The following is a 72,089-nucleotide window of genomic DNA, read 5'->3' as shown; positions in this document are numbered from 1 at the left end:
CTATTGGTATTTCCTGCAGGGGGCCAGGGGAGGGAAATTTCACCCTCCGAAAATGGCCTCCCCAGGCCCTCTGGAAGGCCAAAAATCAGTTGGGCAGCACGCGCATGCGTGCTGGATCTGATGGTTTATTTACCGGCAGATATGGCTCCCCGTGCCATAGGTTCGCCCTCCCAGACTTGGAGCAAATTCGGTAACTCTCAGAGTTTCTCTATTACAAAGGTTAATAGATCTTCAACAAGGATATTCAACAGATCATGTCAGACTAATCTTATTGCATTCTTTGATAATGTGACAAAATTAGTGGACCAGAGGAATGCCGTCGTTATAGTTTACTTGGACTTCAGTAAGGCTTTTGATAAGGTAGAACATAACCTATTACTAGATAAGTAGAAGAATGTGGGTTAGACAGCATCACCACCAGATGGATTCGTATCTGGCTGACCAACCGCACTCAACGTGTAGTCCTCAATGGAACTGCATCTACATGGAGGGAGGTATGCAGTGGAGTACCCCAAGGCTCTGTTTTAGGCCCAGTACTCTTCAACATCTTCATCAATGATTTGGATGAGGGAATAAATGGGGAACTCATCAAATTTGCAGATGATACCAAGCTGGTAGGAACAGCCAACACTCCAGAAGATAGGCTTAAGATACAGAAGGATCTTGACAAACTTGAACATTGGGCACAATCTAATAAAATGAAATTCAATGGTGAAAAGAGTAAGGTTCTACATTTAGGCAACAAAAATGGAATGCACATGTACAGTATAGATGATACCTTGCTCAGTAGTAGTAACTGTGAAAGGGATCTTGGAGTCCTACTGGACAACCATTTAAATATGAGCCAGCAGTGTGAAGCAGCTGCCAAAAAAGCCAACACAGTTCTAGGCTGCAGCAAAAGAGGGATAGAATCAAGATCACGTGAAGTGTTAATACCACTTTATAAGGCCTTGGTAAGGCCACACTTGGAATACTGCATTCAGTTCTGGTCGCCACGATGTAAAAAAGATGTGGAGACTCTAGAAAGAGTGCAGAGAAGAGCAACAAAGATGATTAGGGGACTAGAGACTAAAACATATGAAGAACGGTTGCAGGAACTGGGTATGTTTAGCTTAAGAGAAAGAAGGACTAGAGGAGACATGATAGCATTGTTCCAATATCTCAGAAGTTGCCACAAAGAAGAGGGAGTCAAATTATTCTCCAAAGCATCTAAGGGTAGAACAAGAAGCAATGGGTGGAAACTAATCAAGGAGAGAAGCAACTTAGAACTGAGGAGAAATTTCCTGACAGTGAGAACAATTAATCAGTGGAACAGCTTGCCTCCAGAAGTTGTGAATGCCCCAACACTGGAAGTCTTTAAGAAGATGTTGGATAGCTATTTGTCTGAAACGGTATAGGGTTTCCTGCCTAGGCAGGGGGTTGGACTAGAAGACCTCCAAGGTCCCTTCCAACTCTACTATTGTATTGTATATTCAACTATTGATTCAAGGCAAATGCTTCGGGTTGATCGATTAAAAGCTAAAAAGTCTTGGTGTATCTCCAAATACAATGGGGCTGAAGAGAAATGTGTACCTGTCTTTGCTTATGCAAGGCAAACATTGCACACCGTAGAAAATTATTGTATCATCCCTATTAGCTGTGAAGAGGGACGTGGCATTTACACATTTGGTTCTGGGTAAAAAAAAAACGTTCACAATTGCAACACAACTAATATTGGTATTCCAGGTAGTATCCTTTCATGCTAAACAGCTGGGTATTTTAAATTTTTGTTTTGGTTAATGTTGAATCCATGATGCTCCTTCTAGCCTTCAGGCAGGAGACCACTCATTCTGGATCCATAAAGTGCTGTTCAGTCTCCCTCCATTTTCATCTTGGAAAGAAGTCTGCACGGTGCATTGAGCTGTGTAGAATCAAAAACCAGGACATCGCAACAAAGAGGCTTTGTCTGAAGGAAAGCAGAGTGGGATGTTGTGTTATAGATAAATGCTGCAAATACCAGGACAGGCGTGTCAAACTTGATTTCATTGAGGGCCACATCAGGGTTGTGTTTGACCTCTGAGGCTGGGGTGGGCATGCTGTATGGAATTGCTGACAACCACAGGAGCAACACAATATGTTTATGAAAGAAAACTTACTTCATGCAGTTTATGCTGATATTGACCCACTGTTTTGCTAGTGAATTTTAGGGGTGAACTCCTGCACTGCTTGGGGTTAGAAAAAAACATTTTCTCTGGATTCTCCATATTTCCAATATTTTTGATTCTCAAGATGAAGTTCTTGATATTTCAGGCCAAATTAGAGTTGAACTTCATCTAAAACTTTGTAGACCCACAGGAGGAAATTCAGAAGCATAGATTTATTGGGTGGTGACGGAACACATCCCTGAGAAACTTCCTTAGTTTTCTTCTGAGTAAAGCCACTTGATTCCACCCACCCTGGAACACACCCTGGTTCTCCCTTTGCATCTACTTTCCATCCTGGTGTGGGACATTCTCCTTTCCCCCTGGTTCTATGGGTTTTCTCCCAGCACTAAGAAATCTCTTATCCCCCGTCGAAGGATTTTCTGGGGGCCCTGATTGACCTTCTCGCTTCCTCTTTCATGTTAGACAAAAACAATTTCCTGGTGAAGATTCTAACAATCAGTTTATAATTCTTTTATGAGGATGTTTCAATAGACTCTTGACCTTTGGTTGAAAATTAATCAGAATCAACGGATTGAGCCACGGTAGGGCACAATAACAGCCAGGTTTGATCTGTGAAGATCTTCTTTATGAACATCTATCAAAGACAAAGGGACTTTATGGGTGACAAGACTCTTCTGTCCAGGACTTCCACAGGTTGGAGGAATTTCTGGTTTTAAAATCATCTGTAAGAAGATCTTTGCTTTGCAGGAACTGTTGACCTATGACTCAAGGCATCCCTTGGAATCTTCTGTCCTGCTGTTCCTGCTGGTAGTTTTGTACCAGAATCCCTACTGCCATGTCTGACCAACCCTCTATCCGTCTTCCTTGTCTGTCCTGAGTTTTGGATCTTCTGAATCCTTCAGTCCAAAGGCTAATTTGAGAGAGAACCACTCATGCTCAGATCTGCTGAAAGGAGGCCTTGTTTCTTGAGTGAAGGCAGAGCCACAGTCGCAGCCTGAGAGGTTAGAAGATTCAGAGAATTTGCCCCTTGGTTAATTGACGTACAAATTAAAAAATAGGAAGGCACTGTACTTTGCAGAGAGATATTTTGTTTAATTTTGCATCATGTAAGGATTGTATCATCTTGTCTAAATACAGGAAGAGGTGCCACTTGTCCAAGTGCCCAGATTTTGCACACGGAATGATATTTTCTTCCTGTTTGGTTCCTCACCTGATCTTTTTTGGTGTCGGGGGCAAAAAGGCCACACCCCCTGACCTTTCCTTTTCTCCTGTATCTCCCCTTTCTTCTCTCTTAATCCTAGAGATCCACCCCCACCCACCCACCCCATCTCAGAGGGGTATAAATAAGTGTCTGCTTCCATCCTGGGCTACACATTGCAAGCTAAAGAAAGATCTCAAGATGAAAACTCTGCTGCTGGCCTTGGTGGTGGTGACAGTCGTGTGCCTGGACTATGGTAAGGTCACCAAACTTTGATCTTGGGTGGCAATTAAACCCAAAACAAGGGGAGAGGTACAGTAGTTGTGATCCATCCTGTTGTTGGGACTTTCTCACTGTTTTGCCCTGCATAAGGAAGGTCCATGGGAACCTTCAGGGGGAAAATGGAATTCAGGGGTAGACTGCCTCAGAAAGTAGAGGCTCCTTTGTGTAGTGAGTTCTGCCAGGGGGTTACTCCAGGGAATGAGATGAAAAACGTTTCTGCTCACCTCCCTCTGGCTTTGCCGTCATTCACTATTTTGGGTGGTATGGCCAAAGGCGACCAGAGATGCCTCCTTCAAGTCAAGCCTGGACAGTCCTCAGCATCAGCCTAAGATTGTTTGTTGCTGCTGGGATTTCTGAGACTACTCAATTAATCATACAGCCTTGGGGGTCTCCCATCCTAGGATTAACCAACCCCAACCCTGCTTAGCTTCCACATGGAGACCAGACACTTAGGTTTCTATTTGCTTCTATTTCATAGCTTCTTTCAGAAGAGATTAGGTTTTTTTTTTTAATCCCAGCTTTTATCCCAGCTGCTTTGGCGGAGGGGTTAAAATGCAGTATTGCAGGCTAATTCTGCTTACTACTGGCTGCCTGCAGTTCGGCAGTTCGAATCTCACCCACTCAAGATTGATTCAGCCTTCCATCCTTCCAAGGTGGGTAAAATGAGGACCCAGATTGTTGGGGGGAGAGGCTGACTCTGAAAACTGCTTAGAGAGGGCCGTGAAGCACTGCGAAGAGGTATAAAAGTCTAAGTGCTATTGCTATTTAGTTTTGTAATGACTAAGAAACATAATACTCCTTCCTCCTATTTCCCCCACAGCAAAAACACTGTGAGGTAGGATGGGCAGAGAGAGGATTAAGTCCAAAGTCACTAACTTGTCTTTCATGACCAAAGTTGGAACAGAACTCACCGTCACCTGGTGATTGGCCCAAAGTCACCTGCGGTCTTTCATGGCCAAAGTGGGCTAGAACTCACCGTCACCTGGTGATTGGCCCAAAGTCACCTGCGGTCTTTCATGGCCAAAGTGGGCTAGAACTCACTGTCACCTGCTGATTGTCCCAAAGTCACGCAGCTGTCTTTGATGCCTAAGGTGGGAATAGAAATCAGGTTTCCTATTTCTAGACCATTTGAACTTTCTAGGGAAATTTTCACACATGAAAAGGTCTATCATCTCATAAATAATGTTACAAGATCCCAAAAAATAAATAAACCTCAGCCTACAATTTCTATGTTTTTTTTTTCTTTCATCCAGGAAACTCCCTGATTTGTCACTCGTGCAGCGGAACATTTTGTACGAATGCTGTGACTTGTCCATCAACCGATATTGGGTGCTCTAAAACGTACGATAAATCTATGATAGGTACCGGTAAGTGCAGTTATTACTCCTTCTCCCAATTTTTTTTTTGTGTGTGTGTGTGGGGAGCTAACCTAGGAAAGTTGGCAGTCTCCTCTGTAATTGGCTGAGTTTAGAGCTTTCTCATTAAATATACAAGAGGGATGTTATTGTCCCTAAATCTCTGATGGTGAACCTATGGCTGATATGGAGGCATATCAGTGGGCACGCAAGCCGTTTCCCTAGCTCGCCTCCAGGGTACATGTGCATGCTGGCCATCTGATTTCAACTCCACCCCCCACACTGCCCTTTCCTTCCCAGGAGTCTCCATGTGATGCCAGGTAAGCATAGGGCTCACATGGAGGCTTTGGGATGGCTTTTTCTGCCTCCAGAGGGCATTGGGGGGGGGGCGAGGGATGCCATTTTCCCCTCCCCAGTCTCCAGGAAAGCCTCTGGAGCCCTGGGGAGGGTGAGAAATGGACTTACCGGGCCCACCAGAAGATAGTAAATGGGCCATTTCAAGCCTCCGAAGGGCCTCAGGGGGGTGGGGGAGGCCCTTTTGGCCCACCCCAGGCTCCAAAAAGGGTGTACACGCATGCATGGGGCAGTGGGGGGGTGTCATGTGCACATACACAGGGGGCATGGCATGGGGAGTGCACTGGCTGCCTGTGGTCTTTCGGGTGCGTTTCAAGGTTTTGACCACCATCTTTAAAGCGCTCCATGGCATAGGGCCCAGTTACCTGCGGGATCGCGTCCTCCCACATACATCCCAGCGGCCAATTCGCTCTCACAGGGAGGACCTTCTTCTGGTGCCGTCCGCTAGGCAATGCCAGCGGGTGATGCCAAGGAGTAGGGCCTTCTCTGTGATGGGCCAACCCTCTGGAATGACCTCCCCCCCGACATTAGAACCACCACCGACTTCCGCTCCTTCCGGCAGAAACTAAAGACTCACCTGTTCCGACTGGCTGGCCTGGCATAATTTCAACGCCTATCTCCTAGCATTTATATTTTTACTGGTTTTTAAGGGGATTATTCTGTAGACTTAATTTTATTGGGTATTGGGATTTTAATGTCTGTTTATTTTAATTATTTATTAGCAATACAGTCCTGCACATCTTTTATCCTCCTCTTATCCATCTATTTTATATTTGTATATATATATATATATTGTCCATTTAGTAATTTTAATTGTTTTAATTTTTTTCTTTGACATGGACTGTACACCGCCTCGAGTCCCTTTTGGGAGAGGGGGCGGTCTATAAGCGCTAATAAATTGAAATTGAAATTGGGGGGTAATGAAATTAATAGTGTGAGCACTTATGCATGCGCGATAGTGAGTGCTTTTTGGCACCCAAGGCGAAAAAGGTTTGCCATCACTGGTCTAAGGAATACAAGGAAAGGGGGGGGGCTTGGAGTGGGGAGCCCCCATCTTTCTCAGCAACAGATTGGAGGGGGAAACCGTCTTTAGAGAAAGGGGGAGGGAAATGCAAGAAAGGCGGAATTGCTCCTGAGTCATGTCAAAACACGGGACTTCCCCAGAAATCTCTTCTTTATTCCTTTACTAAGTAGAGGAGATAGAAGGTCTGCCTTCCTACTGGGAGGGAATCCACGAAGGTCTTAAAAGTGGGTTCACAGTTTTGTCCAGCCACAGCCACAGATCTTTTTCTGTGGTATTTTTTTATATATAATCATTCTGCTTTGTGTTTCCTTCACAGAAATGAATGTCGTCAAGGCATGTGCTTCTAATTGTACTATTCCGGAGCTGAATGGATATGTTATGTATTGCAATTATGACAAATGCAACTAATAGTTCTACGAGTGGTTAAATTCCTTGAGTTTGGCTCTCATCCATCATGGACCTTCCTTGAAAATTTATGCTTCTGGCCTTTTCCACAGGATGGTCCATAATCCCCCTCCCACCTGCTTTCTTTGACACTCCACCGTCTCTCCTCTTTATCTTGTTCTGTAAGTTTCCTTCTGCTAGTTCTGTAGTTTGAGAATCAAATAAACCTTAGCATTCAACTCAAGTGTTTTGATTTTTTGGAAACATCCCTTTCACAAAACCCACAGGGAGAGAGTCTTCCTCCAGGATCCTGCTCCTTCCCTCCCTTTCTACTCTCTGGGGCAAACTGGGAGGAAGAGGAAGATGCCTTGAAAGAGAAGTGGGGGATTTGGAGTGAAGAATGGCAGGCCCTTTCTCCATCAAGCCCACCTGAAAGAAAAAACATCTTGATTCAACAGTTGACTTTGAAGGCTGTTCTCAAGCTCTCTCAGGCCTGGGTTCAAGTGTTGGCGTATAAACCAGAGATGACCTAGCTGGACATTGGGGCTGAGTGGGAATTCTTCTTTAAAAAATCATTTCATTTGATTTAAGAACATCCTGGCTCTTTTCAACTGTACGGGCGCCATATAGTAGAGATAGAGATCAATAAATACATGTGACAAGAACAACAGTTGGCAAATCTTGTTCCTAAAATAACTGTGTTATAGTTGGGGATTGAGTGCCTAAGGCGATCGAGTCACCCTGCCCAATGCCTGGGAGAAGAGTAGGCCTTGAAGGACCTCCAAACCACCATGAGATGGGGGCCACCAGGATCTCCATCGTGTCATGCCATGGCCTCCAAGTCTTTCCTCTTTTATTGATCATCCCAGTGAAGCCCCTGGGGAGGGTTATCTGTCACCTCAGGTCGGGTGGGAGAAAGAACAGGCAACAATGCCAGGAATCCAAAAAAGCCCCCTCCCCAATAATGATACTAATGCACACACACAGCCCAGTATCCTTGATATGCCGGAGGTGAGAGACCTGTCAGAACTGAAGAAGCTTCTTGGATGAGAAGCAATATGTCTTCAAGGGGAAAAAAAGGAAGTGCAGTTGCCTCCTGAAAAAAATACCTTTGGGAAAACTGTGACCTGGAGGGGAAAGATGGGGGGGGATGGGAATTGGGGAAAGGTACTAAAAGAAGAGAATTAAAAAGGAGTAGAAAGATTGGAAAGAAAAATATAGAAGCTACAAGAATAAGGGAAAAAAACCTAGGCGAATGGGTGCAAAGAAGAGAATGTAAGAGAAGTTCCTGAGAGACTAAGAGAAAATAGTTGAAAGGAGGAAAGAAGGAAAAGGATTTACTAGTAGAATTTATAAATGTGTTAAAATATAACCAATTGTTGCAGAAAATGACAGGCTTAGACTTCTCAGGATACAGGAAAAGTTTATTTGGCAGCCAGGTTCAGAAACGTTAGCCCATGGCTAACATTGCAAATTCTGAACAATCTTTATTATTGATGCAACAATCTTTATTATTATACATTCTCAAAGACAGTGTAACACGGAAACACTTAACTCTTTTCTTATTGGTTACCTTGAGGAAAAAGCCTTATAAGGAGATGGGGGTCTTACTTCTCCTTTTGTTACAGGTATGGACTATGTGCCATTAACGAACTTTAATTGAACCTTGTGGTTTTGGACTTTTGACATAGGGACATTTGCTGGAACATGTTGTGGTTGAAGGCTGATGACATTTCCCTGTCCCTTTAAGCAAGCTTCTAACTGTTCCTTTAATGCCACGTCTTTATCTTATATTTTAATCCATATTTTATTCTACTTAACAATGGTATATAGCTAATATGATGTGAGGGAAATAGATTAATACTATTAATTGTGGATAATTAACTAAGTGAAATGTTTACTATATACAATTGAATTTGAGGATATATGATATTGAGAGTAAAAGAACATAATAGATGGAAAGGATATGTTAAACTTAAAATTAACTTGGAGAGGCAATATGGATAATATTGCTTATATATTAAGAAGAAATTAAAGCCAAGCTGGAAAATATGAGAAGAAAATAAGATGATTGAAATGTAAAATGAAAATATGATGTAAAATGAACTATGCATAAAAGAAGATGTAAAAGGGGAAAACCCGGACAACACTTTGTTTATGTAGCGGGTGGGGTGGGGGGAGGGAATAAATGGAGGGTTTGGGATGAAGGGGAGGAGACAGGAGGTGTGCAAGAGAAGGAAGGATGGATTTGGATGAGGGAAAGAGGAAGAGAGATAAAAAGAGAGGAAAGCAGGGAGAGAGGAGATCAGACCAAGGGGGAAAGGGGGAATAGTATAGCAGAGGCTTTTGTGGGCCAAGCCTGGGGGGGGATAAGGAAATAGTATAGGAGGGGATTCTGTGGGCCAAGTCTGAGGGGATGAAGGGAATAGTATAGGAGATACTTTTGTGGGCCAACTGAGGGGAAAAAGGAAATAGTATAGCAGAGGCTTCTGTGGGCCAAGCCTGAGGGTGATAAGGTAATAGTATTACAGAGGCTTCTATGGGCCAACCCTGAGGGAGAAAAGGGAATAAGATTACAGAGGCTTCTGTGGGCAAAGCCTGAGGGGAAAAAGGGAATAGTATAGGAGTGGTTTCTGAGGGCCAAGCCTGAGGTGCATGAGAGAATAGTATAGCAGAGGCTTCTGTGGGCCAAGCCTGAGGGGGATAATGCAATAGTATTACAGAGGCTTCTATGGGCCAAACCTGAGGGGAAAAGGGAATAGTATAGGAGAGGCTTCTGTGGGCCAAGCCTGAGGCAGAGAAGAGTATAGGATAGGAGAGGCTTCTGTGGGCCAAGCCTGAGGGGGATAAGGCAATAGTATTACAGAGGCTTCTGTGGGATAAGCCTGAGGGGGATAAGGGAATAGTATAGGAGAGGCTTCTGTGGGCCAAGCCTGAGGCAGAGAAGAGTATAGGATAGGAGAGGCATATATAGCTAAGATGATGTGAGGGAAATAGATTAATTCTATTAATTGTGGATAATTAACTAAGTGAAATGTTTACTATATACAATTGAATTTGAGGATATATGATATTGAGAGTAAAAGAGCATAATAGATGGAAAGGATATGTTAAATTTAAGATTAACCTGGAGAGGCAATACGGATATTGTTTATATATTAAGAAGAAATTAAAGTCAAGCTGGAAAATACGAAAAGAAAATAAGATGACTGAAATGTGAAATGAAAATATGATGTAAAATGAACTATACATAAAAGAAGATGTAAAAGGGGCAAACCCGGACAACAGTTTGTTTATGTAGCATTGGGGGGGGCGGGGCGGATATAAATGGAGGGTTTGGGATGAAGGGGAAGAGACAGGAGGTGTGCAAGAGAAAAAGGGAGGGATTTGGACAAGGGGAAGAGGAAGAGAGATAAAAAGAGCGGAACGCAGGGAGATCAGACCAAGGGGGAAAGGGGGAATAGTATAGCAGAGGTTTCTGTGGGCCAATCCTGAGGGAGAAAAGGGAATAAGATTACAGAGGCTTCTGTGGGCCAAGCCTGAGGGGAAAAAGGGAATAGTATAGCAGAGGCTTCTGTGGGCCAATCCTGAGGAAGAAAAGGGAATAAGATTACAGAGGCTTCTGTGGGCCAAGCCTGAGGGGAAAAAGGGAATAGTATAGCAGAGGCTTCTGTGGGCCAATCCTGAGGAAGAAAAGGGAATAAGATTACAGAGGCTTCTGTGGGCCAAGCCTGAGGGGAAAAAGGGAATAGTATAGCAGAGGCTTCTGTGGGCCAATCCTGAGGAAGAAAAGGGAATAAGATTACAGAGGCTTCTGTGGGCCAAGCCTGAGGGGAAAAGGGGATAGTATAGGAGTGGTTTCTGAGGGCCAAGCCTGAGGTGGATGAGAGAATAGTATAGCAGAGGCTTCTGTGGGCCAAGCCTGAGGGGGATAAGGCAATAGTATTACAGAGGCTTCTGTGGGATAAGCCTGAGGGGGATAAGGGAATAGTATAGGAGAGGCTTCTGTGGGCCAAGCCTGAGGCAGAGAAGAGTATAGGATAGGAGAGGCATCTGTGAGGCAAACCTCAGGAAGAGAAGAGTTTGAATGAAAGGAAGCAAGCAGAGGAAACAACGAAGGAGCAGAGCCTGTGGAAGAGAGTCCAGCAGGCAGTTCAAGAGAGAGTGAAGAGAGAGAAAGAGGAAGAAGCTCCAACCAGCCACCTGAATACCACCCCATCACGTGACCTGCCTGCTGAGAGGAGGCTGACCACCACCCTACCACGTGACCCTGGCAAGTAGAGGTACATCAAAGAGAAACCGGGGTGAACTGGCAGCCATACAAAGGGGGACAGGAGAACCCAGACTCCAGCGGCCCTTACGAGGGTTAGCGCTACATTTAGAAAAGAAGTTAAAATATGTAATAAAAAATAAAAAACACTTTTTTTAAAAAAAAGCACTTTCAGGATAGCCGTGACCTGAATGAATGAGAATCTCCAGAGATATGTAGAGCTGTGAGCGATGGTGCCTACCAAAGTGGAGCTGGTGTGATGGACTACAATGACATAGTATTCCCAGGAAGGAGAGAGGAAATTTCACAAAATCTATCTATCTATCTCTCTCTCTCTCTCTCTCTCTCTCTCTCTCTCTCTCTCTCTCTCTCTCTCTCTCTCTCTCTCTCTCTCTCTCTCTCTTTCTTTCTTTCTTGTGTGTGTGTTTGTAGAGAAAAGAGGCAGCACAGCCCTGAACTACATATGAGGCAGAGGAAGAGAATTAGGATAACCAATCCTGGGAATCTCACAGCGTGTATCTGTTAGGATGAGAGAATGAAGGATTAGATCTGGCAAGATTCCCTGTATTGTGTGTAAGCAAATACACAACTGAGCTGTGTCTGAATTTCTTTTGGTTGTCCTTAGTCTTAGCCTGCCAATTGAAAGCTTCTCCAATCATCTTACAAGTGGGAAAACCACAATCACGCAATGGATTGAGCCGACATTACTTCAGTAGCATTGATGTTCCATTTATGTTGGCCCCGTGTCAGAAAAGTCCAGTCTCCAGGGTCCCACCAGATGCAGCTCCTTAGCAGATAGGAACCACAATGCTGGATCTGATGTGAGGGACAGATTTAATTGGGAAGAGGCAGTCTCACAAATAACACCACCCCATGTCAGGAAAGACTTTAAAGGTACTTTGGACCCATAAGGAAACTGGTAACCAATGCACCTTGTGGATCAGAGAGGTGGAGTGTACCACTTGAGGGCACACATGATTGCCTGTGTCCCCACGTTCCACATCAGCTGATACTTCTGGATGCTTTTGAAAGGCATGGTGATGAACCAAGGTTCTCTTTGGACCAGGCACTTCACCGTTCTTCAGCTCCCACCGCCCACTCATATTCTGAAAGCTCCATTGGATGGTTCTGAACTGAACTTCAACATCCTGGAAAACCGTGGCTGATTTGAATGTCTGAAATGATTTGTGCCAGTCTAGAATTAAGGAGGACCACAACCATCATATCCCTCCCCCGGTCTCCTTCCGAATAACCTCATCATGACTTAGTGGCAAAAGATACTATCTGGAAAGAAACATGATTGTGTTGCAATTCTGAGATTTTTTTAATACCAGAAACAAATAAATGACTGACACTTCTCATCCTTTATGTCCGTGAGCATACTAACAGGGACAATAATGACAGTATAATAATTTTGCACAGTGTGCAACATTTGCAATGGATAAGCAGATAAAGACACAGATGTCTCTTAAGCTCAGTTGTATTTGGAACTGAACCAAGAAGTAATTTTGAGGCAAAGTTTATTAGCTCCATCAGTCAAGATGTAGCATGAAAGCATACATAGAGAGCGGGCAGTGGGGAGAAACAAGGGGGTGGGGTGGGGATTTAATAGAATTTTATTTGTTAGATTCTAATTCTGCTCACACTACCAGAGGTTTGATCCTGACCTGCTTGAGGTTGACTCAGCCTTCCATCCTTGGGTAAAATGAGCTTATCTTCACTTAAGATACCCATAGAAATTGCTGTCCAAGATGTGCAAACTTTGCCTTGAATGAAAAGCTGGAATGTTTTTCTGAAGTTGCGTTAAGCTCGGAGAGACAGAAGGTCTCAGAATTTAAACATCTCAACCTCACTTGGTGTCAGCCTCTGTTTCGCTGTTTGCTTTCGGCTGCCATTGAAAGGGGGAGGGGGGGCTGGTATTTGGGAGGGGAAGCTTTAGTACAGGGGAGATTGTAAAGTAGGAGTTTTGGTCTCACCGTCTACTGCGCATGCTGGAGATTAGAGCTTGGTGTCGCTCAAGGCCAACCGTCTGCATACCTACCTGATGATGCTCCTTGAAGATGGAACTCACATGACACTTAAGGGATTTACAGATTGGACAGTGGGATGAGGGTTACCAAGGGGAGGGGGTTGGTCACATATTGATATGTATGATTTCACACGCTTTTGCCTCAGATCTTGCTTTGCTTAGCTGCTATGTTTTCATAAACAGTAAAAGTCCTCTTAATTCTGCAAAATGGAGTTAAGTGGTTTCTTTCTTGGTTGCTGAGGGAGGCCAGCTTGACATTAAGCAAGATCTCACTTTCGCACTCATCCCGGAGCTAACACCTTTCAAGGGGAGTGTAAGTAAAACCAAAACCTTCAAAGGAATGTCTTACCCAGATAGCGACCAGGCGGATGACATGGGGGCGGCTGCATCCTCGTGTCCCTTGGAAGCGGAAAGGATGGCGGATCTGAATTTAGAGGAATGATCCGTCCACCCCAGGTGGTCGCTGGGAGTGGAAATTCTGAGGAAATTCTGGCTGCAGTTACCACAAGGCGACATCGGCGGCTGGCAGCTGCTTGGCAGGATGCTGACAAGGAGAACCTTATGATGTCCCAGACTATGAAACTCTTTCAAGAGGCTTGGGAAAAGTGACGTTCACAGGAGAGTGGTCCCGAAAGAGAACCTGATCTCCCAGACCTAGAGGAGAAGTCTGCAGAAGCCCTGTTTTGCCCAAAGGGGGCCCTAAGGGAAGACAGTGGAGCTCATTAGGATGGGGAAGCCCTGGCAGCAGCAGCAGCAGCAGCAGCAGCAGCCGTGTAAGCCCTTCCAAGAGGAGGATGGCCCCGCCGCAGAGGCCGGATGGCAAAGGTTCCTCTGCTTGGTGTGAAATTTGGAGGTGACCCAAAGGAACTAGGATTTTTCCTGGTCTAAGTCTGGAATTTCCTGCAACAGTTCGGAGAGGATCTCCCCACAGAAGAAGCCAAGGTAAGGGTGGCCATGGCACTGGAGAACAAGGCAGCGGCATGGATGGTTGCCCTGCACAACGATGACTCCCCGCTGCTGAGAGACTATAATAGGTTTATGGCTGCCCTGAGGAAACACTTTGATGACCTGCTCACGGAGCGGAAGGCCAAAACCAGAATGAAAACCCTTAACCAGGGGAAGAACTCAATGGCTGATTGCATACAAGAGTTTTGGGAATTGTCGGTTTATATGTGGGATTGGTCGGAAGAAGCTTTAATGGACAGCTTTATGGATGGCTTAAACAAAGATATATATCAAAACTGTGTGAACAGGTGGGGGGGCGTAACTTGCAATGCTGGTACAAATTGGCAGCAGAAATGGAGATCAATCTAGACAGAGACAAGTACTGCAAAGACAGTGAGAAAGCCACCCCTCCCAACCCCCCTAAAGGAACTCTGAAAGGAGGAAAAAATTGGTCTCCAAGCAAGCCCCGCTCTACCACCTGCTTCCCTTGCAGAAAGGAGGGGCACCGGGCAGCAAATTTCCACTCCCAGATTGGGCCAAAGCGCTCTGCTGGGGGGGGGGGGGTGTAGAGGAAGCCAGACAAACAACCCAGGAAGAGAAGGGACACTACCATGAAAGGGGTGGAACCTGTTGCGCAATTCCCTCCCATCCCAAGAAAAGAAGAACCGTCCTCCTTATCGGGGGAAAGTGAAACCGAATCCAATGATGACTGTCTGGTAAGTTCCCCATCGGGCCCCATGACCATCCCAGTAGAACTTAAAGTGCCCTCTACTGGCGCCCAAGCAAAAATGCTGGCCCTTTTAGACTCAGGATGCACATGTTGCATTGTTAGCTTGGAAGTGGTGGAAAAAATGGGCTTGAAATGGAGAACTTTGAAAATCCCCATTGCTTTTTGCCAGCTAGATGGGTCTATAGCTGGGTGTGTGTGCCCATTTTGTGACTGAATCTATAGACATGTGGATGGGAGATCACCAGGAAACATTACGTTTCATTGTGGCACCGGGGATGGACCGACCTCTCATACTGTGCTTATCTTGGTTGCGTAAATGAAACCCACACATCAACTGGAAGAAAGGGTGGTTGCGCATCCAATCTGCTAAACCCCCTGAGGGAGATGGGAGGGTTTCCAATATTACCAATGCTGTACCTAACCTAGCAGCCATGATGTAGGAAAAAATTGAGGGGGAGGAGAAAATCCCCAGGAATATTGGGACCTAAAGGACGTTTTCAGTGAAAAATCCTCTGATAAATTACCCCCTCACCGCGCAACGGATTGCAGCATTGAGATCCTCCCAGGAGTAAAACTTCCAAAACCCCAGATTTACTCAATGACCCCATGCAAGATGGAGGAATTATGGAAATGTATTGTCAAAAATTTGAAAAAGGGGGTTTATTGAACCTGCTAGGCCACATGTGGCTACCCCTGTGTTGTTTAGAGAAAAGAAAGATGGCTCCTTTCGTCTCTGTATTAATTGCAAAAATCTTAATTCTCTCTGTGTGGAAAATGTATACCCCGTCCCTCTGATGAAGGATATGTTGGCCCAATTGGTTAAAGGAAAAATCTTCACGAAATTGGACCTAAGAGAGGCCTACTACAGAGTCAGAATCAGAGGGAGATTAATGGAAAACTGCTTTCAACTGCCCACTTGGGTGTTTTCAATTCAGAGTACTCCCATTTGGCTTACAGGGGGCGCCAGCTGTCTTCATGCAATTAATAAATGAAGTTTTACATGAACACCTGTACAAGGGCGTGATGGTCTACCTTGACAACATCCTTATCTACACGGAAACACGTGATGAACACGTGACTTTAGTTCAATCAGTACTCAAGAAACTCCGGGCCGCAGAACTTTATATCAAATTGTCTAAATGTGAATTTCATCAAGAGAAAATTGATTACTTGGGCTACCGCATCTCCCACAATGACATCGAGATGGACCCAGCGAAAGTCCAGGCTGTAACTGAATGAGCACCTCCTCGTACCCGCAAACAATTACAAAGTTTTTTGGGATTTGCAATTTTTTATCGTCAATTTATCCCCTCATTCGCCAGCATTGCTTTGCCCATTACAAATCTCCTAAAGTCAAAAGGGGAGGCCAAGCCTAGACCAGGTAAGCCTTTGAATTGGACTATGGAGTGTCAAGCCGCTTTCGAGAAATTAAAGCGACTCTTTGCAGCTGAACCCGTTTTGAAACACCCAGATATGGAAGCACTATTTATCGCTCAAGCTGACGCCAGTGATGTGGTGGGGGGGCAGTATTACTTCAAACAAACGCTGATGGACAATTGCAGCCATGTGCTTACACCTCTCGCAAACTGACAGAGATGGAGAGATGATGGGCTATATGGGAAAAGGAAGCTTTTGCAGTCAGATGGGCTTTCATGACCTGGCAACATTTCCTAGAAGGGGCGAAACACCCTTTTGAAGTATGGACTGATCATAAAAATTTGGAAACTTTGAAGATCCCATGTAAGCTATCTCCTAAACAGGTGCGTTGGGTGCAACATTTCAACAGTTTCAACTTTACCCTCAAGTACATTCCGGGGGGGGGGGGAGAATTTCATGGCTGATGCTTTGTCTAGGCTTCCCCAATACAACAGCTCTAAGCTGAGCGTAGTTCACCCAGTCATCCCAGCAAAAAGTCTAGCTGCCCCGGTGATTACTAGAAGCCGAGGCATTTCAAATTTAGAGGTCACGACGGACCTCATGTGCAAACTCAAGAAGGGCCTTGACTCCGATGACTGGTTCAAGGAACATTCAAACGAATGCACTATGAAGGATGGACTGGCTTGGATGGGGGCTAAATTGTATGTTCCTGCTAACCTGAAGACTATTGCTCTTCAACGGGCCCACAATTAGAGAATGGCAGGCCATTTTGGATTTGTAAAGACTCTACATCTGATCAAGAGGCAATTTGGGTGGCCTTCATTGAAAAAAGACATTGAGTTCTACATAGCCAGTTGTCCCATTTGTGCAGCCGCAAAATGACCATCGGGGAAACCCCAGAGCTTACTCCAAAGTGTGGCCCGTCCTGAGGCTCCATGGAAGGAGATATCGATGGACTTCATTGTTGAATTGCCAGAGAGTCTAGGAAATACAGTGATTTGGGTAATCACCGACCTGTTTTCCAAACAAGTTCATTTTGTGCCCTATTCCAAAATCCCATCAGCTAAGTCATTGGCTAAGCTATTTATTTCACATGTGTACTGATTACATGGAGTGCCTGAATGCACAGTTTTGGATAGGGGGGGTCCAATTCACCTCCCTCTTTTGGAAGGAGTTTCTGAAGTTAATTGGCTCCGCCCAGGGACTAAGCTCCACTCACCATCCATAGACTAATGGGGCTTATGAATGGACTAATTCTGTTTTGGAACAGTGTCTCCGGTGTTCCATCAACTATCAGCAAGATAACTGGGCTGAACTGTTACCACATGCTGAGGTGGTGTACAACAACTCTGTGCACAGCAGTACTGGCTTTTAGAGTTGTGTTTGGGCAGGACTTTGTACCCATTACCTCGAGACAAATCACAATTTTTTTTCCCTCTCTGAGTGGAGTGATCTACTTCACCAATTTTGGCCAATGACTTGCAAGGCCTTGGAGGCTGCTCACCAGGCACACAAGAAACAGGCTGATAAAAAGAGGGTGAAGTCAAAAGAGTACAAAGTGGGGGATTGCGTGTTTTTGTCCTCTAAGTTTCTGCAAACCACCCAAAAATTGAAAAAACTGGGACCGAAGTATGTCGGTCCTTTCCCTATCGTGAAAACTTAATAGTTTTCACAATAGGGAAAGGACCGACATACTTCGGTCCCAGTTTTTTCCTGTTTCTGTACGATTGGAGTTACCAAAGCATCTTAAGCAGATTTATCCTATGTTTCATGTGAACCTGTTGAAGCCAGAGCACACTTCTTCCTTTTGTGCGCCTCTACCTGCACCCCCTGCTCCTCTTCTTATTGAGGGAGAGCAACATTTTGCAGTTAAAGAAATCTTGGACTCCAAGAAACATAGGAATCAAATTCAGTACCTAGTGTCCTGGAAGCATTTCTCCCCCTCCCAGGCTGAATGAGTGGATAAATCTCATGTTAGGGCTCCTAGACTTTTACAGAAGTTCTACGCCAAGTACCCTGATAAGCCTTGATTATATCTGAAATGTACATATTTTATGTTATATTTTCCATTGTTTTTACAGGGATGACTTCTTTTCCTGAAGGAGGGCCGGATGTCAGCCTCTGCTTTGCTATTTGTTTTCGGCTGCCATTGAAACAGGGAGGGGGGGGCTGGTATTTGGGAGGGGAAGATTTGGTATAGGAGAGATCGTTAAAAGGGAGTTTTGTTCTCACCATCTACAGCGCATGCTGAAGATTGGTGTTTAGAGTTGGTCAAGGCCAACTGTCCTGCATACCAAACCTGATGATGCTCCTTGGTGATGAAACCCACATAACACCTGAGGGATTTGCAGATTGGACTATGGGATGGGGGTTACCAGGGGAGGGAGTTGGACAAATATTGATATGTATGATTTTGCACGCTTTTGCCTCAGACCTTGCTTTGTTTAGCTGCTATCTTTTCATAACCAGTAAAAGTACTCTTAATTCTGCAAAATGGAGTAAAGTGGTTTCTTTCTTAGTTGCTGAGGGAGGCCAGCTTGACACAAGCTTTTTTGTATCGGGTATTGCTGCCTTGCTTGTACGAGTGGTTTTGTGCTGTAATTGACTCGGATGTGGGAATGAGGGAATTCAGATTACATGGGGATGGGGGGCTTGATCAGCCAAGATGGTCGGTGGACAGACTAGCACCTCCTAGGGTGGGTAGGCCTGCTTCTATGATCCCAGGTGTCACTGACCAGGCCAAGAGGCCTCTGCTTTGTTGTTTTAGATGCAACCAGATGAGTCATCTAGCAGTAGAATGCCCAACTCCAATACAAAGAACGCCAGTACCCAAGCCATCACCATTTGGAGGGAAGGAGCATCCCAGGCCCATGTCTGAGTGCTGTGAGGTGCAATATGGGTGCATCCATCAGATGACCATCTTACACCAGCCAAAGAGGTGGGGTCTTTGTCAGAGACTGGATGGCAGCCAGTGGTGACAACCAATGTTCCCTCTAATTTTTTTTCAATGTGAGCAGAAAAGTATAGTGTTTGAGCGGCACATTTTCATGCCTGAGCACCTGAATTTTTTCACAGATGTCACCTAAGACAACAACGAAATCAGTATTATTTGAAACTCAAAGTTATGTTTCTTCAAGGTACCCGCTTAATTCAAATAATATCAGTATCACTTAACAACGCTCCTGCTTAGCAATCAAAATGTTGGCTCAGAAACTCTGGCATTTGAAGCACGCAAGTCTTAAAGCTGTCAAGTTACAAGACCCTTGTACCCCTAATCCTTTAGGGGAAAAAAACCCAGGGCTGTTCAAACTTGACAGCTTTAAGACTTGTGGACTTCAACTCCCAGAATTCCTCCTCCAGTCATGTTGGCTCAGGAACTCTGGCACTGAAGCATGCAAGTCTTAAAGCTGTCAAGTTACAAGATCCTTGCACCCCTAATCCTTTAGGGGGAAAAAACCCAGGGGTCTTCAAACCTGACAGCTTTAAGACTTGTGGACTTCAACTCCCAGAATTCCTCCTCCAGTCATGTTGCCTCAGAAACTCTGGCACTTGAAGTGTGCAAGTCTCAAAGCTGTCAAGTTACAAGACCCTTCCACCCCTAGAAAAAAACGCAGAGGTCTTCAAACCTGACAGCTTTAAGACTTGTGGACTTCAACTCCCAGAATTCCTCCAGTCATGTTGCAGCGACGTCATCTGCGTGGATCTGCTCCATCTTTGCTTTCTTCATCGTGGGCAGGGCTGCTGCTGAAGATACCGACAAGCTGCCACCAGAATAACTGCTGCTACCTCCTCCTTCTCCAACAGCACCACCACATTTGCTCCACCACATTTGGGGGAAAAAAGATGGGGGTCTATATTTATGTGTGGACTTCCATGGCTTAAACGGAATGTGTGTAGAACATCTATACCCCTTACCGCTAAGGAAAGATTTATTCGCCACGCTAGCAACGGGTTGATTTTTCACGAAGCTTGACCTACAAGAAGCCTAGTGTTAGGGATGTAACCCTAGGCTTCGCTTGGCAATGTATATAAGTTATGATTGTAACAAATGTATCTGTTACTTTAAATTCTGAAGAGATGTAATTGGTTTGTTACCTCAAGCAGCCATAAGAGGGAGCCAGAATGACTGTTAGCTCTCTGTTTGTTAGACACTGATTGGTGTATTGTGAGGTACTGTGGTTTGATAATGTTAGCTATTTTTGTGTGCTAGACTGACTATTTGATAACTGAATTACTGAACCGTGTATGACTTGGACTGTTAACCGGACTCTGAATACCTCTATATTTCTACACAGTAAACTACTATATTTTTATCCTATTCAGTGTCTCTGAATGCTGGTTTGTGTGTGTTATTCCATACCACTCTCATTACGCTTCTCTGCATACTCGCTCTCCTAACACGGAGCTTAATTACTTAACACCTACTATCAAGTGCGCATCTGACAGGGGATGAATGGAAGACAACTTTCAATTGTCCCCTGGGAAGCTACCAGTTCCAGGTCATGCCGTTTGGGTTGCAGGGAGCCCCCACTGTGTTCATGCATCTTATTAATGAGGTTCTGCATGAGCATTTATATCAGGGGGTCCTTGTATACCTGATGACATTTTGATCTACACCAAAATGATGGAGGAGCACAGCCACTTGGTCAGGCAGGTTTTGCAGAAGTTATTAGCTGCCAAACTATTTGTGAAGCTCTCCAAGTGCGAGTTTCACCACATAAGTCCGGATTATTTAGGGTATTGCATCACCAGACAGGGGGATGGAGATGGACCCTCATAAAGTTCAGACGGTTCCAGGTTGGCAAGCACCATCGATGCAGAAACAATTGCAAAGTTTCCTTGGGTTTGCTAACTTTTACCCATAATTTATCCCCGAGTTTGCCCAAGTGACATTACCCTTGATAGACTTATTATGTACCAACCCCTCTGTACTTAAGCCATGGCCAGGACAAGTTCTGAAGTGGACATTGGCATGTCAGAAAGCATTCGAGTGACTGAAGGCACCTTGCGCTCATGAACTATGTTGAAACACCCTGATCCAGAACAGGAATTTGTAGTACAAGCAGATGCCAGCGATGTGATGATGGGAGCCGTGTTGTTACAAGCTGATAATCAGGGTAGACTGCAGCCTTGTGCATATAATCCCAGAAGCTCACCCCGACAGAACGAGGCTGGGTGATCTGGGAGAAGGAAGCTTACACTGTATGTTGGGCACTCCTGACATGGAGGCATTTGTTGAAAGGGGCTAAACAACAATTTGAGGTGTGGACCAACCACAAGAACCTGGAAGCTCTGCAGACCCCATGAAGGTTGTCACCCAAACAGGTTCAATGGGTGCAGTACTTCCAACATTTTAACTTCAAGTTGAAGTACATCCCAGCTAGGAACAATTTTTTAGCTGACACATTGTCTCACATGCCTCAATATAATAGTAAATGAGAGGAGGTTATGCAGGCCATTATCCCACCTAATCAGCCAGTGTGAAGAGTGACAAGCATTTCCCCTATCAGCTCACTACCTGACAAATTACGGAAAGCACTACTAACCGATCCCTGGTTAGCTGAAAATAGAACCATTTTTACTCATCGGGATGAGATGGTTTGGAAGGGGGACAAATTACTTGTGTCCACAGCCTTGAGGTCTAATGTGTTGCTCCGCTGTCATGATGACCGCTGGTCACTTTGGCTTCCTTAAGACATTACATTTAGTGCGATGACAATTCTGGTTGCCTAAAATGAGAGCAACATAGATAAGCTATCCATTGCATGAAGATTTCATCCATGTCCTCGTCCAATGAGCGGAGGTGGTTTTTTTTTTTTGGGGGGGGGGGTAAATCGCCTTTGAGTTTGTCGCAGAGATGCTGCAACTTCTTCCAGCGATTCTCGTGCTTTTGATAGAGCCTGTCCCAGTCCTCCAATAGGTTCAACCGCTTAATCTGTGTTGGCTTTCTATGCTGCCTCAGGTTGTAGGCTATCTGAGGTACTTCTGCCTTTTCTGAGAGTTGGACATCCAATTCTGAGTTTTGGATGACCAATTCTGAGCCTGTGTCAGATTCAGGCCTGGGGTTCAGCATGTCTAACCCTTTTACCATGGCTAGAAAAGATTCCGTAACTAGGATTAGCACAGGAAATTAGGGGGAACTCAAAGTATCTACATCTTTTTACTGTTCTGCCTTGAGCATTGTTGGCTTGCTCGGGCTATGCAGTTAACTCCATGCTTAGGAATCTCTTTCAGATCAAATTTATTATCAGGCATTCTTAATAACAAAACTTACAGTTCAGTGTTAAGATACTTCTGACTTTCCATAATCTGTCCCATCACGTGGTGTAAAAAGATGATGATTTTACTCCCATTCTTGAGAGAGGAGGCCCACCCATTGCCTCCCAGTTGAGTTGGAATTCAAAATGACCAGTTATTATCTCTGCACACAGGCAGAATGCCCCAGTGACCAATCAGAAACACAGATGTGATCACATGTCATAGAACTACATTTCTCATAAGTCAGTCTTTGCCTACATTTCCCAGGAGGTAGTTTCTTAAAGGACACAGCTCTTAATCCTACACTAGCTATATACTGCTGGGGCAGCACAGTCACCGTTGTATGGGGTACTGCAATGCACTTAATGTCTAGTTCCACCTGAGAGGGCAGAGAGTGTCAATGTTCCAGATAGCATCCAAAATTCAATCAGAGTCCAAGGCAAAGTATTGCTCAAAGTTCCAATTTATGAAGAGACCCATGTTGGCGCATCTGGGGAAAGCCGAATCTGAAAGCTCCCCGGTTTTCCACACCCAGTTGAAAGTTCAAGATCTTGTCCCACACACCCACCAGTCCATCCCAAGGTCCAATCTCCCACTGCCATGCTGGCAGCTTCCACCCATCCAGTTCCAATCAGGTGCAGAAGTGCAATGACAAAGGAAAGCCAAACCTTGGCTTTCTAGAAAGAATGTTGTTATGGCTACATATCATCTAACTCTGTACAATTCCCCCCTCCCATTTTCCCAGCATAGAAAATGCAGAGCAGAATAATAGAAAGTGTGGCAGGGCAAAGACCCAAAAGAAAGATGGCTGCAGGCCTGACCTTAGTCTGTTATAGCCTTTCCTAGACCCAAAAATCCTGCTCATGATCACTCATTTGTTTGTTTTGTTTTGTTTGTTTTATTGGATTTATATGCCGCCCTTCTCCCAAAAGACTCAGGGCGGCGTACAACATTAAAAAACACACATCCTGAAAGTTAAAAAGAAATTAAATACATATCCAAAAAACAAACCCAATTTATAGGACAATACATTTAAAAAATGAGTTAAAATTAACAGGCCAGGCCGGCTTGCTGGAAAAGCCAACTTTTTAGGGCGCGTTGGAAGGACCGGAGGTCAGGGATTATGCGAAGCTCCGGGAGCTTCATGCTTAAGTCAGCTTTGTCTGGACTACTGCAATGCACTCAATGTCTAGTTCCACCTGAAAGGGCAGAGGGGACCTTCTCGCTGGGGAATGGCAGACACAGGACACTGGTCCCACCACCTGAAAGTGTCCGGCTCTTGGCTTCTATCCTCAGTCCTGGTTATCGTATCTTCAATTGTCTTACCTGCTGCATTGCTTTTGAATGCCAAGTTCTGTGGGTGATAAACACACCTGTGATTTTATCAGGGGTGAAGCTGTCAACTTGGCATGCCTTGTGGAAACCTGGTTGTTAAGGGAGCAGGCAGAACTTGGCTCTTCTCATCCCAGCCCCCTTCTTGATTTTGACGTAACACAGGCAAAAATTTGAATGACACCATTAAAGCCCTTGAACCTTATGGTGCAGATATCCCCTGTTACGGGAAGTCAACATGAATGGTTAATTTAGAGCTAATGAAGAGGGGAACCGAGTTTTCCCCCTGCTTGCACTGTGGACATGAGTTTGCAAACTGGGATATTGGTGAACATCGAGACAAAACTTTATTAACATACAGCCCAGATCACAGGACTGAAGCAGCAGGGTGAAGTTTCAAATTTCAAAACCAACTGCAAAATCATGGAAGCTGAAAAAAGAGAATCTTGGAAGAATAACTTGGGGTTCCAACTCGAACGGGTATTGTGCAAGAAGAAATCAAAATGAAATCCGGACAGCTGGGAGGAAAGGAGATTCATTTATTCCCCAAAGAAAGAGGTTTGCCTCTAGAGATAGCTACAGAGAAAATCAGGCACAATAGGCTGATTTAGAGGGGAGCATGTCCTTGGTTTTAATTCAAATTAAACTAAATTAATTGTTTAATTTTAATCTACTTGTGTTTGCAGACATTCTTCTTTGATGCATGGATTAGGTCTGGGTAAAAATAAGTTTTATGGAAATTTGAATGCAAGACCCCCCCTTGCTATTTTTACTTGATTAATTTAGTTTCAGCTCGACTGTCAATTATCCATCAGAGACACTGATTCTCAGTCCTTTATTTTGTTTATTTACTTATTTATTTGTTAATTAGTTTGTCCAACTAATAGATAGCAGGTACAAGTATGAATGTGGACGTGAACAAAGGAAATGAATAGAAATAAATAGAGACAGTAGGACAAGGACGGTAAGCACCCTGGTGTGCTTATGCACGCCTCCTTTGCAGACCTCTTAGGAATGGGGTGAAGTCCATGGTAGACAGTTTAAGGTTGAAACTGCGAGAGTTAGAGAGGGTGTAACAATGGAGTCGGGTAGTTCATTCCAGGAATTGACCACTGTGTTACTGAAGTCGCATTTTCTGCAATCGAGTTTGGAGCGGTTTACCTTGAGTTTGTATCGGTTGTTTGTCCATGTATTATTCTGGTTGAAGTGGAAGTAGTTGTGGATTATATATTCCCTTAAATATTAACAGAATTTTGGATTCTGTTAATATTTAAGGGAAGAGGGAGACAGTAAAATGATTAAAATATCATTTGATTAAAATGTCCCACAAGATCACACCACATGGTGACCTTCTAAGTAGCCACAACCGCATCCTCTCACATCCAGGCTTGCAATCCTGTTGCTGCTGACCAGGGTTGATTGTCATCAGATTCGCCTAGGGTTCACTTTTCCCTAAAGACTTGCAGTTGTGTCCTTTCCACACAAGGTGAATAGAACCATCATTAACTCATCTCGGAAAGTGTGTGTGTGGGGAGAACATTACCAAGAAGAAAATGTGGTTAATGATGTCCTTTGGGTGCACCCAAGTAGAAATTTATTTTTAATTAAGCCAGTTCTACAAAATAATGTTATTATGTGTCAAGAGGAAGAAGGATGCTGTGTCAGCCAGCTGCTTGACAGTTTTTAATAAATGCTTAACATAGGAGAATCAATAATCCATTTGGTGTATTGATCCTAGGTTCAAGAGGAGAGCCTCTGAGATGCTTCAGGAGTCTGGATGAAATTTGCTAGTCTCTCTTTCTTGTAAGAATTATGAGCAATCCCTTATCTAGACTGGAAGATGTAGAAGAAACTGCCCAGGATTCCCAAAACCAGCACCATATTGTTTAGTTTCACGCTGGCAGCCCCACTGATGTTACACAAGATAGATGTGCAGCACTTCGTAGCGACAGATGACACTCCTGTGTCCATGAAGTTTTCATCACAGGTTGGAGCACATCGCTTGCTGATGCTGTAGTCATCGGCCTCACCTTATGCGGCAAAATAAAATCAAGTAATTATATAAAATGCAAGAAATAAGAATCCACCAAAAAAAGGGGGAGGGGATTTCAGCCCTATCTAGACTCAGCTTCCCTTCTGGCTGGAGCTTCTAATTGGGCCACTTGAATGTGGGTGTACTTCAACTCCCAGAATTCCCCAGCCAGCAGAAATTGGTCCACCCAGTTTCAAATTGCTGAAGTTGAAAAACTTTTCCTGGGTCTTTCCTTTACTTTCCAAGTGTCCCACTTCACAGCATAAGGGAAGGACATTAAACACTCCTCATTTCCCTGGTAGATCCATTCTTCCTCCAACTTTCTTAACCATGGCTGAACTTCTCTGTCTAAAACATCAAGGTCAAGTATATCTGAGCCCAACAGCCTCTTCCTAGCTCCCCCTTCCACTCAAACCTCTAGAGAACAAGTAACTTGGAAATTAAGTAAGTTCAAAAGAAACTTTCTTCTGCTCATCGTATAATTCAAGTCAGGCTCCAAACTTATGAATATCGACATCACGGCATCCCTGTTCCCAGGATTTAAGAGCAATATTCATTCAATATTTTAAAGATGAAAGTAGTTTTGGTATTAGATCATCCCCATAAGCTGCTTTCTGGTTCTTTGCAAATGTAGCCCATACAGTAATTATTTCTGATTCCATGTACCAAAGCTGCTTTTTTTTCCCCAAGAGGCAATTGGACCTTGTTTTTTCTTTGAAGATGTTTCGCTTCTCATTCCAGAAGCTTCTTCAGCTCTGGATGATGGGGAGTGGAAGAATTTATATTCCTTGCAGAAAGCTGGTCATTTGCATCCTTTTTAGAGAGTTGTTGAGGCTTCTCAGAGTTTTATCTCTGCCGTCAGGGACACCTGAGTGGTGTAAATGGGTATAGAGAAGTGATGGCTAATCTTTTTGTCATCGCGTGATGAAAGCGCATTCCATAATGTAATATGTGCACGCTCGTCCCATGCCCCATTTTGGGTCTAGTAGGCCTCCCTTCAGCCTCCTGGGAAAAAAAATGGGCCATGGGGGGGGGCCGTGCTGCACCCCCTGTGCCCCGTTTTGGCCCAAGCAGGCCTCCCTGCAGCCCCCTGGAAGCAAAAACAGGCTGTGGGAGGCATGCATGCCTGTGCGATAGAACTGAGCTGGGGCAATGGCTCATGTTCCTGCAGAGAGGGCTCTGCGCGCCACCTGTGGCACATGTGCCATAGGTTCTCATCAGTGGTGGGTTCCTGCCGGATCGCGCCGGATCGCGCGCTCCCTTTCGGCACTAAACCCGGAAGTACGGTCTTGCCCCGCCCCTGGCGACGCGACGACGCTTGCCTGCGCTCCACCAGCTCGGCTGGGAACGGAGACGTTTCCTCAGCGGAGTGGAGCGCCTGAAAGGGACGCAGGCTCAGCCTGCCAGGCTGCCACCACTCCACTGAAGACATTGCTGAGCAGAGAAACGTCTCCGTTCCCAGCCGAGCTGGTGGAGCGCAGGCAAGCGTCGTCCCATCGCCAGGGGCGGGGCAAGAATGTACTTCCGGGTTCATCGCCGAAAGGGAGCGCGCGATCCGGGTTTAGCGCCGAAAGGGAGCGCGCGCGATCCGGTGCGATCCGGCAGGAACCCACCACTGGTTCTCATCACCGGTATAGAGCCTTTCTGTGAACTGTTGAAAGGACTGTGTTGTAGACTGGAGATGGTCTTCAAAGAAAAAACAGAAAGTCCAGTTGCCTCTTGGAAAATCACCTTTGGGACAACCACAAACTGGATGACGGAGAATTCTGCTTCAATAATACATACCATGCCTGCCGCGTCTAACCGTTTTAATGGTAGTGCAGTATTTGTCTTTTTCTGCACACTTCTTCATTGCCATACAGTTCCAGTTGGAAGGTTCATTTTCACAGTAGTAGCAGGCGAGGGAACACACTGAATAAAAGAGAGAAAAACACACATTTTATATAAGAGTAGCCTGGATAAACATCCATCGTCCATTGAGAAACTTTCCATGCCAAGAATCAAGTAGATTTAGGCAAGAAAAAACAAAAGGCACAGGTACAGTATAGATGATACCTTGCTCAATAGTAGTAACTGTGAAAGGGATCTTGGAGTCCTAGTGGACAACCATTTAAATGTGAGCCAGCAGTGTGCAGCAGCTGCCAAAAAAGCCAACACAGTTCTAGGCTGCATCAACAGAGGGATAGAATCAAGATCACGTAAAGTGTTAATATCACTTTATGAGGCCTTGGTAAGGCCAAACTTGGAATACGGCATTCAGCTTTGGTCGCCGCAATGTAGAAAAGATGCGGAGACTCTAGAAAGAGTGCAGAGAAGAGCAACCAAGATGATTGGGTGGTGGTGGTGGTGGTGGAGGAGGCTAAAACATATGAGGAACGGTTGCAGGAACTGGGTATGTCTAGTCTAATGAAAAGAAGGACTAGGGGAGACACAGCAGTATTCCAATATCTCAGGTGTTGCCACAAAAAAGAGGGAGTCAAACTATTCTCCAAGGCACATGAAGGCAGAACAAGAAGCAATGGGTGGAAACTAATCAAGGAGAGAGGCAACTTAGAACTGAGGAGTAATTTCCTGACAGAACAATTAATCAGTGGAACATCTTGCCTCCAGAAGTTGTGAATGCCCCAACACTGGAAGTCTTTAAGAAGATGTTGGATAGCCATTTGTCTGAAACGGTATAGGGTTTCCTGCCTAGGCAGGGGGTTGGACTAGAAGACCTCCAAGGTCCCTTCCAACTCTGCTATTGTATTGTACTGTATTGTATTCCTGGACTTATAGTCCAACCTAGGAATGGCTGGGCATTTTAAATCCAAATGCAGGTGGTCCTCGCCTTACGAACACAGTTGAGCCCAAACATTCTGTTGCTAAGCGAGGCAGTGTTTAAGTGAGTTTTACTCCATTTTACAACCTTTCTCGCCACAGTTGTTCAGTGAGTCACTGAAATTGTTAAGTTAGCAACACAGTTGTTGAGTTAATCTGTGAAAATTGTTGTTGTTGCTGTGGAAAGGGGGATCATGTGACACCAACACCCACACACCCGGGACCCCGTCATAAATATGAGCGGTTGGCAAGGGTCTCAATTTTGATCCTGTGACCGTGGGGATGCAGCAACGGTCGTAAGTGTGGAAAATGGTCATAATTATTCAGTGCTGTTGTAAACTCAAACGGTCACTAAATGTACTCTTGTAAGTCGAGGACTATCTGTAAAGGTAGAACCAAAACATAACAGCACCCTTTTTTTTCAGACTTTGCTATAATTACAAGGAAGAATCATTATTAAATTATTAGACAGAATAAGGATACTTCAAAAAACATTTCGTGTGAATCCCAAATTCAGAACATTGCAATACTTTTTTTTTTTTTTAAAAAAAAAGCTGTTTGGATTTTACAAAATCACCAGTTGTTGGTCGATAATAAATGAAAACTATACAGGTAATCTTCATTTAGAAACTGTTTCATTTAGCAACTGTTTGCAGTTACAATGGTAATGAAAAATTAGCTTCACAACCAGTTTGTGACATTTGCTGGTCTATAAAGCAACGAAAAGTTAAAGCTAGATCATCAAGACAGATGTGATTTCACTTAATGACTGCTTTACTTAACAACCAAGCTGCTGGTCTCAGTCTTGGCTACTAAGCAGGATATACCTGTAGCCCCAGATATTGTGTTCGTGGAATTAAATTCCAATGAATATTACTTCCCAGTGGGCCTCAAATTATGACTACAATTGAGCCTAAAATTTCTGTTGCATTGTTAGGTGAGTTTGGCCTCATTTTATGGCCTTTTTTGTCACAGTTGTTAAGTGAATCACTGCAGCTACTAAGTTAGTAACAAGATTGTTAAGTGAATTGGGCTTCCCCGTTGACTTGTCTTGTCTTTTGGTTGCAAACGATCATGTGACCCTGGGACTCTGCAACCAAGAGCCGAAGTGGCGTAGTGATTAGAGTGGAGCACTGCAGGCTACTACAGCTGACCGCTGCCTGCAGTTCGGCAGTTCAAATCTCACTGGCTCAAGGTTGACTCATCCTTCCAGCCTTCCATCCTTCCGAGGTGGGTAAAATGAGGACCTAGATTGTTGGGGGCAAGAGGCTGACTCTGTAAACCGCTTAGAGAGGGCTGTAAAAACATTATGAAGCGGGATATAAGTCTAAGTGCTATTGGTATTGCTCTCATAAATATGAACCAGTTGCCAAGTGTTCAATTGTTGATCATGTGACCAAGGGGATGCTGCAAAGGTTGTAACTGTGTAAAATGGCTGTCAGTCACTTTTTCAGGGCCATTGTAACGTTGAATGGTCACTAAATCAACTGTTGTAAGTTGAGGGTTATCTGAACTTGCTTTTATGTAAACATGCAGAGAACCAAAATCCACAACGTCCCTTTCTCATTCCAGGATACCCAGCTCTAGGCAAAATTCCCAGCTCAATTAAAGGATATCTTTATAAACAGTAAGCTCAGCTCCATTTTCAATAGGGATTCTGCTATAATCTAGTTCACCACCAGGTGGCAGGAGCAGGACAGATTGTTTTCCTGAATCTCTGCTGCCATCTAGTGTTGATCTGAATATTGGAAACTTAGATGTGTCAGAACCCTAGTAATTTAATACAGATATTATGATGCTCAGTTTTATGGGAAACACATGTAGTTCTTGCTTTACAACTGGCTCCTAAGTGAATTTCCTGCATCTCTCTGGGGATACTTATGACCCAGTTCCAAAGTTCTGCTGGGTGGACTCCCCACAGTCACATGACCACATGTGAGACATTTGGCAACTGGTCTGCATTCACAGCTATTTGCAATGTCCTGCAATCCTATGACTGCCTTTCACAATAGTTTTGCTGAAACCAAGCATTCAGTTGCAACTTTCAGCAGAATTGGCCCATATTGGTTGACAACTGCAGCATTCACTTAATGCAAGGCAAAACAAGTCATGAAGTCAAGTCAGTTATGTGGGTGGCTCAGTTTAAGAGCATCAGGACTTAATGACCATTACGGTCATAAGTCAAGGACTATCTATAAATGGTTTTCCTTCTCTCTCTTTCTCTAGGCATCTTGAGAAGGTCTGCTCTCAATAGCCATGGAATCCTGCTTCTAAAGGTCACTCTATATGGAGTGGAAAGGCCTAGATTAGGTGGTCCTCTGGTCCACATCAACAACTCTCTTCTTGTAACCTCAAGTTACAGAATAATAGAGTTGGAGGGGACCTTAGAGGTCTTCTTATCCAACACCCTGCCCAAGCAGGAGACCCTATTCCAGTGATGGCTAACCTTTTTTGGATCGTGTGCCAAAAGCAGGGGCAGCGCAGGGCGGGTCATGCGCGGGCGTGCCCACACCCATAATGCTATGTGTGTGACCCCCCTCCCCGCACACATGCACATACAACCAGCACCTCCCCTGCTTTTGCTGTGCTTTTTCACCCTGCCCAGGCTCCAGAGGCTTTCTAGGAGTCTGGGGAGGGAGAAAACAGCCTCCCACTCAGAGGCTTCCCAAGCTTCCCTGAAGCCTATGGAGTGCGAAACACCAGCCCTACGGCCAAACCGGACGTTCAGGAACGGACTTCCAGTTTGCTCATAGGGCCTTTATTCGCCCTCCAGAGGAAGCCTCCACAGGGCGAAAAACAGCCTTAAAAGAAGGCCAAAGTCAGCTGACCAGTGCGCATATGCGCGCTGGAGCTGACAGCACAACTCCTTGCGTGCCCTTACCAATGTCTATGCCATGCTATAGGTTCGCCATCACGACCCTATTCCATTCCAGACAAATGACTGTCCAATCTCTTCTTAAAAACCTCCAGTGTTGGATGTCAATGGAGATTCTCCATCATCCAAGACATGGTTGTCCCCAAGATGCTTTTTCAGGAGGCAACTGGGCTTCCTGGTTTGACGTTTTGCTTCTCATCCAAGAAGTGAAATGTCTTCAAAGAAAAACCAGAAAATCCAGTTGCCTCTTGAAAAAGCACTTTTGGCACTCCAGTGTTGGAGCAGCTACAACTTCTGGAGACAAGCCATTCCACTGATAAATTGTTGTCACTGTGAAAAAAAATATATCCTTAGTCTTAGATTGGTTCTCTCCTTGATTAATTCCCATCCTTTCTTTCTTGTTCTGCCTTCAGGCACTTTGGAGAATAGGTTGACCTCCCTCCTCTTTGTGGCAGCTCCTCAAATATTGGAAGACTGCTCTCATGTCACCCCAGTCCTTCCTTTTCATTACACTAAACGTTTCCAAATTGATCAGCAACTTCTACTACATTCAGTCCCAAAGCATCAAGAGCCAACCAAGCTGTTCTGGTGATGATATTGAAGTCCACATCTAATTGCCGGTTGTCCGTTTATCCTTAGATCTGCAGGACCTGATGAAATCCTAATGGAGATTTAGACATGTAAGATCTGCTTGTTTTTTTTTTTCTGCCCTGCCTAGGTTGAAATAACTCATTAGACACAAATAGCTGGGTGGAACTGCCACACCTCCTGGAAGGGGAATGACCCAGAAATGAATCCAAGGAATTCAGTTGGTTTCATTACAAGGTAGTAGGTGGTAGGACTGGCAACTGACCTGTGGATGAAACCTGTTTGCATTGCATCATTTCATTATGCACCAGAAGCATGAAAGACACAACGAGAAAGATTGGCGCTCATTCAAATCAGCCTTATGATTTTCCCGGGGCATTAATTGGGTCATTAATATAACTTCTCAAACTTACTCAACTAGCCTCTGAGAATCAGACAGGATTGAGCAAAAGAAACAAAAAATAAACATGAGAGCAAACTTAGTGTAGAATTTAAAAACTGGGAAGTCATAAATTCTAGTCCTGTCTTAGGCTGGCTGGTCTTTTGGTCCAGCCCATCACTTTCCCCCAGCCCTGGGAAGGAGGCAATGGCAAACCACTTCTGAAAATTGTTATCAATAATGTTACAGGCATTTGTCAAGGCAGCCTCTGAAAATCGAATGCGAGTGAACAGAAGAAGAAAAAAGTTTTAATATTGGACCCTTGATATTTATGACTAAATTTGCTTGCAAAGGAAAATGTTGGGTGTTGAAAGATCTCCACGATGAAATTCTTCCCTTAACTTTGGAAGTTTTTAAGAAGAGATTGAACAACCATTTGTCTGAAGTGTATAGGGTTTCCTGAGAAATGGAACCACAGGTTTCCCGAGCAGGGAGTTGGACTAGAAGATCTCCAAGGTCCCCTCCAACTCTGTTATTCTGTTAACTTGAAGATCTCAGCTAAATGGATACCAATTTATAAATTTTCATTTCAGTCCTGCTACTTGGACAAATATCCAAAGATGAGAAGATTGCTTGGAGATCTAGACCAGTGTTTCTCAACTTTGGCAAATTTAAGATGGTCTTCAGCTCCCAGAATTCCACAGCCAGCACGTACAACATACAAATATACAGGTGGAGCTTCAATTGCACCACGATTGAGGGCAAACTTGCTAGATGATTTAACTTCTCACCACATTTTATATTTTTCTCTCTATTCTAGGGTGGGTCTTGTTTAGCACAGTTTGGAAAGAGGGGGAGGGGGAGGGACAACAAAATAACAGAGTTGGAAGGGACCTTGGAGGTCTTCTAGTCCAATCCCCTGCTCAAGTAGGAGACACTGTACCACTTCAGGCAAATGATTGTCTGATCTCTTCTTAGAAGCCTCCAGTGACGAAGCATCCACAACTTCTGAAGGCAAGCTGTTAGAAAGCAGATGAGCTCCTATCAGTGTTTTTCACACACAGCACAGTTAAGATGTATGGACTTCAAATGCCTGGTACATGGCATCAAGTTTCACCTTCTTGGGTTTTCTTTTTTTTTTAACCTCCTTTGCAAATGTACCCTCTTGAAAAGGAGCGAACGGTGCCTGTAACTGTAATACAGTTGGTTACAAGCAGGGGTGGTATTCGCTTACTACTGGTTTGCAAATGTGAGCGCGCGCAGGCATACGCATGCTTCACTCACATGTGCCATGTCCGCGCATGCGTACGGCCTGCCATGCATGCACTTTGGCTTGAAAATGTGCCTAAATAGGATGGCACAGAGCCAGGGCGGGTGGGCCCACCTGTGATTTCCACTATCAGTTCGAGTGAACTGGTACGAACCGGCTGAATACCACCTCTGGTTACAAGGCATTGACTGCTTGCTTATGTCATCAGCGTGGTTCCGTCGTATTGTTTGTCATGTCTTTAACATGCAGTGACGTGCAGTCAGGGGAGACAGGGGAGGCACAGCCTCACCACTGTATCATGAAAAGAAAAAAAATGTAAAAGGAAAAAGGTGAAAGCTGAGGTCAGGCTGAGCTATTTGCTGCCTCACCGTGGATGACTCTGCTTAACTGTTAAAAAAAGCCTCTAAAAAGCGCCCTCTACTATGAGGCAGGAGAACTGCATGCCTCATCTAGTCTGACTTTAGGGGTTTTATGATCACTCGAGCAGAGTTAAGCAAGGGTTAAAAGCCTAAAAATTCCTGATGTAGGTGAGGCACGCAGTTCTCCTGCCTCATAGTAGAGGGTGCTCATTTGGGCGGGGCTTCTTCAGAAGACCCGAGGCAAGAGCAGAGTTGAAATCCACTCTGAAACAGCTGGAAAAGGTACATGTGGGTCGGAGGGAGGGGTAGGAATTCAAACTTCATCCTCCTGGTGCGGGGCTTTGAGCAAAGGCTGGAGGGAAGGACTCTGGATCACTTATACTCTCCCTGCGATGTAGTTTGATTGCAGGCAGAGCCATGTTGCCTTTTCAAACCTGTAATCAGTGAAGTTGGGCTGGATCTTTCCGGGGCTGGGGGAAAGTGTGTGTAGTCCAATCCAACTTGTGTGTGTGTTTGTGTGTGTGTGTGTGTGTGTTTGAGAGAGGGGGGAGGGAGGGAGAGAGGGAGGAAGGAGAGGAAGGGAGAAGAAAAAGAAAAAGAAAGAAGGAAACTTCTTTCGCAAAGGAGAAAAACAAATGCTGTCACTTTAAATCGGAACTGAGCATGCCTGGCTGTGGAATTCTGGGAGTTGAAGTCCACAAGTCTAAAAAAATTTGAAACCCACCACTGGATCAGTGCCTCACCAGCCATAAACCTCACCGCACGTCACTGTTAACATGCAATCTGGATCAGCTTCCCCCACAGAAGAGGCTGGTTGGCAGAGACTCTTTCCTATCAGATCATCAATAATTGAGCAGAAAATCTAGTTGGAGATTGTAGGCCAGGTCATCCATTCCCCTATCTCTTGATTTCCTGCTTTGGGTTGAGAGGTGACCTCCTCAGCAAATGTGTCATCCATCCAAAGCCACAAAGCACATGGAAAAGCATCCGTCTTTTGGGACAGGCCCAAATGACTGTGACAAACCTTCCCAGGATATTTCAATTTGGCAATCATTTGGATATAAACAGTGGTGGGATTCAAATTTACTACCAGTTCTGTGGGTGTGACTTGGTGGGCATGGTGTTGCTTGGTGGGCATGGCAGGGGAAGGATGCTGCAAAATCCCCCTCCCTTCCCCACCCCACTAACCTGCTTTCCAGCTCCTTTCTGCTGTGCAGGGCAACAAAAGAAGACCCAGCCTCTGGGAGGCTGGGCTGAAGCAATAGACCAACCACACCGATCAGCTGGGTGTCAGCGGGGGCTGGGCCAGCCTATCTGCTGGTTCTCCGAACTACTCAAATTTTCTGCCACCAGTTTGCCAGAACCAGTCAGAACCGACTGAATACCACTTCTGGATAAAACCCACTTTTCATCGATAGCCAAGGGAGTATGTATATACTATAAAAAGTTATCATCCACCCCACTCCTAGAACAATGAAATATTTTGGGGACTATTAAAAAAAGGCAGAATGTTATATTTCAATATACAATATACAATAGCAGACTTGGAAGGGACCTTGGAGGTCTTCTAGTCCAACCCCCTGCCTAGGCAGGAAACCCTATACCGTTTCAGACCGTTTCCCTAAAAGAGAAATAAAAAAATTGTAAGGGAGACAGAAACTCCGAGCCACAGTTCCTCCCCCCCCCCCCCGGGTACATATTGTGCCCATTGAAAAAGATTGGGCCAGCCTATCTACCAAACACAAGACCTTCAGTTCCAGGATGATGGGATTAAGACATGACCCTTCAGGATATAGGATTAACCCACTACCATCTAGCAGCAGAGCTCACTACATCTCCTAAGGACATTGCATCACCCTCCAATCTTCAACCAATCTTAGCTCAGACAACCTGTAGAGCCAGCTATGTGCCCTATGACAGTCAATAGAATACATGTTCTTGCACAGGAACAGGAAGCTCAAGTGCAAAGCCCAAGAAAAGGTATAATGAACCCCCATTCTCAACTCCATGGGGTCAGATGTATGTATGTATGTATGTATGTATGTATGTATGCATGCATGCATGCATGTATGTATGTATGTATGTATGTATGTATGTGACTTCTTCCATGTTCAGATCAAACTCTAGACTGCCAAAATTAAGCCACCTTCTTGGCTTTGCCATTGGCCAATAATAAGTCATTGTCAGAACAAGTTTCTGGTAGTAGCCAACATACCAGCAGACGGACCAGGCTCTGTATCTCTCCACATTCACATAACCTGTTGTCATCTGCTAAAAGCCTCCACTTAGGCCCTCAACCCATTCAGAATCCTCCAAGTAATATAAGAAAGGTTGGATCCTAGTCAGCCATATTTATCTGTATCCTGCCTTATTATTTTTACGAATAACTCAAGGCAGCGAACATACCTAGCACACCTTTGTCTTCTATTTTCCCTGCAACAGCAACCCGATGAAGTAAATAGGCTGAGAGAAGGTGACTAGTTCATGGTCACCCAGCCAGCATTCATGTCTAAGGCGGGACTAGAACTCACTCTCTCCTGGTGATTGTCCCAATGTTCCCCAGCCAGCGTTCATATCTAAAGCAGGACTAGAACTCACCACTATTGGTGATTGGCCCAAAGTCACCCATCCAGTGTTCATGTCTAAAGCAGGACTAGAACTCCCCATCTCCTGGTGATTGGCCCAAAGACACCCAGACAGCTTTCGTTTCTAAGAAAGGACTACAACTCACTGTCTCCTAGTGATTGGCTCAAAGTCACCCAGCCAGCGCTCATGTCTAAAGCTGGACTAGAACTCCCCATCTCCTGGTGATTGGGCCAAACACACACACAATAGTACTGAAGGTGTTAAACCATGACTGGGGGCACCCAGGTTAAAGTCCAACTCACTTGTGGAAGCTCACAAGATGATTTCGAACCAGTCATTCTCCATCTGCCTGACCTACTTCACAAGGAAAAATTAGGGAGTCCTGGAATGAAACTTTGGGCGTATGGAGGAAAGGCCAGGGTATAAACCTAACAAACCATAAATCCTAAACTTGTTTCTCCTGTTTCTAAAAGTTTTGCTCTGAAGTGTCATCCAGAAATCTTGGAAGAGATTTCTACACCTGAAAGAAATTCAAGGTGTCAGCGTCATTTCCACGTGTCGATGTTTGCATGACATTAATCACCTCCCTGAGACATGGCTCTAATTTACAATGTTTAAAACTTGTGCTTTGTGCATTCATGGACAAGAATCTCCTAGATGGTCCTATCCAACTCACTCAAAGATAAACCTGAATTTCTCTTCAGGGTTATAAATCCTATGGGTGGATGGAGCCTTAAGGAGAAGAATTATATGCTTCTTTATATCATCCTAACCCTAAAGGTGATTGTGATGACATCACTAAACTCAAAGAGAGAAGTGTTGCTCTCATTCTGAATAGACTTACATATGATGATATCAGAAAGCCAACTCTGAAGAAATCTGAAGAAAGATCTCTTTTGCAACCCAAAAAATAAGAGGAAACATGAATGTTTCATGATAAAAAATGAAACTCTTTAAAAGGTAAAGGTTCCCCTTGCACAAATGTGCTAATTGTTCCTGACTCTAGGGGGCAGTGCTCATCTCCGTTTCAAAACTGAAGAGCCAGCCCTGTCCGAAGACGTCTCCGTGGTCATGTGGCTGGCATGACTAAATACTGAAGGCCCACGGAATGCTGTTTCCTTCCCACCAAAGGTGGTCCCTATTTTTCTACTTGCATTTTTACATGCTTTTTTAGCTGCTAGGTTGGCAGAAGCTGGGACAAGTAATGGGAGCTCACTCCGTTACGCGGTGCTAGGGATTCAAACCACCGAACTGCTTACTTTTCTGATCGACAAGCTCAGCCCTTAGTTCTATTTCTCCTCACTCTTTAAATATATATAAAGAATGACTGACTTTGTGCCTAAAGTAGCTACTAGAGTTCCTGGTCTCCAGGTTTCTGAGCTGATGCCTTCTCTGTGACACCAAGTGAGCTCTCATTTTACCATGTTTCCCTAAAAATAAGACCTATTCAAAAAATAAGCCCTAGCTTGACTTTACACAAATGCACCCAATAAGCCCTATCCCCAAAATAAGCCCTAGTTAAGACTACTACGCCAATTCCATTGCACCTGGTTGCATGGGGTGGGGTGAGATGCATGGGTAAAAATCAACCTAGGGTAGGGGGTGGAGCTGCTTACCTTTGCACGGTACAGCCAGGCTTCGCACACCCTAACCTTGCCCACTTCTATTGCCAATCCTACTCGCCTGGACTACTGCAATGCTCTCTACATGGGGCTGCCCTTGAAGAGCACCCGGAGGCTTTAGCTGGTCCAGAATGCGGCCAAGCAGGTTGTCATGGGGGTACCTAGGTGCTCCCATGTCACACCCCTTTTAGGCGGCCTGCACTGGTTGCCGGTTGTTTTCCGGGTGCGATTCAAGGTATTAATTATGACCTTTAAAGCACTCCATGGCTTAGGCCCAGGGTACCTGCGAGACCACCTACTGCCACCCGTAGCCTCCCACTGTCCAGTACGATCCCACAGAGTTGGCCTCCTCAGGGTGCCGTCGGCCAGACAGTGTCGGCTGGTGACCCCCAGGGGGAGAGCCTTCTCTGTGGGAGCGCCTTCCCTCTGGAATGAGCTGCCCCCGGAGCTTCGCATAATCCCTGACCTCCGGTCTTTCCGACGCACCCTAAAAAGTTGGCTTTTCCAGCAAGCCGGCCTGGCCTGTTAATTTTTAACTTATTTTAAATGTAAATGTCTTTTAAATTCGGTTGTTTTTTTGGATATGTATATAATTTTTTTTAACTTTTGGGATGTGTGTTTTTTTAATGTTGTACGCCACCCTGAGTCCTTTTGGAGAAGGGCAGCATATAAATCCAAATAAACAGAAACAGAAACAAACAGAAACAATTGCTGCCACTTGTGTGTGTCACCCCCCTGCCTCTGTTTTGCTGTCAGAGGCCTTCAGCAAAGGCCTCTGCAGCCAAGAAACTAGTTCCAGATTGACGCATGTGGTGCCCCCCCAAATCTGCTTTGCCATCAGAGGCAGCATCAGAGTTTACTTCTTGGCTGCAGATGTCTGATGGCGAAATGAGGCCGGCAGGCACTGCATGCAAGTGGCAACAAACAGCCGCAGAAGAAGTGGGCCAGCAGTGGCCACACGGGTTCCTGCTGGCTCATCAGCTGGCCATACCCTTACGGGGAATCGAACCAGGGCTGTATTGCATATTAGGCCGATGTAATTGCCACTAAGCCACAGCTCTCTTCCTTATCAGCTAGGCCAGGGAAATAGGTATGTATTTGTGTTACAACCCCTGGTATGCCCAAATATGGGAGGGAGCTCACTACTCCCCCTTTCTGTCCTTCAGCTCATTACAGAGGACCATCCAGGCAGAAAACCATATTTCTATTTTTAATGTTGCCTTTTTATATTTGTGTTGTATTTGTGCTGATAAATATATATCAGCACAAATACACACACACACACACACACACACACACACACACACACACACACACACACATATTTGGTTGTTCTTTGGTTGTTCGGGTTTTCTCCCACGTAGAATTGGAAGTATCTTCACAACGTTTCGATGAAGTCTCATTCATCATCTTCCGGCTGGTGCTTCCGGCTTGGTGCTTCCGGCACCAAGCTCCAGCAAGCTCCTGGAAGCTCCAGCAAGCTCCTGGAAGCACCAAGCCGGAAGCACCAGCCTGAAGATGATGAATGAGACTTCATCGAAACATCATGAAGATACTTCCAATTCTACGCGGGAGAAAACCCGAACAACCAAAGACGTACATACAAACACCCGCGAAAACCTCAGAAAACATACATACATACATACATACATACATACATACATACATACATACATACATACATATATATATATATATATATATATATATATATATATATGTTGTAATTGTACTGATAAATAAATAAAGGGAGACTAGGATAGATCTATTTTGAGCTAATTAGCTCTCATCAGCTAGCCATACCCTTACTGGGATTAGAACCCAGGCTGTATATATATATAGGATCGGGTCTTATTTTCAGGAAAGCACAGTATCTATCCTTTTACTTATTTTTATTATTAGATGTTAATTGCAGTTCCTACGTAAAATTACACTTTAGATCCATCCTCCTTACATAGCTGATACACCTACGTGCAATTCAATGCCTACACATACATTGCTGGGGCTTAATTCAACAGGAGACTTTCTTGACTACAAATGATGACAGTAGATGGACTGAGTGGGTGGATTGTGCAAACAAACATTGTGTTATACAAACAAAGCACATCCGATGACAGAGGCCTATGTAAGGTGCTGCCCAAAATACTCAAGATGGTGACCACGACAAGTTTCTCCTGTTTGTTTATGTACAACACACACAAAATACAGGCGAGGCTTCAATTACACCCATGGTTGACTTAGATGACTCAGAGACCCATTGGCTGGCTTTGTGGTGAACTGGCCAAGTATCTGTACATATTTATTTTGGATAAATACTTTATTTTGTTAGTTCTTAATATTGCTTTAAAACAAAACAAAACAAAATAAATAGTTAAATTAAATTAACATCTTTTTTGTTTTCAATATAGTATATCTATTTTGAATGAATGAATGAATATTGTATTGGGACTTTATTCTGGAATGGGCATTGCTCAAGAGAGAGAAAGAAAGAAAAAAGGAAGGAAGGAAGGAAGGAATGAATGAATGAAAGAAAGAAAGAATAATAAATAAATAAATAAATAAATAAATAAATAAATAAATAAATAAATAAATAAATAAATAAATAAATAAATGTGACTCATTCTGGAATGGGCAGCACCCTGTTTAAATAGGCAGGCAGGCAGGCAGATAGATAAATAGATAGATAGATAGATAGATAGATAGATAGATAGATAGATAGATAGATAGATAGATAGATAGATAGTCCATTTGGAATTCCATTCAGAAACCTGACACCATTCTGTCGGATGACAACACCCCATTGAACTAATGAATGAATGAATGAACGAACGAATGAATACATGCATAAATAAATAAATACATACATACATAAATACATGCTAATATATAAATGAATGAATGAATGAATGAATGAAGTTTTGCCTTGCGGGGGAGCCCTGACGGAGCCCCAGGAATGCAACTCAGGGGAAAAAACTTTCTATGGACCACGTCTCAAAGGTGCTTTTCTTTTTTTCTCTCCCAAGGCAACTGGACTGTTTTTGTTTTTTTTGAGGAAGATGTTTCGCTTCTCATCCAAGAAGCATCATCGGTTCTGGCGAGAGGATGGGGGATGAAGGAGATTTAAGACAACGTGACCAGGATGACATGAAAATCTCCAACGGCATTCCTACAGGCCGGTCTTACCAACTTTAAGATGTGTGGACTTTCTGTCTATCTATATTTGAGGGGCTGCTCCAAAGAAGAGGGGGACAATGTGTTCTACGAAGCACCAGAAGGGAAGACAAGAAAAAAAAAATGGATGGAAACAAACCAAGGAGAGAAGCAACCTGGAATTAAGGAGAAATGCCCTAACAGTGAAGACAATTAATCGGTAGAACAACTTGCCTCCAGAAGTTGTGGGTGCTTCATCACTAGAGATCTTTAAGAAGAAATTCCCACTTGTTTCAAATGGTATAGGTTCTCCTGCTTGAGCAGGGGGGTGGACTAGAGGACCTCCAAGGTCCCTTCCAACTCTGTTATTCTATTCTATTCCATTCCATTCCATTCATTATTCTATTCTATTCTATTCTATTCTATTCTATTCTATTCTATTCTATTCTATTCTATTCTATTCTATTCTATTCTATTCTATTCTATTCTATTCTACTCTACTCTACTCTACTCTTTTGTATTTCTATTTCTATTCTATATTTCTATTTCTATTCCATTCCATTCCATTCATATTTCTATTTCTGTTTCTGTTTCTGTTTCTGTTTCTGTTTCTGTTCCTTTTCCTATTTCCATTCCATTCCATTCCATTCTATTCTATTCTTATTTCTATTCTATTCTTTTCTTATTTCTATTCTATATTTCTATTTCCATTTCTATTTCTATTTCTATTCCAATTCCTATTCCTATTTAATTCCATTCCATTCTATTTCTATTTCTATTCTTTCTATTTCTATTCTATTCTATTCTATTCTATTCTGTTCTATTCTATTCTATAATTATTAATATATTAATTAATTATTGATTAATATAATTGTTATTGTTATTGTTGTTATGATTATTACTTGCAGAACCAGCCAGATGGATATTCACCTATCACGTTCTTCCCAAAGACCTGGGATAGACAAATGTTGTCTGATGGTCTAAGTATCATCACAGAATATAAACTGCTGTTGTTATTTTGCTGCTACTATTTGAACATTTCTTTTTCTTTTTGTATTTCTATCCTTTGACAGTGCATCTAATTCACCCTCCAGCTATTGAGCAGAATATAAATAAACAGGCATATCTGAATAGTCGTAATTATTTTAAGTGTTCTTATTTTTATTTAATGTAAGCTGCCTGGAGATAACTTGGAGCCAGGCAGCCTAAAAGAATATTAAATAAATAGATGAGTAAATTGCCATAAATCCTCCATCACCATAGCCAATATGAACAACTGAATGTAGATTTTGTCATAGTACTACCCTGTTTTCACCAAAATAATAAGCGCAATTGGGCTTTTGAGCGCATACGCTAAAATAAGCCCTCCCCTGAAAATAAGCCCTCCCCAAAATATTGCAAAACAGCAGCAGCCACGAGGTGACCACGCTCACCGCCTCCTGCACCTCAAAAATAATAAGACCTCCCTGAAAGTAAGGCCAAGTGCTTATTTCAGGGATCAAAAGAAAATAGGACCCTGTGTTATTTTCAGGGAAACATTGTATACAGCTGTGTGATAGGATTCACTATCTCACTGGAGCTTCCAGTCTCAGGTGAAGTCTATCTCACAAAGCTACATGTGATAAACAATCAGACAAGAGCTACCCAATTTGTCGGCTGACCCAGAATGGAAGCGTGGTTCAAACCTAGAAGAAACGTTGATGTCTTATTTATTCGATTACTTTTTATTCAATTTTTATTTAGTTATTTGATTATGGGGCCGCCGATCTGAAATAGATGACTCTGGCCATCTCTTATGTTGCCTTCCCTTCGGGTCACTCACCTGGGATGCCTTCCTACAGACCAAAAGCCTTCAAAAACTGCCCCATTGTTCCTTTTTAAAATTAATAAAAAGCCATCAACGCTTAATTAATAACATTCTATTCATTTTTGTAATAGGATACAAAAAATGGCCATACCTTTCTCTGTGCAAACGACAGCCAGCAAGAAGGTAACAAGCAGCGTTTTCATGGTTGCAAAGTTCTCCAGAACTTCACCAGAAGTTCCTGCTAAGGGGAGGCTCTATTTATACCTTGGAGGTGTTGCCTTTTTGTTGTGGTTGCTGTTTTCGTTGCCTGAATTGCCATCACAACAAACTGCAGGGAAGAGCCATGCCTATCATTGAGGGAGGATCCCAAATCCAGTGAGGAATGCCTAATCTCCTAGCAAGATGTCCCAGGCATTTAAATTCTTGCTCTGCTACAACCCAGGCAAGTGTCTAATTCTCCAGAGAGAGCTAACACTGAGTTGGATGGAGAAACAGCCTCATATATCCCTTCTCTCCATTCCAAAGGACATACTTGACTAGGAGATGAGAAATTACGGCTGAAATTTGCCTGAAAAGGTATATGGTTTCCTGCTTGAGCAGGGTAGGTTGGACTAGAAGACCTCCAAGGTCCTTATCAACCAGGGGTGGGATTCAAAAAATTTAGCAACCAGTTGCTGAGTGGGCGTGGCCATGGTAGGTGTGTCCTATTCAACCTCTTGTACCATGGCAGCGGGGAAGGGCATTTTTGCCCTCATCAGGCTCCAGAAGCTTTCTTTGAGCCTCCAAGAGGGCAAAAACAGCCTCCTCCGGACTCCCGAGGCCCTCTGGAGGCTGGAAATGGGCCTCTCTGAGCCTTCGTGTGGGCTCTGCACTTACCTGGCATCTAAAATGGGCCACGTAGAGACTCCTGGGAGGGAGAGGGGCCAGCCAGTTCTTGCAACTACCGGTTCAGTGAACCGGATATAAAATTAGCATCCAGTTTACCAAAACTGGCCCAATTGTAATCACAAGTAACATTTATTACTGACCTTCCTGGATGGCTTTTTAAATTTTAAATTTCGGGGTTTTTAATTGGTTTTAGATTGTTTTTAACTATTAATTAGTTTGGGCTAATATACAGACTGTATGTTTACGTTGTTTGCCTGGGGTTTCGTGTTGTGCTTTGTTGTTTTTATATATGTACTGTCTGTACACCGCCCCGAGTCCCTACGGGGAGAAGGGGCGGTTTATAAATTTAATAAACTCAAACTCAACTCAAACTCAAACTCAAACTGGTTCAAACCCGCTGAATCCCATGACTGCTTTCAACTCTATTATTCCACATTCTATTTTTTGGACACATGATGGAAGGCAAGAGTCTTGAAGAATTTCTTCTTGAAGAAATTGAAGACCCTCCATGGGTCTGGATGGCTACCAGGAGGCCCTTCACAAGAACTCTGAAAAACAACAACAAAAACACCCTTATTCCTCAACTCAGTTACAGGCAGACAATCCTGGTGAAATGTATTCCCTGCATCTCAAAGAGTCAGAAGCAACTGACCATGGCCAGAAGAAACCCAACAATAGAAGCATCCTTCCCCAGGAGTGTGAGGGATGCAGTGGCTCAGTGGCTAAGACGCTGAGCTTGTTGGGCAGAAAGGTCGGAAGTTCGGTGGTTCGAATCCCTAGCGCCACATAATGGAGTGAGCTCCTGTTACTCGTCCCAGCTTCTGCCAACCTAGCAGTTCGAAAGCATGTAAAAATGCAAGTAGAAAAAATAGAAACCACCTTTGGTGGGAAGATAACAGAGTTCCACTCACCTTTGGCATTTAATCATGTCATGGAGATGCCTTCAAACAGCGCTGACTCTTCGGCTTTGAAACTAGAGTCCGGAATGAATAGCACATATGTGCGAGGGGAACTTTTACCTTTAATGAATAGCCAGCATCTTCCCCAGGAGTGCTGAGTAGGGATCGTATGTTTTGAAAGCAGTCGTCAGTCACTGTTGTAACTTCGAACAATCGTATTGGCCAGGCTGTAGAAAGTCAGCATCCCCCCCACTCCTAGAAGAATGAAATATTTTTAGGAAATATTAAAAAGGCAGAATATTATATTTCCCCAAAAAGAGAAATTAAAAAAAAATCATAAGGGAGACAGAAGGAGATATTTTGTGCCGATTGAGAAAGATTGGGCTGGCCTATCTACAAAACAAAAGACCTTCAGCTACAGGATGAAAGGATTAGGACATGACCCTTCAAGACATAATAGGATTTACCTACTAAGACAGGGGTGTCCAAACTTGGGAACTTCAAGACTTGTGGACTTCAACTCCCAGAATTCCCCAGCCAGCCATGCTGGCTGGGGAATTCTGTGAGTTGAAGTCCACAAGTCTTAAAGTTCCCAAGTTTGGACACCCCTGTACTAAGACATAGCACTCACTACATTGCAGTCTCCTAAGGACCCACCAAACCTCAACCAAACTTAGCTCAGACAACCTATAGAGCCAGCTATGACCCCTACAACAGTCAATAGAATACATTTTCTTCCACAGGAAGAGGAAGCTCAAGTGCAAAGCCCAAGAGAAGGTATTAAAAAAAAACCTTCATCTCAACTCCATGTGGTCAGCTGCCCAGAATCACATCTTCTTGGTGGTTCTGCTTCATCAATAAATGGTCCCTCTTTCCTATCAGCCTCCGACCTACATTTTGTCTCCAGTGCCTTTCTCCTGGCTTGGAACCGAACCAGATGGCTATTCCTTCCAACAAGCCCAAGTGTTGTTTGGCACACAGACCAAACCTAAGTCAGTTAGGTGTTGCAGGAAACCCTATACCATGCTTGTCCAGTCTTTTCTTGAAAACCCTCAGTGATGGAGGACCCACAACTTCCAGAGGTGGCTTTGATTTCAGCTATAAACCACAGATTTGAGCTTTAGCTTTATTATTTCTCCTTCCTGTGAGCAATCTTCTGGTTTGGCTTTATCTAGGGTGGAATGAAGTTGAATTAGCAATTAACTTGTCTTGATGGACAACTGCTGATAATTTCAGTTTACAGTTTGACCCAAATCAACACCCACATCTGAAATTCAGGCTTTGGCAAAGCTCCTTGTATGAACCAACTGATTTTGACTTCTTTGTTCCTTGTTCTCAGTAGATTTTTAAAAAATCCTTTTCACTGAAACTGTTTGGCCCAGAACATCAAGGTTTTCTAATGTACAACGTTAATGCATTTACAATGTGCAAATCAGGGGTGGGTTCCTGCCAGTTCTAACCTCTTCTATAGAAGAGATTCCACAAATCTACAGTGCCATTTAGAACCGGTTCCAGCTCCCTCCCTCCACCCGTCCGCACATCATCAAGATGAAGAGCGAGAGGAGGAATTCTGGGAGTTGAAGTCCACAAGTCTTAAAGCTGTCAAGTTTGAACACCCCTGGGGTTTTTTTTCTAAAGGGTTAGGGGTGCAAGGGTCTTGTAACTTGACAGCTTTAAGACTTGTGTGCTTCGAATGCCAGAGTTTCTGAGCCAACATTTTGGTTGCTAAGCAAGAGCGTTGTTAAGTGAGTTTCACCACATTTTACAAGTTGGCCACTCCCACCCAGTCACATGGCCAGCAAGCCACTCCCACAAAGCAGGCCACACCTACAGAAGAGGTTCTAAAAATTCTCGAAACCCACCACTGGTGCAAACCATGTGTAGTAATATTGCCTATCTAATGTTTGTTAAGGAATTGTGACTTGCCATCTACATGAAGAATTTGATGGATGATCAAAGCCTCAGGGGTGGGTTGTTCCCATCATTACTGCCAGTTCGGTGCGCACAATAAAATGCCAGACACACGCTTCTCACTTGTGCATTTGCACATGCCTCCAACAGAGTCCTCATCAGAGCATTTCCAGACTCCAGGACTGGCCCATGTTCCTCCCCAACCTCCTCACTGTCTGAATCTGCTGAAGGCTCTGCTGGCCACTGGTGGGCCACAACAAATTTGTGTTCCAGTGACATGTGTGGTGTTATGTGCTGCAGTACTTGCTTGTTGGTCACCTTCGAGGTCCAAGAAATACAGGTAGTCCTCAACTTACAACAGTTCGTTCGGTGGCCATTTAAAGTTAAAGCAGCTTATGGCTGTTTTTCACCCTTACAACCATTGCAACATCCCCGTGGTTACACAATCAAAATCCCGATGCCTGGCAACTGGCTCGTATTTATGACGGTTACAATGTCCTGGGCTCCTGTGTTCCCCTTTTGTGACCGCCCCCCTGACAAGCAAAGTCCATGGGGAAGCCAGATTCACTTAACAACTGCGTGACTAACTTAACAACTGCAGAGATTCACTTAACAACTATGGCCAGAAAGCTCATAAAATGTGGCAAAATTCACTTAATCCTGTCTCACTTAGCAACTGACATTTTGGACTCAATCGTGGTCATAGGTCGAGATCGAGTTCTACCTGTAACCACACCAGAGGTGTTATTCAGCAGGTTCTGACCAGTTCTGGAGAACCAGTAGTGGAAATTTTGAGTAGTTTGGAGAACCGGCTAATGCCACCTCTGGGTGGCCCTGCCCCCATCTATTCTCTACCTCCTGAGTCCCAGCTGATCAGAATGGAGGATTTTGCAGTAACCTTCCCTTGGAGTGGGGAGGGAATGGAGATTCTCAGATATCCTTGCCTTGCCACACCCACCAAACCACTCCAACCAAGCCACGCCCACAGAACTGGTAGTAAAAAAAAATTGAATCCCACCATTGAACCACACTGAGAGAGGAAATTGGGGTTTAGTGCTTTAGTTCTGTGCAGAAGGAAGGATGGGCATTTGAGAGCCAAATCTAAATTAAATCTGCTTGCCAATATTCAACGAGATACCGTGAAGCCACATAAACCCATCAGAATCTCCTGATATTTCATCACTTGTTCCTGACTTACTGAAGACATGAGGGGATGCCCTTCATTAGCTAATCTGTCCGTCTCTGGGTATATTTTGTTAATTATAAAGCAAAATGCCACATGACCTTTCCTTGATCCAGTAATGGGCCCAATTCTTCAGCACAGTTAAAAAGCCACAATCGGTCAGCCAGACTAACACTTCCTGTAACTAAAGCTTTTGTGGTCATTCTACTAAACTTCTTGCAATAAGTGTCAAGGCACTTGTGTTGGCTAATTGTTGAGTCTCACAATGGTTCTATCAAACAGATCCCTGGACAAAATGATTAAGATGCAGAATACAGAATAACAGAGTTGGAAAGGATCTTGGAGGTCTTCTACTCCAACCCTCTGCTTCAGTAGAAATCCTGATCTCATTTTGGACAAACAGCCGTCCAGTCTCTTCTTAAATCCTCCAGGGATGGACCATGCACGAGTTCTGGAGGGAAACGTCACCACTGATGAATTGTTCTCACTATCAGGAAATTTCTCCTAATTCTCTAAGTTGGATCTCTCCGTTACTTCTTGTTCTGCCCTTAGATGCTTTGGAGAATAGGTTGACCCCCTCTTATCAGATTTTTCTAGACCTCAAAGAATTTTTAATGCATTACAATTTGCAACAAAAGAAATTTTGCCCTTCCGAAGCTATAAAATACATTGGCAAGAAGAAAGGGGCCAACCTATTTTCCAAAGCACCAGAAGGCAAGACAAGAAACACTGGATGGAAACTAATCAAGGAGAAAAGCAACTTAGAACTAAGGAGAAATTTTCTACAACCATAACAATTAAGGGATGCGGTGGTTCCGTGACTAAGACGCTGAGCTTGTCGACAAGAATGGTCGGCAGTTCGACGGTTCGAATCCCTAGCTCCCGTTACTTCTCCCAGCTTCTGCCAACCTAGCAGTTTGAAAGCACGTAAAAAATGCAAGTAGAAAAATAGGAACGACCTTTGGTGGGAAGGGAAAAGCGTTCCGTGCGCCTTCAGTGTTGAGTCATTCTGGCCACATGACCATGGAGACGTCTTCGGATAGCTCTGGCTCTACGGCTTTGAAATGGAGATGAGGACAGCCCCCTAGAGTCGGGAACGACTAGCACATATATGCGAGGGGAACTTTTACCTTTACCTTTAGAGCTGAATCAGCAGCTCCTTGGCCAGCTTGAGCTTTCTAAGTTGGCGTAGAAAGAACATTCTTTGTTGTGCTTTTTTGATGAAGTTTTTGATTCAAGTGACAATGAAGTTATTCTAAGTCTACTACTAATGGACTAGTTCTCCTTGATATTACTCCATGGCTCACTTGCAACAGCCCATTCAGAGTTTGCTAGTAGATTAATAGGGCAGGGCCTCCATTCACTGCTGAAAAAGTTGTGCAAGATAAGGACACGGAGAACCCATATCTTCCTGAGTATTGTGTCATACAAAGAATCGGAAACCGTGTTCCACGCTGGAAACTCCGTGGGAAGCTATGCTTGGCATTGGTTGTTTAGATCTATCAAGGTTTCCATGTTGTGAAAATATATTTAAGTGGGTGTGAAACCGAAACTAAAAATAGATAGAGGGAACAACGAAGAGAGATGTCCGAAAAGGGTGTGTTTGTTGAAACACTTCGTTCTGGCCCATCATTATGGTATCTGTCACATGGCCATAGAACAAAACTCAAGTCAAGTCAATCAATCAGGAGGTACCTTGGAGGTCTTCTAGTCCAGCCCCCTTCTAAAGCAGGAGTTCCTGTACTAGTGAGGTACCAAAAGGCTAACCTTTTCTGGACCCAGTGCCCAAAGAGTGTGTGCATGCCCAAACCCCCCAAATACAATGTGCATATGGCCCCTGCACATGCACCCCACCCCGTGCATGTACACACACCTGCATGCCCCCAGCTTCAGCTTACAAGCATGCGCAGGCCCCCTGCATGCACCCAATCCCACCCCACCATGCACGGCCCAAAAACCAGCTGGCTGGCTGGAGGTGCCCGCACAAGCTCAGCAGAACTGAACTGGGATGACCACTTGTGTGCCCACAGAGAGGGTGGTGCATGCCACCTGTGGCATGCATGCCATAGGTTTGCCATCACGGTCCTATATCATTTCAGACAAGTGACTGTCCAGTCTCTTCTTAAGCACCTCCAGTGATGAAGCACCCACAACTTCTGAAGGCAACTTCCGTTCTACTGATTAATTGTTCTCACTATCAGGAAGTTTCTCCTCCATTCCAGGTTGCTTCTCTCCTCGATGAGTTTCCATCTGTTGCTTCTTGTCCTGCCTTCGGGTGCTTCGGAGCATAGGTTTACCCCCTCTTCCCTGTGACAGTCCCTCAAATATTGGAAGATGCTATCTTGTCATCCCTAGTCCTTCTTTTCTGTAGACTAACCCAACCTAATTCCTGCAACCCTTCTTCATATGTTTTAGCCTCCAGGCCTTTCATCATCTTAGTTGCTCTTCATTGCAAGAGAAGTCGTGAAGTGGAGCCAAGCTCACTGAACAAATTTCTCACTTAGCAACATCAAGTGTGTGGTCGTAAGTCAAGGACTACTTGTACTGCATGACGTGAACCTTTGACCTGATTTAGAACATTTAGGTTGACATGGCTGACAAAATTCTTAGCCAATAATTACTATGAACAATTCTTGGCAGAACATAACAAAGAACCTTCAATATTTTAAATAAGAAAAAAAGTGCATTACTTTGCGAAGGAGTAGAAAGTTCAGAGTTAAGTTGTTTCCCTTTATAATTGGCTTTTCTGCCACAAGCAGTGGAGTTCCAGCATTCCAGTTCCCGCAGAGTTGAAAGCTTTATTCTCACATTCCTGCAGCACAGGAAAGCGATGTTAATAATCTGGGGAACTCAGGCATCTGGGAACAAGTATGGGAAGTCAGCATTCAGGTTTTTCCAGAAGTGTTTGTTGCAAATCCACTTAGCCAGACAGGAGCTGACAAGCAAGCAACACTTAAAAGTTGTGTTGTAGGTAAAATGTTCCTAAAGTAATTGGATTAACATATGTTCTTTTGAGGGCTCCTTGGTGCTCTCTGAGCTTGGTGGTTTTCTTGCAGACGTTTCATTACCCAACTAGGTAACATCATCAGGATGTTAGAAGGAAGAAGGGTTTATGGCTAGGAGGTGCGGGGAGGAGGACGAGGAGGACTGTGGGATTCTTAGTGTTTTCTCAGCTCGGTAGTTTTGTTGCAGATGTTTTATTACCGAACTAGATAACATCAGCAGTGCTAGAAGGAAGAGGGGTTTTGGGAGAGGGGGAGGAGGAGGAGGAGGAGGAGGAGGAGGAGGAGGAGGAGGAGGAGGAGGAGGAGGAGGAGGAGGACTACTGTAGAGTATTTGGTGCTCTCTAAGCTTGATGGTTTTTTTTTACAGATGTTTCATTACCCAACTAGGAAACATCCTCAGTTGTAGAAGTGTGGTTTGCTCTCAATTTATTTTCTGGTGGCTTTTCCTGTCAGTGTTGGTGGGTTAGGATTCCTTATTAACTTTTTATTTTATTTTTTTATTTTAATTAGATTTCTAGACCACCCCCTCTCCCCGAAGGGACTCGGGGCGGTGTACAGGTATAAATTTAAAAAAACCACACAAACAATAGTATACATAGCTAAAATTAGATTAAATAACCCCTGTACGAATTTATAAAAATTAAAAACTTAGACCATAAAACCAATCATAAAAATTTAAAAATAAAACTGAGGTGGGAAAGCTGGAATTAGGCCAGGCCGGCTAGCTGGAACAGGTGGGTTTTGAGTTTCTGACGGAAGGAACTACTGAGTGGTAACCATTCCCTAATAGCTCTCACTGCTAGGACTGCTGGTGTTGTCTTCTTTGGGTCATGAAACATCTGCAAGAAAACAACCAAGCGCAGAAAGCACCAGGAACTCCATAGTTCTCCCCAGGGCCGGATTTAGATGAAAAGAGGCCCTAGGCTATTCCACTTATGGGGCCCTTTCACCTCCCATTTTTAAGTTTGTAAATTACATGAGAGATAATAAAATACACCATTACTGTGATATATATCAATATATTAAATGAAACATGTTGTAATTGGTACTAACCTTTATAAAAAATGTGGCACGGATAATAAATAAAAGTAAAAGGCCCCTCTTGATCTTGAGGCCCTAGGCTGAAGCCTAGTTAGCCTATAGGAAAATCCAGCCCTGGTTCTCCCCCCTCCTCCTCCTCTTCCTCCTCCTCCTCTCCACAAACCCACTTCCTTCTAGCACCAATGATGTTCCCTAGTTGGGTTGTGAAATGTCTGCAAGAAAAAAAAAACCAAGCTAAGAGATCCCACAGTTCTCCTCCTCCTCTCTACAAATCCCACGTCCTTCTAGCACAACTATGTTATCTAGCTTGGTAATGAAAACATCTGCAAGAAAACCAACAAGCTCAGAGTGCACCAAGAACCTCTCATTTGAACGCAAAGCTACAATATTAACTTCTATCAATATGTTCTTATCCTCTGGAGATGTAGTAGCTTCAACATTGTAGATCAATGTAGATTGATCAGAAGACCTTCCATGGTTCCTACCCTAGAATTCTATCACAGATAGAACCTACTACTAGATAAAGTAGAAGAATGTGGGTTGGACAGCATCACCACCAGATGGATTCGTAACTGGCTGACCAACCGCACTCAACGTGTAGTCCTCAATGGAACTGCATCTACATGGAGGAAGTATGCAGTGGAGTACCCCAAGGCTCTGTTTTGGGCCCAGTACTCTTCAACATCTTCATCAATGATTTGGATGAGAGGATAAATGGGGAACTTAACTCCACCCGCCGGCTTGGCACTGGTCCCTCCCTCAGCCCGGCTAACCCCTCCCCCCACCCTAGAACCCCCTAAAAAACGAATTAAAATTTTTGCTAAAAACCCCCTGAGGCCACGCCTTCAGAACAATCCAATGGAGCTTTCAGAATATGGGTGGGAGGTGGGAGGTGGAGAACGGTGAAGTGCCTGGTCCAAAGAGAACCTTGGTTCATCACCATGCCTTTCAAGAGCATCCAGAAGTATCAGTTGATGTGGAATGTGGGGACACAGGCAATCATGTGTGCCCCTCAAGTGGTACACTCCACCCCTCTGATCCACAAGATGCATTGGTTACCAGTTGCCTTATGTGTCCAACCTTTAAAGTCTTTCCTGACATGGGGTTGTGTTATTTGTGAGACTGCCTCTTCCCAATTAAATCTGCCCCTCACATCAGATCCAGCATTGTGGTTCCTGTCTGCTAAGGAGCTGCATCTGGTGGGACCCTGGAGACTGGACTTTTCTGACATGGGGCCAACATAAATGGAACATCAATGCTACTGAAGTAATGTCGCTCAATCCATTGTGTGATTGTGGTTTTCCCACTTGTAAGATGATTGGAGAAGCTTTCAATTGGCAGGCTAAGACTAAGGACCACCAAAAGGAATTCAGACATTTCCTCTCTCCTTCCTGGGAATACTATGTCATTGTAGTCCATCACACCAGCTCCACTTTGGTAGGCACCATCGCTCACAGCTCTACATATCTCTGGAGATTCTCATTCATTCAGGTCACGGCTGTCCTGAAAGTGCTTTTTTTTAAAAAAAGTGTTTTTTATTTTTTATTACATATTTTAACTTCTTTTCTAAATGTAGCGCTACCCCTCGTAAGGGCCGCTGGAGTCTGGGTTCTCCTGTCCCCCTTCGTATGGCTGCCAGTTCACCCCGGTTTCTCTTTGATGCACCTCTACTTGCCAGGGTCATGTGGTAGGTTGGTGGTCAGCCTCCTCTCAGCAGGCAGGTCACGTGATGGGGTGGTATTCAGGTGGCTGGTTGGAGCTTCTTCCTCTTTCTCTCTCTTCACTCTCTCTTGAACTGCCTGCTGGGCTCTCTTCCACAGGCTCTGCTCCTTCGTTGTTTCCTCTGCTTGCTTCCTTTCATTCAAATTCTTCTCTTCCAGAGGTTTGCCTCACAGATGCCTCTCCTATCCTATACTATTCTCTGCCTCAGGCTTGGCCCACTGAAGCCTCTCCTATACTATTCCCCCTTTCCCCTCAGACTTGGCCCACAGAAGTCTCTGTACTACTATTGCCTTATCCCCCTCAGGCTTGAAGTACAGAAGTCTCTCCTGTACTATTCCCTTTTCCCCCTCAGGCTTTACCAACAGTATCCTCTGTAATATTATTCCCTTATCCCCCTCAGGCTTGGCCCACAGAAGCCTCTGCTATACTATTCCCATCCACCTCAGGCTTGGCCCTCAGAAACCTCTCCTATACTATTCTCTTTCCCCATCAGGCTTTGCCCACAGAAACTTCTGTAATCTTATTCCCTTTTCTCCCTAAGGCTTGGCCCACAGAAGCCTCTCCTATACTATTCCCATCCACCTCAGGCTTGGCCCACAGAAGCCTCTCTTATACTATTCCCTTATTCCCCTCAGGCATGCCCTACAGAAACCCCTCCTATACTGTTCTATACTGTTTGTTGTTGGAGTCGGAGCCTCTAGGATTGCTTTGGTCTTGCCTGCCGTTGGTTGGAGACCAGGACCGTCGACGAGATACCCCAGAAACTCGACCTGAGGCACAGCAACCTGATACTTTTCACGCTCTACTTGTAAACCAGCCTGCTGGAAATGATTGGGGACTTCGCGAAGTCTGGCCATAAGATCAGAACGGCTGGTTATAGAAATGAGGACATCATCAAAGTAGGGGATGATGCCCTTGAGTCCATGGAGCAGCTCCTCCATTCAGCTTTGGAATAAGCCTGGGGCATTGCTGACCCCAAACTAGTGTACGTCGCCCCAAGTCCCTTGGGGGAGAGGGGGCGACTAAGAAGTCAAATTATTATTATTATTATTATTATTATTATTATTATTATTATTATTATTATTATTATTATTATTATTATTATTATTATTAATAATAATAATAATAATAATAATAATAATAATAATAGTAGTAGTAGTAGTAGTAGTAGTAGTAGTAGTAACTGCAACCGATGGCATTTGAAAGCACCTCGATGTGTAATGATAATCTGGGCATCTGCTGTTTCGTCGTCTACCAGCAATTGCTGGTACACCTGGGCCAAGTCTAGCTTTGCAAAGATAGACCCTTCACCCAGGGTGTGTAGCAAATGATGGACGATTGGCACAGGGTAGGCATTAGATGGCAACATGCGATTAATTGAGCATTTATAGTCAGCACAGATTCTGATGCTGCCATCTGGCTTGATAGGTATTACGATGGGGGTCTCCCATTTCGCATGATCCACTGGCTCGAGGACCCCCCGATGAACTTGTCGAGCTCTGCATCCACTTTTGGCTTAAGGCCAAATGGCACGCGACGTGGCTTCATGAGAATGGGTGCCATCTTTGGATCAATGTTAAAAGAGACAGGGGTTCCTTTGTAAGTGCCCAGCTGACCATCAAAAATGGCGGGAAATTCATTGACTAAAATGTTCAAGTCAGTTTGCTGGATACTGTTGATTCCGCTCACTTGAAGGCCAAGGGATTCGAACCAATCAAGTCCCAGGAGGCTAGGCAATGCCCCTTTCATGACAATTAGGGGCAACCTCCCTGCGAATCCCTTGAATTGAACATTGAGCTTGCTGGTGCCTATGGTAGGAATCAGGTTTTCCTGATAGTCTCGTAATGTTAAGCTGCACCTGTGAAGGTGGCGCTTTGCCATTTTCGATATCAGTCTTTTAATAGTGCTCCAGGACCCAATGGACGTTGCCGAGCCTCTGTCCAATTCCATCTGACAGGGCGCCCCTTGGATGTACACCATCAATTGGATCTTCTTTTTGATGCTATGGCAAGATTGCCAATTGATTGATTCAGAGCTGGTAGCCTCGTGGAGAATTGTGTAGCAGTCATCTCCTGGTTTGGGCGGCGTGGCAGGCGACCATCTTGGACCCTGGGTTTGGCGGCCAGAGCTGTCATCGGTTGAGAGGCTCGGCATACTCAGGCAATGTGCCCTTTTTGGCCACAACGCTGGCAAAACGCTTGTCTAAATCTGCAATCATCTCTTACATGGTTGCCTCCACAACCCATACAGGCAGGTGTAGACGAACTCTTGCCAATAGGCCAGCTCTTTTTTTTTGCCTCATTAAGGCGATTAATGTTATCAGCTTCCTCAGGCTCTGACTCTTCACTCACGTCTCCTTGATGGACTGAAGCCATGTTTGAGGTTGGAAACTTATTGGCAGTTGGTAAAGGCTGGTTCTGCTGAATAGTCGCAAGCGATTGCATTCCTAATTCCACTGCACGGGCTTCATCTAATCCGGATTGAAATGACAGGTCAGGCTTCGCCAACAGCCACCGCTGCAGCCGCAGATCTCTCACACCACATACCAGCCGGTCAAGTAAGGCGCCGTCTAAGTCTTTAAACTCACAATGGGGTGTCGCTGCTCTCAGGGCTGCCACGTAATGGTTTATTGACTCGCCTTTGGCTTGGTTCCTGCAGTGGAAGGCATGTCAGCAACCTATTCGTGATGTCAAATATCTCTGGGCTGCAAACCGACAAGAAATAGGCACATTTCCTTTCATCTGTTAACTCTGTGAAATTGTTCGTGACCAAGAAACATTCGAATTGTATTATGTACGATTCCTAGGTCTCAGAACCTTGACTGAAAGGTGCTAACATTAGGGTGGCCATTCCTGTCAGGAGCCGGTCGTGACATCTCATCGCAATGACAGAGCTCAGTTTCAGTTAGTGACATTCAACTCAGTAGTGACCAGCTAACTCAGACACCTCAGTTTGGCGATCCCACCTTTGTTGCCATTGTTCCATACCGAGAACAGTGGGTGGTTGCCAGAATTACTGAGGCGCAGACAGGAATAAAGGCTAACAAGTTTATTCCTTATAACAGTAACAAACTAACAGAATAACTGGCTCGGAGGCAGGCAACAGCTGAGGCTTCCATCTGACAGCTCCCGTTTATACTCTGAGCTGTTAGATGGCTAGCCAGTCAGCTGCCAGCTTTCCCCATCAATATGCAAATGTGGTGAACATGCTCAGAATGTGACATCTAGTATCCCCCTATTACCATCAAAGTTGGCCCAAATCAGCCTCTGCTATACTATTCCCTTATCCCCCTCAGAGTTGGCCCACAAAAGCCTCTGCTGTACTATTCACCTTTCCCCCTCAGGCTTGGCCCACAGAAGCCTCTGCTATACTATTCTGATTTTCCCCTCAGAGTTGACCCATAGAAGCCTCTGTAACACTATTCCCTTTTTTCCCTCAGGCATGGTCCATAGAAGCCTATGCTATACCATTCCCTTATCCCACCAGGCATGGCCCATAGAAGCCTCTGCTATACCATTCCCTTATCCTCCCCAGGCTTGGCCCACAAAAGCCTCTGCTACACTATTCCCCCTTTCCCCCTTGGTCTGATCTCTTCTCTCCCTGCTTCCCACTCTCTTTATCTCTCTTCCTCTTCCCCTCAACCAAACCACTCCTTCCTTCTCTTGCACTCCTCCTGTCTCCTCCCTTATCCCCCTCAGGCTTGGCCTACAGAAGCCTCTCCTATACTATTCTCTTTTTCCCCTCAGGCTTCGCCTGCAGAAGTCTCTGCTATACTAATCCCTTATCCCCCTCAAGCTTGGCCTACAGAAGCCTCTCCTATACTATTCCTCTTTTCCCCTCAGAGTTGGCCCACAGAAGCCTCTGCTGTACTATTCCCCTTTCCCCCTCAAGCTTGCCTCACAGAAACCTCTGTTATACTATTCTGATTTCCCCCTCAGAGTTGGCCCACAGAAGCCCCTGTAATACTAAACCCTTTTCTCCCTCAGGCTTGGCCCACATAAGCCTCTGCTATACTATTCCCTTTTTCCCCCTTGGTCTGATCTCCTCTCTCTCTGCTTCCCACTCTTTTTATCTCTCTTCCTCTTCCCCTCAACCAAACCCCTCCTTCCGTCTCTTGCACTCTTCCTGTCTCTTCCCCTTCATCCCAAACCCTCCATTTATTCCCACCCCCACTGCTACATAAACAAAGTGTTGTCCTGGTTTTCCCTTTTTACGTCTTCTGTTATGCAAAATAGTTCATTTTACATCATATTTTCATTTCTCATTTCAGTCATCTTATTTTCTTTTCGTATTTTCCAGCTTGACTTTAATTTCTTCTTAATATATAAACAATATCCGTATTGCCTCTCCAGTTTAATGTTAAGTTTAACATATCCTTTCCATCTATTATGCTCTTTTACTCTCAATATCATATATCCTCAAATTCAATTGTATATAGTAAACATTTCACTTAGTTAATTATCCACAATTAATAGTATTAATCTATTTCCCTCACATCATATTAGCTATATACCATTGGTTATATTTAACAAATTTATAAATTCTACTAGTAAATCCTTTTCCTCCTTTCCTCCTTTCAACCATTTTCTCTTAGTCTCTCAGGAACTTCACTTCTCTTATATTCCCCCCATCTTTCCCCTCCAGGTCACAGTTTTCCCAAATGTGCTTTTTCAGGAGGCAACTGCACTTCTTTTTTTTACCCTTGAAGACATATCGCTTCTCATCCAAGAAGCTTCTTCAATTCTGACAGGTCTCTCACCTCTGGCATATCAAGGATACTGGTGTGTGTGTGTGTGTGTGTGTGTGTGTGCATTTGTATCATTATTGGGGAGGGGGCTTTTTTGGATTCCTGGCATTGTTGCCTGTTCTTTCTCCCACCCGAAGTGAGGTGACAGATAACCCTCCCCAGGGGCTTCACTGGGATGATCAAAAAAAAGAGGAAAGACTTGGAGGCCATGGCATGACACGATGGAGATCCTGGTGGCCCCCATCTCATGGTGGTTTGGAGGTCCTTCAAGGCCTACCCTTCTCCCAGGCATTGGTCAGGGTGACTCGATCGCCTTAGGCACTCAGTCCCCAACTATAACACAGTTATATTGGGAACAAGCTTTGCCAACTGTTTTTCTTGTCACGTTTATTTATTGTTCCCTTTCTATGCTATATGGCGCCCGTACAGTTGAAAAGAGCCAGGATGTTCTTAAATCAAATGAAATGATTTTTTAAAGAAGAATTCCCACTCAGCCCCAATGTCCAGCTAGGTCATCTCTGGTTTAATCGCCAACACTTGAACCCAGGCCTGAGAGAGCTTGCGAATAGCCTTCAGAGTCAACTGTTGAATCAAGATGTTTTTTCTTTCAGGTGGGCTTGATGGAGAAAGGGCCTGCCATTCTTCACTCCAAATCCCCCACCTCTCTTTCAAGGCATCTTCCTCTTCCTCCCAGTTTGCCCCAGAGAGTAGAAAGGGAGGGAAGGAGCAGGATCCTGGAGGAAGACTCTCTCCCTGTGGGTTTTGTGAAAGGGATGTTTCCCAAAAATCAAAACACTTGAGTTGAATGCTAAGGTTTATTTGATTCTCAAACTACAGAACTAGCAGAAGGAAACTTACAGAACAAGATAAAGAGGAGAGACGGTGGGGTGTCAAAGAAAGCAGGTGGGAGGGGGATTATGGACCATCCTGTGGAAAAGGCCAGAAGCATAAATTTTCAAGGAAGGTCCATGATGGATGAGAGCCAAACTCAAGGAATTTAACCACTCGTAGAACTATTAGTTGCATTTGTCATAATTGCAATACATAACATATCCATTCAGCTCCGGAATAGTACAATTAGAAGCACATGCCTTGACGACATTCGTTTCTGTGAAGGAAACACACAGCAGAATGATTATTAAAAAAAAATGCTACATAAAAAGATCTGTGGCTGTGGCTGGACAAAACTGTGAACCCACTTTTAAGACCTTCGTGGATTCCCTCCCAGTAGGAAGGCAGACCTTCTATCTCCTCTACTTAGTAAAGGAATAAAGAAAAGATTTCTGGGGAAGTCCTGTGTTTTGACATGACTCAGGGGCAATTCCACCTTTCTTGCATTTCCCTCCCCCTTTCTCTAAAGACGGTTTCCCTCTCCAATCTGTTGCTGAGAAAGATGGGGGCTCCCCACTCCAAGCCCCCCCGTCTTTCCTTGTATTCCTTAGACCAGTGATGGCAAACCTTTTTCGCCTTAGGTGCCAAAAGCACTCACCCGTGCACTATCGCCCATGCATACGTGCCCACACTATTAATTTCATTACCCCCCATGCCATGCCCCCTGTGTATGTGCACATGACACCCCCCCCTGCCCCATGCATGTGTGTACACCCTTTTGGGAGCCTGGGGTGGGTGAAAAGAGCCTCCCACACCCCCTTGAGGCCCTTCGGAGGCTTGAAGTGGCCCATTTACTATCTTCTGGTGGGCCCGGTAAGTCCATTTCTCACCCGCCCCAGGGCTCCAGAGGCTTTCCTCTTTCCATCCCAAAGCCTCCATGTGAGCCATATGCTTACCTGCCATCATGTGGAGACTCCTGGGAAGGGAAGGGCAGTTTGGGGAAGGCAGTTGACATTGGTTGGCCAACGTGCACATGTACCCTGGAGGCGAGCTAGGGAAACTGCTTGCGTGCCCACTGATATGCCTCCATATCAGCCATAGGTTCACCATCAGAAACTTAGGGACAATTCCATCCCTCTTGTATATTTAATGTGAAAGCTCTAAACTCAGCCAATCAGACAAGAGACTGCCTACTTTCCTAGCGTTCTTCCCTCCCCTTTCTCTGAAGAAAGTTCCCCCTCTGTAGCTCAGCTGTTCCTGGAAGTATGTGCACATGACACCCCCCCTGCCCCATGCATGCGTGTACACCCTTTTTGTATATTTAATGTGAAAGCTCTAAACTCAGCCAATTAGACGAGAGACTGCCTACTTTCCTAGCGCTCTTCCCTCCCCTTGCTCTGAAGAAAGTTCCCCCTCTGTAGCTCAGCTGTTCCTGGAAGGGATGGGGCTCCCCATTAATAGCCCTGTTTTCCTTGCACTCCTTAGACTGTCCAGCAACAGACCTCAGAAGGAGCAGACAGGACACAGACAGGTCCTACATGGTCTGCAACTCTCAGCTGCCTTTGGGAGCTCTGGTTTTCATCCCCCCACACACACAAATTGGGAGAAGGAGTAATAACTGCACTTACCGGTACCTATCATATTGTACGTTTTAGAGCACCCAATATCGGTTGATAGACAAGTCACAGCATTCATACAAAACGTTCCGCTGCACGAGTGACAAATCAGGGAGTTTCCTGGATGAAAGAAAAGAAAAAAAAACATAGAAATTGTAGACTGAGGTTTATTTTTTGGGATCTTGTAACATTATTTATGAGATGATAGACCTTTTCATGTGTGAAAATTTCCCAAGAACGATCAAATGGTCTAGAAATAGGAAACCTGATTTCTATTCCCACCTTAGGCATCAAAGACAGCTGCGTGACTTTGGGCCAATCACCAGGAGACAATGAGTTCTCGCCCACTTTGGCCATGAAAGACCGCAGGTGACTTTGGGCCAATCACCAGGTGACGGTGAGTTCTGTTCCAACTTTGGCCATGAAAGACAAGTTAGTGACTTTGGACTTAATCCTCTCTCTGCCCATCCTACCTTACAACGTTGTTGCTGTGGGAGAAATAGGAGGAAGGAGTATTAGGTTTCTCCGTCATTACAAAACTAAATAGCAATAGCACTTAGACATTTATACCACTTCACAGTGCTTTATAGCCCTCTCTAAGCAGTTTATAGAGTCACCCACTCCCCCCAACAATCTGGGTCCTCATTTTACCCACCTCGGAAGGATGGAAGGCCGAGTCAACCTTGAGCGGGTGAGATTCGAACTGCCGAACTGCAGGCAGCCGGCAGTAAGCAGAATTAGCCTGCAATGCTGCATTTTAACCCCTGCGCCACAGTAGTTAGGATAAAAGCTGGGATTTTTTAAAAAAAAACCTAACCTCTTCTGAAAGAAGCCATGAAATAAAAGCAAATGGAAATCTAAGTGGCTGGTCTCCATGTGGAAGCTAAGCAGGGTTTGGGTTGGTTAATCCTAGGATAGGAGACCCCCAAGGCTGTATGATAGATTGAGGAGTCTCAGAAATTTCAGCAGCAACAACCAATCTCAGGCTGATGTTGAGGACTGTCCAGGCTTGACTTGAAGGAGGCATCTCTGGTCCCCTTTGGCCATACCATCCAAAATACAGAATGACGGCAAAGCCAGGGGGAGGTGAGCAGAAACATTTTTCATCTCATTCCCTGGAGTAATCCCATGGCAGAACACACTACGCAAAGGAGCCTCTACTTCTGAGTCTACCCCAGAATTCCATTTTTCCCCTGAAGGCTCCCATGGACCTTCCTTATGCAGGGAGAAACAGTGAGAAAGTCCCAACAACAGGATGGATCACAACTGCCCTACCTCTCCCCTTGTTTTGGGTTTAATTGCCACCCAAGATCAAAGTTTGGTGACCTTACCAAAGTCCAGACACACGACTGTCACCACCACCAAGGCCAGCAGCAGAGTTTTCATCTTGAGATCTTCTCTTCAGCCTTCAAAGTGTAGCCCAGGATGGAAGCAGACACTTATTTATACCCCTCTGAGATGGGGTGGGCGGGTGGGGGTGGATCTCTAGGATTAAGAGAGAAGAAAGGGGAGATACAGGAGAAAAGGAAAGGTCAGGGGGTGTGGCCTTTTTGCCCCCGACACCAAAAAAGATCAGGTGAGGAACCAACCAGGAAACAAATATCATTGCATGTGCAAAATCTGGGCACCTGGACAAGTGGCACCTCTTCCTGTATTTAGACAAGACGATATAATCCTTACATGACGCAAAATTAAACAAAATATCTCTCTGCAAAGTACAGTGCCTTCATATTTTTTAATTTGTACGTCAATTAACCAAGTGGGCAAATTCTCTGAATCTTCTAACCTCTCAGGCTGCGACTGTAGGTCTGCCTTCACTCAAGAAACAAGGCCTCCTTTGAGCAGATATGAGTGATTCTCTCTCAAATTAGCCTTTGGACTGAAGGATTCAGAAGATCTAAAACTCAGGACAGACAAGGAAGATGGATAGAGGGTTGGTCAGACACGGCAGTAAGGATTCAGGTACAAAACTACCAGCAGGAACAGCAGGACAGAAGATTCCAAGGGATGCCTTGAGTCATAGGTCAACAATTCCTGCAAAGCAAAGATCTTCTTACAGATGATTTTAAAACCAGAAATTCCTGCAAAGCAAAGATCTTCTTACAGATGATTTTAAAACCAGAAATTCCTCCAACCTGTGAAGGTCCTGGACAGAAGAGTCTTGCCACCCATAAAATCCCTTTGTCCTTGATAGGTGTTCATAAAGAAGATCTTCACAGATCAAACCTGGCTGTTATTGTGCCCTACAGTGGCTCAATCCCTTGGTTCTGATTAATTTTCAACCACAGGTCAAGAGTCTGCTGAAACATCCTCATAAAAGAATTATAAACTGATTGTTAGAATCTTCACCAGGAAATTGTTTTTGTCTAACAAGAAAGAGGAAGCGAGAAGGTCAATCAGGGCCCCCAGAAAATCCTTCGACGGGGGATGAGAGATTTCTTAGTGCTGGGAGAAAACCCATAGAACCAGGGGAAAAGGAGAATGTCCCACACCAGGATGGAAAGCAGATGCAAAGGGAGAACCAGGGTGTGTTCCAGGGTGGGTGGAATCAAGTGGCTTTACTCAGAAGAAAACTAAGGAAGTTTCTCAGGGATGTGTTCCGTCACCACCCAATAAATCTATGCTTCTGAATTTCCTCCTGTGGGTCTACAAAGTTTTAGATGAAGTTCAACTCTAATTTGGCCTGAAATATCAAGAACTTCACATTGAGAATCAAAAATATTGGAAATATGGAGAATCCAGAGAAAACGTTTTTTTCTAACCCCAAGCAGTGCAGGAGTTCACCCCTAAAATTCACTAGCATAACAGTGGGTCAATATGACATAAACTGCATGAAGTAGGTTTTCTTTCATAAACATATTGTGTTGCTCCTGTGGTTGTTAGCAATTCCATACAGCATGCCTACCCCAGCCTCAGAGGTCAAACACAACCCTGATGTGGCCCTCAATGAAATCAAGTTTGACACGCCTGTCTTGGTATTTGCAGCATTTATCTATAACACAACATCCCACTCTGCTTTCCTTCAGACAAAGCCTCTTTTTTGCGATGTCCTGGTTTTTGATTCTACACAGCTCAATGCACCGTGCAGTCTTCTTTCCAAGATGAAAATGGAGGGAGACTGAACAGCAGTTTATGGATCCAGAATGAGTGGTCTCCTGCCTGGAAGCCAGAAGGAGCATCATGGCTTTAACATTAACCATAACAAAAATTTGAAATACCCAGCCGATATACAGATGGCATTTCCCCCCACACGGCTCTCCAAAATGTTTAAAAATCTGGCCCCAAATTGTTGGAAGTGTAAAAAAACACCAAGCACTTTTTATCATATGTGGTGGACATGCAATGAGGCAAAACATATTGGAAAATGATTCAATCATTTTGATGGGAGACCAAATCTTGTTTAAACCAGAAATTTTTCTCCTAGGTATAATACCAGAGGGGTTTAAGAAAGATACACTTTATCTAATTATACATGTACTAACTGCGGCGCGCATAACTTATGCACAATATTGGAAAAAAGAAAATACACCATCAGAGCTAGATATAATCAGAAAAATGTTGGCCTGTGCGGAAGCAGATAGGCTCACTCTTGAACTTAAAAATAAAAGGGAATCAGAATATTTTGAAGTCTGGAACAGATTTTATGATTGGTATAAGACAAGATGATAAGACTGGAACAAACTGTATATGTTATGTATCATAGGTTTTCCCTCTGGTCCGTTTCGCTAGGGGGCGCTGTGCTCGATACTGATTGGCTGACTGTTTGACAGCCGGCATATATAAAGGGCTGTCAAGCAGGGCTCAGCTGTTGCCTGTTAGCTGAGACGCGCGAAATATGAAGTGCTGCGTTTGGCAACGTGTTAGCAATAAATTGTTAGTATTTGTTAAGTCCTGGCTTGCCTCCGTTTGTCCACCTGAGTTCTCCCAGCTAGAACATTGGCGACGAAGGTGGGATCAACAGGCAGAGCTGATATAAGTCACTAACCTACGAGCTAAGTCACTGGGAGCTGAATTCCCTCAGGAGATCACTCGATGAGAGGTCGAGTGATTCACGTGACTACCAAGACTGCCTCTGGTTATTCGATGAAGAAGTTACCCCAGAAATGGCCTCAATGAACACACTAGCCGCTTTTAACGCAACTGCAGAGACTTGGGGCTCCTACATTTCCCATTTTGAGTGTTTTTTAGAAGCCAACGGCTTTACAGACCTAACTGAGCAATGGAAAAAGGCATTTTTCCTAAATTTATGTAGTACGGAGATGTTTAATCTTGCAGAGACCCTAGTTGCTCCACACTCCGTCCACGCTGTGAACTGGGACATGTTAATGTCCAAGTTAAAGAATCATTACGCCCCAGCGCTGTCCCGCACAATGCGCAGATTTGCTTTTTACAGAAGGGTCCAGCTGGAGGGAGAAACAATCAATGACTATGTGGCTGCTTTACGAGCCACATCTCTTCATTGTCGGTTTAAAGACTTAGATGAAGCCCTGACAGACCAGATTGTGGGGGGTGTTAGAGACGTCCATATACAGCACCGCCTGCTGGCCAAACCTGAACTCGACTTACAGACAGCCCTTGATGAAGCCAGGGCTGTAGAGCTGTCAACAAAATCTACAGAGGAAATCCAGAGATTCTCCAAGCTCCAGCCCGCTGACAAGACCACTGAGGTGCACCATGATGACGTTTTCTATGACACCGGGGCCATCGGAAATGATGAAATACATCGCCTATGGGGTGAGCAATCCAAGGGGCAACAGGGTAAGGCTATGTCCTGAACAAATTGCCCCGGGTGTGAGGGAAGGCACGATAAAGCGGACTGTCATTTCAAAAATGCGTCCTGCCTCCATTGTGGTAAAAAGGGCCACTTAACAAGGATTTGTAGGGCGATTGCGCCTTGCGCAAGTGCCTTAGAAATGAACTCTCACACCAACAGCCAGGGTTTCAGGAAACCCTCCAGTTTTGGTAGGAATGCAGGTTTCAGGAAACAGGATTTCTGTTTTGCAGTCAGTGAGGACAGGGACGAGTCTGAAGTAGATCAGATTATCCATACCCCAAGGGGAAAAATATTCCTCACCGTTAGACTGGAGGGCAAATCCTGTCAGATGGAGGTAGACACTGGCTCAGCCGTATCTATCATATCTTGGGCAAGAATTAAGAGACTTGTGCCAGACATCTCCCAAGTGAGATTGAAACCGTGCCCTTTAAAGTTGAGGGATTTTCAGGGAAATCCCATTCCAGTACTGGGGAAATTTCTCTGTAGGGTGTCATTTAAACAATATCATAAGAGGCTTCCTCTTATTGTAGTCAGGGGTCCCAGGCCAAGCTTGTTAGGGTTGGAATGGTTCAAGCCCTGGGTCTAGCCATAACCGGAATAGATCAGATTCAGACCAATCCACACCTTGACATGCTAATTAAGGAATTTCCCGAGGTTTTCGGAGAAGGATTGGGAAAATACATAGGCACCCCCATCTCATTTAACTTAGACCCCCAGGTACCACCTTGGCATCTAAAGCCACGTAGGGTACCATTTGCATTAAAGCCTAAAGTAGACGCAGAAATAGACAAGTTATTGGCCCAAGGGGTGTTAAAGCCTACTGACCATGCCCGTTGGGAAACTCCCATTGTCACACCAGTTAAGCATGATGTCTCTGTGCGCATCTGCGCTGACTTTAAATGCACTTTGAACCATGCATTGCAGCAGAGCGCATACCCCGTGCCCTTGGTGCAACATTTGCTGCACTCCCTGGGTCAGGGAACCATATTTGCAAAGCTTGACCTAGTTTAAGCATATCAGCAGATGCCTGTGGATGAGGCAACTGCTGAAGCCCAGACTATAGTTACACATAGGGGTGCATTTAAGTGCAACCGTTTACAATTTGGGGTCAGCATAGCACCTGGACTGTTTCAGAATTTGATGGAAAGGCTGCTACAAGGGATACCAGGTGTCGTTCCCTATTTTGATGACGTCCTGGTATCAGCCCGCTCCCTGTCTCACCTCCTGGCCCGTTTGCAAACCGTACTTCGGCGTTTCCATGGTGCTGGCTTAAAGCTTAAAATGGCCAAGTGCCAGATTGCAGTTCCCCAAGTTGAATTTTTGGGTTTTTTAGTGGACAAGAAAGGGATCTATCTGACCCCTGAGAAGGTGCGGGCGATTAGTCAGGCTCCTCCACCTACAACCAAAGCCGAGCTTCAAGCCTTCCTAGGTCTGCTCAATTTTTATAATATTTTCCTGCCTCACAAAGCGTCTGCTGTGGAGCCCCTGCACAGATTGCTAGACCGCTCAGCGAAGTGGGTTTGGGGCAAGAAGGAAGCCACAGCTTTTGACAATGTTAAAAAGTTTTTAACTTCTGAGAGTGTCCTGCTCCAATACGACGAATCCCTGCCGGTGATTCTAACTTGTGACGCATCTCCTTATGGAGTCGGAGCAGACTTGAGCCACCGTCTGCAGTCAGGGCTAGAAGCCCTTGTGGCATTTTTCTCTCACACCCTGTCCTCGCCTGAAAGGAACTATAGCCAGCTAGATCGAGAAGCTTTGGCTATAGTAGCCGGGGTGAAGCGTTTCCACTTGTATCTCTATGGCCGTCATTTTCACATAGTGACGGATCACAAGCCCCTGCTGGGCATCATCGCTGGGGATAGACAAACCCCCCAAATTCTATCTCCCAGATTCACGAGATGGACTGTGTTCCTGGCTGCCTACAACTATACCCTGCATCACAGACCAGGGAAGCACATTTGCCATGCCGACGCCTTGAACAGGTGCCCCTTGCCCATCGCAGTAAAAGACCCAGCGCCTGCCTCTGAGGTTTCGCTGATCGACGAGATGCAGTTACCAATAACAGCAGGTGACGTGGCCACGCACACAACTTGGGACAAACTACTCTCCAAGGTGCTGGCTTGGACTGAACGAGGATGGCCAGCTAAACCACTGGGCACTGAGTGGCAACCCTTTTTGACCGGGCAACATGAACTCTCTTCGCAGCAGGGTTGCCTCCTATGGGGTGGCCGAGTGATCGTTCCTGCCTCCCTGCGAGAAGCGGTGCTGACAACTCTCCACGAAGGCCACCCGGGCATCGCCAGGATGAAGTCACTGGGCCAGAGCTATGCTTGGTGGCCAGGCATGGACCAGGACATTGTGAGGTGGGTCTCTGGCTGTTCTAAGTGCCAGGAGTCCCGACCTGCCTGCCCCAGAGCTCCCATCCAGAATTGGGAGCAGCCACGGGCTCCATGGTCCAGGATTCATATGGACTTGGCAGGCCCAGTAAAGGGCCAGACTTTTATTGTTATTGTTGATGCTTATTCTAAGTGGGTTGAAATTGCATTATTGTCTACCACCACTGCCCCTGCCATTATCAAGGTATTAAGGAGGGTGTTCTCGACCCATGGGTTACCTGATCTGGTCGTTTCTGACAATGGACCCCAATTTACTGCTGCATTGCTAGACAATTTCTTTGCTAGACTTGGGGTCCGACACGCTTTTGTAGCCCCCTTCAACCCAGCAGCCAATGGCCCAGCGGAACGCACTGTCTGATCAGCGAAAGAAGCACTGGCTAGGTTTGGGCCCCTCAATTGGCAGGAAGACATAGACACGTACCTGCTATGGCAGCATGCCACCCCATGCTCTACAACAAATAAAAGCCTGGCTGAATTATTAATGGGTCGGCGAATCAGAACAACACTAGACAGGCTACATCCAGAGTATGCCCCCCTCAAAGCCCTTAGACTCGCACAGCAACCTTAAGGGGTTTCCATTAAACGCCACAGTTTATGCACGGAATTATGCTGGGCACCCACTTTGGGTCCAGGGGATAGTCAGAAAAATCATGGCCCTCTGCTCATATCTGATAGCTAGAGGAAGGCCGAGTATGGAGGCGCCATATCAATCAGCTACGAAATTGGCAAAGGGAGTCACACATGATGGGGGAAACAACAGGGCCCACCCGACAGGAAAGTGCAAACGCCTAGGTCCCGGTCTACCTCCCCCGAGCAATCACATAATAGAATAGAAAAACCTAGACACTTACCTGATCTTCCCCAGCAGCTTCCAGCAGTGACAGAGTCTGAAGGGGCAAGGCCCGAGTCCACGGGAACTGCAGCCACTAACTCCAAGGCAGAGGTCACTCTGCGAAGATCAGGGCGGGTCTGACGCCGCCCAGGCTATTTGGAAGACTACGCATGCACGTTCTAAGTGTGAAGGAGTGTTATGTATCATAAGTTTTCCCTCTGGTCCGTTTCGCTAGGGGGCGCTGTGCTCGATACTGATTGGCTGACTGTTTGACAGCTGGCATATATAAAGGGCTGTCAAGCAGGGCTCAGCTGTTGCCTGTTAGCTGAGAGGCACGAAATGAAGTGCCGCATTTGGCACCCTGTTAGCAATAAACTGTTAGCATTTGTTAAGTCCTGGCTTGCCTCCGTTTGTCCACCCGAGTTCTCCCAGCTAGAACAGTATATATTGTGATTGGACAGAAGGATAGACAATGTATTAAGTAGGCTAATAGTTAATGGTTGAAACCAGCTGTATATAATGTGAATGTATGGTCACTTCGACTTTGCGGTACTGCATTGTTTTAAGAAGAATCTGTGGGTACTCCATCACTGGAGGCTTTCAGCAAACATTTGCCTGAAATATTATAGGAACTTCTGCGTGATTAGAGGGTTGGACTAGAAGACCTCCAAGGTACCTTCTAACCAACTCTGTTATTCAGGATCCATAAATTCATTCTGAATTCATTCTCGATTTTCATCTAAGCCACATTCGGGAAAGACTGCATGATGCATTAAGATGTATATAACAGAAATCAGTATACCAGAACAGAGATGCTTTGTCTGACGGGAACTTGATTGACATGTTGTGTTACACATCAATGCTGCAAATCCAGAGGAAATAGATGAACAAGCATAACACATTTGGGGAAATGCATGAAGATACCTTAAGATGTGAAATGCTGCTGGATGGACAGAAGAATTATTTTATCTACCCATTTATCTATTAAAATGTTTAAACTACCCTATAGCCAAAACGGTCTGGACAGTTTACACTAAAAGCACTTCAAAATACAATTTGAGTAAAAGCAGATAAAAATGAAGTGCAAAATAAATGCTAGCTATAAACTAGGCAGCTCCCAGGAAGTTCATCTGACAACTGAATGAATTAAAACTCAATAAAGAGCCAATCAGAGAATTAAAAAGCTCTTCATTTGGTTCTAAAAAAAATGCTGTGACAACTGTCAGTCAAGCATTTCTAGAAATCACAACTCAACAATAGGGTTCCCCCATTGAAAAAACTCTTCCACCTGTGGAGATCCACCTCCATGAAGGAGGAGACCTAGAGGAGGACTTCATTAGACCATTGATATATAAAGAGGAAGAGATCACCATTCTTAAACAGATCCCCCAAAAAATAAGAGAACGAAGGAGGAAATATTCCTCCTTATCAAAAAAATTATATAATAAAGGGGTCTGGTTTCGATGGCTGTTACCAGAGGGGATGCTGGTCTTCTGGGAGGGAAATAGGATTAGAATTAATACAGTTCAGGAAGCGGAAGCCTTCATTAAAAAGAATCTTTCCCTCCCAGAGGAGGAATTTAGTGGGAGTAGCGAAAAGGACAGCAAGATGCGAGTTGGGAGGGAGGGGGGCGTGGAGGCCTCTTCTGGGGGCAGGGAAGAAGGAGCAATATCGAAAAGGCTCAGATCACAAAAATAGAGGTATTTGGAACAATAGCAATTGGTGATATTTTAGAAAGTGACAAATAAAAATGTAGAAACACATGATTGATAATATAGAGTAAGATTTGCTCTGCTGCTTTCTTTTATATTTGATTTCTAAGATTGTTAAATCTGTGAGTATCTTGGAGGGATCTCCACCACCAGTGTGGAAGCTGCCAAATTTTTGTACATTCCCTTACCTTTCCCTATACATTCAAAAACCAATAAAACTTTGTTATATAATCAAAAAAGAAAAAAGAAAAACATTCCAGCTTTTCATTCAAGGCAAAGTTTGCACATCTTGGACAGCAATTTGTTATGGGTATCTTAAGTGAAGATAAGCTCATTTTACCCAAGGATGGAAGGCTGAGTCAACCTCAAGCAGATCAGGATCGAACCTCTGGCAGTGTGAGCAGAATTAGAAGCTAACAAATAAAATTCTATTAAATCTCCCCCACCCCTTTGTTTCTCCCAACTGCCCGCTCTCTATGTATGCTTTCATGCTTCACGTTGACCGATGGAGCTAATAAACTCAAAATTACTTCTTGGTTCAGTTCCAAATACAACTGAGCTTAAGAGACATCTGTGTCTTTCTCTGCTTATCCATTGCAAATGTTGCACACTGTGCAAAATTATTATACTGTCATTATTGTCCCTGTTAGTATGCTCACGGACATAAAGGATGAGACGTGTCAGTCATTTATTTGTTTCCTGGTATTAAAAAAGCTCAGAATTGCAACACAATCATGTTTCTTTCCAGATAGTATCTTTTGCCACTACGTCATGATGAGGTTATTCGGAAGGAGAGCTCAAAAAAATGAAAAGAGATCCTGGCCGAGGCGGGGGGGGGACATGATGGTTGTGGTTCTCCTTATTTCTAAATTGGCACAAACCATTTCAGACATTCAAATCAGCCACGCCTTTCCAGGATGTTGAAGATGAGTTTAGAACCATCCAATGGAGCTTTCAGAATATGGGTGGGAGGTGGGAGCTGAAGAACGGTGAAGTGCCTGGTCCAAAGAGAACCTTGGTTCATCACCATGCCTTTCAAGAGCATCCAGAAGTATCAGCTGATGTGGAATGTGGGGACACAGGCAATCATGTGTGCCCCTCAAGTGGTACACTCCAGCCCTCTGATCCACAAGGTGCATTGGTTACCAGTTTCCTTATGGGTCCAAAGTACCTTTAAAGTCTTTCCTGACATGGGGTTGTGTTATTTGTGAGACTGCCTCTTCCCAATTAAATCTGCCCCTCACATCAGATCCAGCATTGTGGTTCCTGTCTGCTAAGGAGCTGCATCTGGTGGGACCCTGGAGACTGGACTTTTCTGACACGGGGCCAACATAAATGGAACATCAATGCTACTGAAGT

General features: G+C 44.6%; 1 protein-coding gene across 1 annotated transcript; it reads right to left on the bottom strand.

Annotated features, from left to right (window-relative positions):
- Positions 1 to 24,503: 24,503 nt before the first annotated feature.
- On the bottom strand, positions 24,504 to 43,388 carry LOC309391731 (lymphocyte antigen 6E-like). The gene is made up of 3 exons (XM_081952401.1): positions 43,322 to 43,388; positions 27,500 to 27,625; positions 24,504 to 25,712 (listed from the first exon to the last, which is right to left on the bottom strand). The coding sequence occupies exons 1-3, from the start codon at positions 43,371 to 43,373 to the stop codon at positions 25,507 to 25,509; spliced, it is 384 nt and encodes a 127-aa protein (XP_081808527.1). The 5' UTR covers positions 43,374 to 43,388; the 3' UTR covers positions 24,504 to 25,506.
- Positions 43,389 to 72,089: the final 28,701 nt, after the last annotated feature.

The sequence above is a fragment of the Natrix helvetica genome (assembly GCF_964273705.1).
Source record: "Natrix helvetica genome assembly, chromosome: 4".
Lineage (NCBI taxonomy): Eukaryota > Metazoa > Chordata > Lepidosauria > Squamata > Natricidae > Natrix > Natrix helvetica.
The sequence above is the reverse complement of the archived record's forward strand: the minus strand, read 5'-3'. Positions and strand labels throughout refer to the sequence as shown.

Bases quoted from the DNA above. Each gene is read 5' to 3' on its own strand.
- LOC309391731 (XM_081952401.1), bottom strand. From the start codon at position 43,373: ATGAAAACGCTGCTTGTTACCTTCTTGCTGGCTGTCGTTTGCACAGAG. The intron at 27,626-43,321 runs GTATGGCCATTT...TCTTTTATTCAG, and splicing joins TGTCGTTTGCACAGAGAAAG to TGTGTTCCCTCGCCTGCTAC. The intron at 25,713-27,499 runs GTATGTATTATT...TTGCCGCATAAG, and splicing joins GGTTAGACGCGGCAGGCATG to GTGAGGCCGATGACTACAGC.